We start from the raw sequence: 72,089 nt of genomic DNA, 5'->3' as shown, positions 1-72,089 counted from the left end.
TGAGGCGGAGTTATGGGGTCTCTATTACGGACTTCGAATTGCAGTGAGGAATGGCTATCGGAATCTAGAGGTGGAAGGGGACTCCAAAATTACCACGGATATGCTTACAAAATTGCGGAATGGCAAACGATGGGACCAAGTGGCGACGAGTTGGCGAACAGCTGCGATCATACAAGATATCGCAGGACTGCTTAATCAGATTGAGTATACGGTGGTGAGCCACGTCCTTAGAAATGGTAACCAAGCTGCGGATTTCCTCGCCAACTGGGGTACCGAAGCGGCCAGTAGAGTATTGGATGGGAGTTGGGCGGTGTACCACGACGATCCACGATGGGAGGCATTACAACATATACTTCAAAAGGATTATGATGCGGCATTACACGAACATCATTAATTACTACCCTAATAGGAATGGGAGGAGAACTGACATGGTAGTTAAGGAAGGACAGAGGGCAGTGAAGTGCGTGGATGGAAATTACTGTAGGGACGGCGAAGGTCATCACCAAACGAGCGGGATGATCACCCCAAGGACGAATTTGGGTACGTCTTCGAGGATGCGAGGGAGATGTGTTAAATGCATTGGGTACATTTCACATCATTATTCAACAGATGGGGCAAGTGTTCATGAAGGTGACAGACGGGCGTTCTGCATTAACCTGCAAGGGTGGCGGATGAAGGGCTTCATATGTTTTATTCGTAAGCGTGAGGAGGATAGCGTGCAATTCACAGAGATTATCTGGAAGCGAGATTGTAGAATGCAGCCTTCGACAGGGCCAAGTCTGGACGGTAGTATGGCGCAGGGAGAAGGCCGCTGGATGAGGAGTAAAGGAAAGCCTGCAGAGCAGAAGGGGAAGGGTTTAGTTGAGGAGGATGTCAAAGGAAAGGGGGTCTCAGAGGAATTCTTACCACGAATTTACTTGGATCTCTCCGATGAATCTGACAAGGACTTTGATATTAAGGATTTTTTGGCTGATGAGGAACCACGGCGGGTGACAGGAGGCAAGGTTGGTAAATGGCGACGTCGGAGTATTGACCCTGAGGTTTCAGAAGAGCGGAGGGAGGAGCCAGAAGACATTACTGAGGACGCAGGTGGCCGGCGTGGGAGAGGACGGCCGAAGGGACGGGGAGCTCAGTTCGGTCAGGGAAAGACTAGTGGAGGCAGTGGCAGAGGGAGTCGGCAGCCTGGAATGGATGACGAAGAGGCAGTAGGGTGTGAGCGCAGAGGCAGAGGACGCGGAAAGCGGGACATGCGTCGGAAATTGCATGAGGCAGAAGATGCCTATCTCCATGAGACAAATCCACATATTCGGAAAATTATCGATCATTTGGAAGAGGAGGCTCTGCAGGCAGCCTCTGATCCGGAGATGGAGGACTGGGAAAGCTTCCTCCCTGATCCAGGGCATACTAGAGGAAGGCTGTCATTGTACAAACAGTCGCTGCATGCTTACTGGGGCATGAAACGACTCCTTGCGAAAGCCATGGAGCAAGTGGCAGTTGAAATGGTAGAATTAACTCAGGGTCTCCCTACCTTTAAAAGGGAACTTCGAAACATCCAGATGACCCTGATTATGCAGGATCGCAAGATGGATAAAATTCTGCAGCTGTTCAAGGAAAATGGCTTTCAGATCAAGACAGAAGGAGGACCAAAGCTGGATAACCAGAATAAGTAGGAGCAGAACAATGCTGTCAAGAGGTTTTTATAGTTCTAGTTTTTTGAATTTTGAAATCCTGAATGATGATGTCTCATATAAGAAATAGTTTGCTTGTCGAAAATATATTGGGATATGTTGTATGGGTAAGTAGGCTGGATATGTATTTTTTGTGGATGGCAGTTAAAAACTATCGGTGGATCCCGGTTTCCCTTATGGGCGGGCATTGACATTGCTCGTATATGTATATGTTATCTTTTGATGAAGTAATAGAATTTCGCCTTAGTTTACAAAAAAAAATTAATTAAGATATTTGTTGAATAATTCATTTAATTTAATTTTATATTTTCTCCTTACACATGTAAAGTAAAATTACAAGATCTTTTTTCACTTTTAATTATTTTCTCTTTTTAAAATTAATATAAAATTACTTAATATTAAATATTTTATTTATAATTAAAAACTAGAAAAATATTTTTGCAGCATATACTATATTGTAAAATGATTAATAATAAAATTGTCAATATTTTACCATATTTTTAATTAGAACTAATCATTCATTTTTCCGAAGAAAGAGAGCGCGTAATTTCCATTAATTCAGAATTGCAGAAAATTACATGTTGTAGATGTTGTACGCATATGCTGTAGTGTGGGTATACCACTTACAATAACCAATACTTCAGGGAAGTATGCAGATAAGGCCCTCAAACAGGGCATCCAGAAAGAGGGTATGTAAACCCCAACAGGGGTGAAACCCTACCCTTACAAGCTAATAAAAAACAGAAAATAAAAACAGTACAGGAGTAAACCTCCATCCAACCCAAGCTAAAATAAACAGAAAAATAACAATGGCTCCTGGGGAAAGCGCAGTAGTTCGAAATGCCGCCAAGACAAGGAGGAGAGGCACGAAATGGAAAGGAGCAGCCAAGGTAGCCACCCCCCCACCCCCTCAACTCTCCATCTGTGAACAAAGAAGCCTGAGGAAGGTACCGCCCATATATCCAAAGAAACCGAAGAAAAAACCCACCAGAAACAGCCATTGAAGAGACGGCACGAATCGGTGCAGAGATAGACTCCACACCACAGATCCCTCAACGCATCCAATGACTGCCGAGGTAAGCCAGCAAAAAACCAAAAAAAGAAACCCACACCTCAGCAAGGGAACCCATCAGGGCTCAACCAGAGCAGAGGCGTTTCGGGTCTGGGGGCAGAGGCGGCTAGGGCAGCCACCTCGCCCCCACGAGGCCTAACGAAGCCCCCGCCTCCTCACCACGGCTCAGCACAAACTGGGACGGACCACCAAAACAGAGAACCGGAGTTGAGTCGAAATCCGCCGGAAACCAGAAGAGGTTGGTCACACTCCGCCGCCTCCCAAAACAGAGCACAAGCGGCGAAACTCTGTCTATGAAAAAAGCAGAGCAGGCACGCCAAAACTGGGACGGCAGACGAAGATAATATATCAGAGCCGCGCAGAGGAAAGCACGTCGCAAGGGAAGAGGGCCGCCGGAGAGAAGGGAAACAGATGCCGAAGTCGAAACCGCACCACCGGCAACCGGATCCGATGAACAGCAAACCCCACCCGACGAAGCAACCCCCGGCACAGAACTTTGCCGCACGACGGGAAGGAGCACCAAGCGAAGGTGGGAGGGCGGTCCGAAAGCCTCACCAGAGGCAGGCCCTGCCGCCGCAGGCGCGAAAGCAGCAGACCAGAGCCGAGTAAACCCTAGCAGCAGCCGCGGAGCCTAATGAGGAGCTCTAGAACTAATCATTCATATATAAATATCAATATTATTTTTATTTAAATAATATTTTATTTTAATTTTAATTAAAAAATAACACTTTTCGAGCAAATTGACCACTCAAGTATGCTTACGTATCTTTCTCATAGCATCCACGTGCATTCATATATATGGCAGGAAAGCAATCCACAGACAGTTTTGCAATTGCCTTGGCAACATTGATGTCATTAATCTACACATATGACGTCTCATAAATTTCCATTCTATATTGAATTCACATCCACATTAACAAACGGCTTTGCAATTACCTTGTCAATATTGATGTCAAAAATCCACACATGTGACGTATCATAAATGTCTATTTTATGCTATTTACATCCACATAAGCAATGGGAATAATGTTTAATGATGATGATAGACCAGGACGTTGTGTTTCATTAATATTAATGTTGGTTTATATATATATATATATATATATATATATATATATATTAATGGTTATGAAAATGTAGTTTTTTAAGTTATAAATAATATAAATTTTTGTAATATATAAAGTTTTGTTTATTTTTTTATTATTATAAAATTATGGAAATGTTTTTTATTTTAATAATAAGAGGGAGCAGATAATTAAGAGGTTAAATTTGGGCCTTCTTATTCATGTCTCCCTTATTTCATGACGTTGGTTTTTTTCATTGCAATGCCAGAGACATGTTGGTGTGGTTTTCTTTATTGCGTGCACAATTTAGTGGCTTGCTTCAATTGTTCGTGGTTTGCTTTGGGCCTTTTCAATCAAGTTTTTTTTCTTGCCAGCGTTTCGCTTCATTGTTGCTCATGTTATGCTTTGGTTGTGCTATTGTTGTTGGTCTATCCCCTGTTGGTGCCTCTTCCACTCATCATTCATGCTTCTGTGCAAGGATTTTGCCACAACTTTTCTTCAAGGCATGGCTGCCCCGTTTCCTTCATCCTTGGTTGCATGTTCCATTGGGATTATTGATGCGGGCTCCCTAGGTAGTCTGTGCTCAGTATCTTGGATTTAGTTTATTGGTAATTGTGCCAACCTTGTTTTCATAAGGTCATTTGTCCTCTGTTATTGGGGTTTTTACCATGTCTCTATTTTACAAAGCTCATTGTTGTTGGGCTTCTCTTATGGTTTTCGACAAGCCTGCATGCTTTTCTTTCTTTCTTTGCTCTGAGCTATGGACTAGTGTTTGTTGACCCTAGGGTTTCTTTTTGCTTGAATGTGCCATATTTTTTCATGGCTCTTCGGTTGGAGATGGCTCTAGAATGTGCTTGCACATATACAAAATGTGTTTTTTTTCTTCTCTATATGAATAAAATTACACATCGTGTTTCTATGGGATTTTTTTTTTAATAATAAGATATGATCTTCACTTGGATAAGGTGTACACAAGGAGAGGCAATCACTCTTGTGTCGACCATCCTTTTACCATTCGATAATCCTCATCAACAAGAGTGGGTAATGTGATAGCAAAATGCTTCATCATGTAAGATAATGATGAGGAGGGGAGTAAACTCTTCCCAAATATTTGTAAGTACTGAAATTAATGAAACTTGTTAGAACTCCATGGACATGAATTGGCGATGGGCATGAGACATAATGATATGTGCAGGGGTTAGCTAGGTGTTGATCCAAAATGTATTCAAACTATGAGAAAGGATGTGAAAGTTGTAATTAAATGAAGTGCACAAGGGTAAAGTGAATAATTATTCCTCCAGATGTGGCAAACACATGGTGTGGGAAATATGTGTATAGGATTTTGGTGCTTGTTTATCCATTTTTAGAGTTATAATGAGCTAGGATGGAGCCTTTCAAACTCTAAATTGGGACATTGTTACTATGATATCTCCCTCCCATGGGGTTTACAAGAGCCAAGGTCTTAGAGCTGGGTGTTGAATACTCTATAAAGACAGACTGCTTCATCATCTAGAATAGTGGTTAGCTTTGACGACTTAGCAATTTCTATGTGGCCTAGAGCATTTTAACTCAGAGTAACATTGGTTAGCTAGGAAACAATGATGAGAGGTTTGGGACCAAATGATGTAGTTAAGAAAAGATAAGGAAATGGTTTTACTTGTTGCGCCTCCTTGTCTCACCTCACCAAAGAAAAGTGAGAGGAAAGGGTAGCATAAAGTTTTTATGGAGGGATGCAAGCTGAGGCCCGAGGTGGAAAAATAGGTGGCTACAAAGTGTAATACCTTGTCATACAATCAAATGTTGCAAGAAGTGGATGGGTGAATTTTAGACAAATTCTATTTCAAGACATTTGATGCCAAATTCTTCTATGTTTAAGAGATGCATTGGATAACATAAGCCACAATAATCCATGCCATGGAAAATACTAAGGGGATCCATGAGGACACTTGAAAATAATGGAGAATGGATTCGTTAGGTAGTTTTGATTGTGTGTGTATTTAGGAATTAGATCCTATTTTTTGGGAATTTGTTTGATCTCCCTAACTAAAGGGACTCCTATAATTTTTGTATCTTTTGATTTTTTATTCAATGAATGTTTAGCAACACTGCTTAGGCAACCACCAAGTGCAACTTGACTCACTTGTGAGATGTGTGGTTCATTCCTAAATTTTTTCTTCCATATTTTTGTGTTGGTATCAGAGCGTCAGGGTTGAGTTAAGCCCTTGTGGTTGAAATTGACGTGGGGATCCTTTGTGGCTGAGAGAGACTGGTAGGCGTAGAGCCTCCTTTATTAGTGAGTGAAGGTGTGAAGATCTCTTGGTAGAGTCAAGATCTAACATTTTCATGCATGGAGCTGTGTAGTCGCATTGGAAGTGTAGTAGATCTAACCTGCAAACATATTAAAAATTGAAATATGACCAATAACTGCAAAGATTCCCAAGATACACAAAGTATAAAACATTCATATCTTTATTAATATCAAAACCCTTGAGGGATGATAACTCAATACAATTACTCCTTAACGAAGGAGATCACTCCACAAGCCATCGTTTGTCAATACAAAACAATACTTGACATCTCTCAATGGGGGAGTCTCTAGATTCTATATAGGCTTCATACATACAATACTATGGGTCTCTCAAATTTCAATACCATACATACATTACAATGGGCTTATCACATTATTCCCTAACTACTTGTGGTCCCTTAGATAATGTGGGTTAATCACTTTATTTATTAAGTATTGTCCATTATTACATGAAATTGTTACATTATTCCTATGGGTACCTCCCTCTATATCCCATATTATCCCCCCTAGGTATACTACATTCCACCCCCCTTAAACATGTTTCGTCCCCGAAACATGAGAAGAACACAAAACCCTTGAGGTAGGGCAACACCTTACCTCGATCCCAATACAAATCCAAGAACAAACCATAGAATCTTCAGATCTTTACTAATATCGAACCCTTGAGATAGGGAAACACCATACAACTACTCTTTAAGGAAGGAGAACACTCCACAAATCATATGATTGTCAATACAATAATCCTTTATATCTCTCAATAGGGAGTCTCTAGCCTCTATATAGGCTTCACACATACAATACCATGGGTCTCTCAATACTATATATCTAATACAATGGGCTTATCACATTATTCCTAGTTACTTGTGGTCCCTTACATTATGCGAGTTAACCAATTTATTTATTAACTATGACCCATCACATTATTACATTATTCCCTTGGGTACCCCCCTCTGTACCCCATAATATCCCCCTAGGTATACTACATTCCACCCCCCTTAAACATGTTCATCCTTGAAACATAAGAAGAACACAAATAATAAGACCTACTCAAAGAGTAGTCCACTGGTACCATGCATGTGCATCTAGCCATCCAAAATAAAGTTGATTAATCAATCTAGTTGATGCCTCGCTTGCTTGAGATGGAACTTGTTTTTGGACACTTGATCTAGCATGTGCCTCGCTTGCATGAGATGGAAGTTGGTTCTGGTGGTTCCTTTGTGTTGATGTGTTGTGGGTCGATCATCGCACCTCTCTATTTGTTTCCCAGGGATTGTTGTTCCTGTTGCTAATTTGTTGCCACATTGTTTGTTGTTACCTTGTTGGGTGATGCAGGCAGTGATATTTTGAAGCTTTAACTGATGGAATATATTTCTTTAATTCACCACTTGATGGAGCCTGAGTGGTATCTTGTACGTGTTGTGGCGCCTACAGTTGTTGGTTGTCTTCCAGTATTACTTCCACCATGTACTCCTCATCTGATGTGTCAGTACCTACAGTGTTTTCTGCTTCGACTTCCTTGGACTCTACTTGTTTACTAATGGAAATATCCTACAATGTGATTTTCTTCTTTTTATACCAGAACCTGAGGAATTTCTTCTGCACATGAATATTAACGATACCAATAGATTCCATCTAAGGGTATCCCCAAAATAACATCAGCCATATCTAAAGCATAAAAATTATAATGCAACACATACTTATCCAGGGAAATCTTTAAATATTTATAAACTTACACCTCTTCATTATCAACCTGTGTGTGCTCCATTTGTTTTGTCGGGACTTGTAATCTTTTAGTCAAATGAACATTACTAAAATTATGCTTGCAACTAGGATTGATAGACACAATGACCTTCTCTTTCTGAATAGACCCATGAACATGTAATAAGGAGATACTAGTAGAGAGTAACCCCTTATGTATCTCATTACCATGTTTTCTACCATGAGACCACTTGTCTAAAAAGAATTTTTCAACTTCTTCATCAGGAAGGCTTACCAACTTCTTGTTGTCAAGTGAGCTCCACCATATGGTAGCCTCATCTCTAAAACTAAGTCATGCTAAAGATTTCCAATATTTCTGACATGCTTACTTTGCCACTTTTAGGAATTCTCCAATAGTAGGGCCATCATCTTTTCCTGTAAAATTCATCTTGCTAGAACTCTAAAATAGAGTGAGGGTTTTAAAAAAAAAAATCACTTTGGCGAAAATTTAAAATGGGCATAACTTGGTCAATATAAATTAGAATCCCTATTATAACCTGTTTTTGGAAATGGAATAACCATTCTGCATATGCTCTTATGATTGAAATCTTGATGTGGGCTCTCTGGAACTCAGATTCGCACTACAATTGTCTTGTCGTCACAAAAAAATTATGAAAAAGAGTTGACTTTAAATCGACGATATCTCCCTCATTCGAACTCTGATTCGACCAATTTTTTTTGTTTTAAATTGGGTAATTTTTCAGGAGGAGCATATGTTTGGAATCTATTTTCTTAAATTTTGCACAAAAACTGCAAAACTTTACTACAGATCCACCGTCCACGAATTGTCATCCGGAAAAATTCTGCAACAAAGCTGATTTTAAATCAGCGATATCTCCCTCATCCGAACTCCGATTTGGCCAATTTTTTTTTGGATTTGGTTAGTTTCCCACAAATAATCCAGATATTCTATTTGTCTTTTCAAAAATTTCACCAAAAGTTTCAGATTTGATCTACAAACTTGCGGCCCAAAAAATCCTACAAAAAATGCAAAAAAATGCTTCCCCTCTACGCCTAAGAAAGTGCTCTAATAGCACTTATATTAGACCTGACCTGAAAATAATAAAAATTGAAATATGACCAATAACTACAAATAATCCCAAGATAAACAAAGTTTAAAACCTTCATATCTTTATTACTGTCAAAACCCTTGAGGTAGGGTAACAGCATACAATTACTCCTTAAGGAAGGAGATCACTCCACAAGCCATCATTTGTCAATACAAAACAATACTTGACATCTCTCAATGGGGAGTCTGTAGCCTCTATATAGGCTTCATACATACAATACCATGGGTAATTACCATGGGTATCTCAATAACATACATCCATTACAATGGCCTTATCACATTATTCCCTAACTACTTGTGGTCCTTTACATAATGTGGGTTAACCACTTTATTTATTAAGTATTACCCATTATTACATTATTCCCATGGGTACCTCCCTTTGTACCCTTTATTGTCCCCCTCTAGGTATACTACATGAAGGCTACACTGTCCATTTGAGGATCAAGTCATGGTCATGTTGTATGTGGAGTGCAGTGGATCTTGGTGTGGATCAGTGGAGAAGAGAGGAGTTGGGATTTGTTAGGCGAAAAAGGGTCAAAGTCGACCTATGGACACTCAGTTGATTGTACAATGCGCAGATTGGTAGATTGCACAATCTTTGTTAAGAAAAAGTGAGAAGATTTGTGTAGGTTCTATGAAAGAAAAGTGTGTAGATTGCATAATTTTTATGAAGAAAAATTGTGCACATGTATGCAACTTTTATTAAGGAAAAGTGCACAGATAACAGAAAAACTTATAAAATTTTGCTTCTATGCACTATGTTTGTGGTAAGAGTACCCAAATCCATTTTTTGTGGAATTTATAAATTGGTTGAGCTTCATTTGTTTTTTGTTTAAAGCTGCTAACCCTGACCATTTTTAGAGCTACTGGTGGTGCTCGTGAAGTGTGGAGTGAGAATCTGGGCACTGTTGGAGATTGGAATTTTTTTATCAAGAGGGCTAATCCCCTTGCAAAGACATACCTAAATGAGGCCAATAAATTGGATAGATCTAACTATGTTATCTAGAAATTCAAGTTACAAACATTGTTAGAAGACTATGGCACTTGGACCATCACAAAGGGAGAAGAAAAAAAACCCGTTGCAAGCTCGAAAACTGCATTGATTCAAGATTGGTGGGAAGCTTGAATTATTTTACTACAACTCGACTTGATTTAGCATACTCCGTTAGTATGTTAAGTCAATTTATGGTGAGACCTCTAGAAAGCCATTGGAGAGCAGTGAAAGATGTACTCATGTATCTTAAAGGAACAGTTGATTTTGGTCTTAAGTATATTGATTCATTTGATGTTGAGTTGAGAGGTTACTCAGATTTAGATTGGGATGGTAATCCAGATGATAGATCTACTACACGTTATGCATTCAATATTAGATCCGGGATTGTTTCATGGAGAAACAAGAAGCAACATATTGTATCTTTGTCATCCACAGAGGTAGAGTATAAAGCTTTGTGTTCAGAGACTTGTGAAGCTTTTTGGTGTAGGTGAGTTCTTTAATATGTTGGAGAAGAACAAAATACGGCTATAGTGATCAAATGTGATAGCTAGAGCTCGATCAAGTTGGAAAATAATCCAATCTTTCATGCAAGGACAAAGCATGTTGATGCTTAGTTTCATTTTATTAGAGAGAAGATATAGTCTAAAGAATTTTTTCTTGAATATTGTAACACTTGTGAAAATGTTGTTGATATTTTCACAAAGCCCCTTGGGAAGATGAAATTTGAGTTGTTTAGGGAGATCTTAGGTGTGCAAATAAATCCTTTCTCCATTAAGGGGGAAACTTGAAAATAATGGAGAATGGATTTGTTAGGTAGTTTTGATTGTGTGTGTATTTAGGAGTTAGATCCTATTTTTTGGGAATTTGTTTGATCTCCCTAACTAAATGGAATCCTATAATATCTGTATCTTTTGATTGTTTATTCAATGAATGTTTAACAGCGCCGCTTAAACAGCTTCCAGGTGTAGCTCGACTCACCTGTGAGCTGTGTGGTTCATTAGTAAATTTCGTCTACCATATTTTTGAGCAAGACATCATACAAACACTTAATATTTAAAAAAAATTCAAATATAGATAAATTTATGAAGTTGATTTCTCAATTAAACTAACCTAAAATGAACATAAAAAACAAATATAAGAGCATTCCCATCAACCAACATTATTTTAGAGGAAGAACCTCACATCCTACAACAACAATATTTCCGAGGAGGAACTTCACATCCAACAACAATAGCATCCTTAAGATAAAGTTTGAACATGATAACCCACCCAACACAGGAGATAAACTCTAACCCTTGCGTGATGAATACTCTAATTTGAGCATCCTTTATTGTTATGCTATGTTTATCAATAAAGAACCCTTAAGATAAAGTTTGAACATGATAACCCACCCAACACAGGAGATAAACTCTAACCCTTGCGTGATGAATACTCTAATTTGAGCATCCTTTATTGTTATGCTATGTTTATCAATAAAGAACCCTAATCATAAGTATATAATGAATTGCGTAGAAATGTCACGTGATTTTATCTTTCTTGAACACTTTAAACTATGAAACCATAGTTAGTTAAAACTCACAATGGATGGTTGACTAATTTTCCTTGTAGAATTCACCGAACAACCCTACACCTATATTTTACATTTTTCACATTATATATTTATAAATTTAAAAAAGAAAAGAAATTTTAATTTTTTAATTTAATATTAATAACGTATTTATTTCATTGCGTCACCATATAATTTTTCTTTATAATCAATTATAATAATTTTATATTATAATGTTCATATATTCTGAATGACGTATTCTTCTACAATCCCTTAAGAACGAAGCGTTATCCCTATTTCACTTCTCTTAATAATGGAGTTACTAAGTGTTAATCCATATTTCACTCATCTTCATCTTTAGCAGGGAATTATTTTTACTGATGTTTGACATTTTAAAAGCCCCCCCCCCTCTCTTATTTTTTAAACTATTAGTTTATTATCGTTTAAATATTTTTTTTTCATTTTTATTATTTTTTTAATTTGAAATTATAATTGTATTTTAATTTAAGATAAATGTTAATGGAGTTGTTTTTAATGTGATTTTTTGGATTTGTTGGTATTGGAATATGGCAAAAAAATTTAAGATGAAATTTTGATTTGTGTTACCTCTAAGGTACTTTAATTGTGTTGGGGTTACCCATCAAGCTTGTGATTTGAATAAATTTCCGTTGGATGTTAGAGAAATTAGACTAAAAAAATTGCTAAAAAAACACACTAAAAACAACTCTAATATTAATGATGTAAATTAATAAATAAAATATTCTATTATTTAAATGACGTATTTCAATATTTAGCAAATTTGAATTATTCAATAATATAAAATTATGATTTTATCAAATTTAAAAAAAAAACTTTAAAAATTAATAAATAATCTTTTTAAAATACTATAATATTAATTGCAAAATACATATATTTTTCTTAATTATTATAAAAAAACATATAACACACTTATAATTAAGATAATTATTTTTTCATACTTAATTAATAAATAAATAATACTTAAAATATTTAAATATTTTTTAAATTATATATAAAGAAAAAGAATAATAGCTAGGTTTAAAGCTTAACGTTTACATACCTAACAATATAATTACGCCAAAGGCCTTCTCTTTGTGGACCCTCTATGTGCAAACACTGTTGACACCGTCGAATCAACGAGCTTAAGTTTAGTCCTACTCGCACTTATCCAAATTTAACACATGGCTGGTTGGCGGTGTACCTCAAGATACCCCCTGAGCCCTATGCTTACAATGACTGTAACAATTCATCGTCGCGCATTGAATTTGGAATTAAAACATTCAATTTACTTCTTGCATTCTGTTCTGTTCCCAAGCTCCCTCAGAAGATAAGCATAATCCTCAAAACCTCCTCCATTTATGCTACTCTTGTGTGCTCCTCCTGCACCCACCACAATTTTATGTGCGCTCCATTGGTGATGATGGCCCTCCGGAAATTTTGGTGGCCTTCCCATGTGTACTGCGCTATGGGGGTCACCCTGATGCTGAGGTAATTGATAAATGAGAGTTTGGATGAGTGTCGTTAATGAAGGATGCCATGATTCCCAACAGTTAAAAATAATGGAGAAATGGTTATATGGTTGTAACGCATCTCCTTAGTTTGGGATTTGTTCCTAGAGTTTAGGAGGTTATTCACAACTACCTAATTTTCAGTGATGTATTTAATATTGTAATATTCATTTGATGTAATGTAGAGTGAACGAGAGAGAGAGTCTCCTCTTTGTTTGAGTGCAGTCTCCAGGTGCTGTACACACCTGTGAGCTGCAACTCCTTCATTTAATTCAAAGTTTGATTTTTATCTTGGTATCAGAGCTTAGGGTAGAGATAGTCTCAATTTTTTTTAGGGATGTATCATTAGTTACATATCTGTAGTGGTAGGAGAGCATGTAAATGTATTTGTGTGATCAGGTGGAACTGCAGTAACACCTGGAGTGAAGGGTCTCAGATGACTGATCATCTCTAAGCTGAAGAAAGGGTTGGAGCACATTTTTTTTTAGAAAAAACAGCAGTTGGCGCAGATTTTTTGTAGACAGTCGCGCCAATAAAGAACAGAACAGACGAGCGTGATTTTTTAAAAGAACATACGCACCCATTGGCACGGGTTTGAGGCTAATAAGAGCGCCAGGTAAAAAGTAATTGAATTGGCATGGATTCGTGGCTGTTGATCGCGCCAATTTTCGTGCACATCGTGAATTTTTCCTTTCCGCAATTGGCGCGGGTTCGTGGCTATTCAGAGCGCCAAAGAGGCAACCTCTTTCTCTCTGGAAATCTGCAATTTTTTGTTGCAGATCAGAGTTGCCCGGTGGTGGCACGTGAAGATTTCTGCTCGGTGGCAGCAGATTTGATTTGCCCGGTGGTGGCGAATTGAGGTTCCTTGATCCGCTCGGAGGTAGCAGATCGGACTTGCCCAGTGGTGGCAAATTGGGGTTCGGTGATCCACTCGGAGGTAGCAGGTCGGACCTGCCCGGTGGTGGCGAATCAAAGCTTTGTGATCTGCTCGGTGGAAGCAGATCAGTTTTTTGCCGGTGGTGGCACACTGCAGCTCCTCGATCTGTTCGGTGGAAGCAGATCGCCCTTGCCTGGTGGTGGCGTGTTGGAGCTTGTTTGTTGATCTGTTCGGTGGTATCAGATCGGTTTTGCCCGGTGGTGGCACAATGAAGTCCCTGATCTGTTTGGTGGCAGCAGATCAGACTTGCTAGGTGGTGGCACAGTGAAATTCTTGATCTGCTCGGTGGTAGCAGATCAGACTTGTCCGGTGGTGGCCAATTGGAGTGTTCAGTTGGGCGAAAATGAATAACAGTATAGAATCATATCTCCACGAGTCTGGCAAACTCGATGGATCGAATTTCTCCAACTGGAAATTCAAAATGCAAACTTTGTTGGAGAGCATAAATGAATGGTCGATTGTTGAGGGAAATGAGCAGAGATCTGGAACAACGACCCAAGAACAAGATTGGGATAAAAGAGAAACAAAAGCAAAAGTTATACTGAAGATGTCCGTTAAGGACAATATTATCCCACATATCAGAGATTCTAAGTCAGCCGCTGATATATGGACAACGATCAAGAACTTGTACGAGACTCAGAATACAAATCGTGTTCTGGCACTCAAGAGAAAATTATTTGCATTGAAGATGGACGAGAATGAGTCCGTTGCTGTATTCATGGCCAGAGTCAAGGATCTGAGCGACAAACTGGGAGCTATTGGAGAAAAGGTGTCCGACTCAGATCTAGTCACACTCACATTGAACAGAATGACTGATGAATATCATACGTTCATCACAGGACTGTTAGCGAGGGAGAAAGCCCCTTCATTTGATGAGCTGACAGCGATTCTGCTCCAGGAGGAGGAGCAATGGCAGAATTTGAAAACTCAGAGCAATAACCTTGCTCTGATGGCGAAGAGGCGACAGTACAGAGGAAAGCAACACCAGCAACCGCAGCAGCAGCAGCAGAAAGGAGCCAACTCTTTTCAAAAGGGATCATTCAGAGGTATGACTGATAATTATGTTAAGAGATATTTTTATTGTGGGAAACCCGGTCATCATATTAAAGAATGCTACAAGAGGCAGGCGGATGAAAGAAGAGGAAAACAGAGGAAACACCAGGGGTGTTTTGCTGGAGAAGAGGAGGACCACAGCCATGATCTTCGACTATTCACAGTTGATTGTGCTCTTTCAGCATCAAAGGGAGATGAGGACAACATATGGTATGTCGACTCTGGCGCATCCTCACATATGACCGATAAGAAGGACTGTTTTGAATTTCTTGAAGAATTTGCATACGGATCAAAATTTATCTAGGAGATGACAGTGGGTATGAGATCAAAGGATATGGAGATATTCCTGTGAAGCTACCTAGTGGCGACATTAAACATATTAAAAATGTATTATATGTTCCAGGAATTAAGAAAAACTTGATCTCTGTCTCAATGATTACAGACCAGGACATGCAGGTGCAATTCTTTAAGAATGGTTGTGTCATTAAGGATAGCCAGATGGAATCAGTTGCAACAGGAGTGCGCGTGGGGAATTTAAACAGATTGGATGCAAAGAGTATGCCATGACAAGCAATGGTTGCAGCTGGATCAACAGTCGAAAATATCTGGCATCAAAGATTTGGACATCTCAATTTGCAAGACCTCATCTTACTTCACAAGAAAGGTATGGTCGATGGACTCCCTGTTTTTCATAATGTCAAGCTGGAATGTGATGGATGCGCATTAGGGAAAATTCATAGAGAAGAGTTCCCTTTGCATGTCAACAGAAAGGAAAGAGACATCCTAGAACTAGTGCATACAGATATTTGTGGGCCTATGCAAAATAGGTCCTTAGGAGGTGCATATTATTTTCTGCTGTTTACAGATGATTGCACTAGGTTTTCATGGGTGTATTTTTAAAGTAAAAATAGTCAAGCCTTTCGGTACTTTAAAGAGTTTAAATCTATGATAGAGAACCAAACAGGAAAGAGGATAAAGATTCTCCGCTCGGACCAAGGGGGAGAATACAGGGTAGGAGAGTTCATGAACTTCTGCAAGCAGCATGGGATTATGCAGCAATTCACAGTGCCACACACTCCACAGCAAAATGGAGTAGCAGAACGCAACATAACTCTTGTGGAGTGCGCCAGAAGTATGCTTCAAGGTAAGGGTCCATCGAATGGTCTTTGGGCAGAAGCCATTAATACTGTTGTTTATTTAAAGAATAGGAGTCCTACTAAATGTCTAGGCTTCAAAACCCCCTTTGAAGCACTGTTTGGACTCAAACCAGCAGTTAGTCATTTAAGAATATTTGGATCAAAAGCTTGTGCTCATATACCGAAAGCAAATAGAAAGAAGTTAGACCCCAAAGCCTTGAAATGTATATTTGTTGGATATGGCACAGAGTATAAGGCATACAAGTTATATAATCCTGTGACTCATAAAGTTTTTGCAAGCAGAGATGTTATTTTTCATGAATAGGCTGAAGATGGAAAGGAAGACTCTAACAGTGATAGCCACATTCCATTGCTGATAGAAATGAACAATGACGAAAATGAGGAGCAGAAACAGGAAGAAGTAGCAGCAAATAGTGTAATAAGTGATGATGCAGGCCCGAAAAGTGCTGAAATAGATAGAGTTGAGGTAAGTCCTCTACCTAGAAGATCAGGTACGAAGACTAGACTACTTGAAAGATTGAAAGGCTATGCTTTAATGTCCAAAATTTTAAACATTGTAGAACCTTCAAACTATGAAGAAGCAAGTAAATCAGATGAATGGAGGGCTGCAATGCATGAGGAAATTGAATCAATATATAGAAACCATACTTGTGATTTAGTTGAGTTGCCTGAAGGGAAAACCCCTATAGGATGTAAGTGGCTGTATAAACCTAAGATAAATGCAGATGGGAGTGTAGAAAAATTCAAAGCTAGACTGGTAGCAAAGGGTTACTCACAGCAAGAAGGAATAGATTTCGATGACACCTTTGCCCCTGTAGCTAAACTAAATACAATTAGAATGATAATTTCGTTAGCAACAAAACATAAATGGAAGCTACACCAGCTAGATGTTAAGTCTGCATTTCTGAATGGAGAATTATAGGAAGAAATTTATTTAGTACAGCCTCTTGGTTTTGTGAAAAAGGGGCAGGAGCATTTAGTGTGTAAATAGCATACGACACTTTATGGTCTGAAACAAGCACTCAGGTCATGGTATGAGAAAATTGATTCATTTTTTATACAGCATGGTTTTCATAGGAGCCTCAACGATCCAAACCTATATACCAAGATAAATACACAGAGGAAAATCATTTTGATTTCTTTGTATGTGGATGACATGATCATAACAAGAAATGCAAATAATTTGATCAAAGAAATAAAGCAGCAAATGTCATAGTTATTTGAAATGAAAGACCTTGGAGATCTTCATTATTGCCTAGGATTGGAGGTGTGGAAAGATTCTGGTCAAACTTTTCTAACTCAAGGAAAGTATGCCAGAACCCTGTTGGAAAGATTCAGAATGGAATAGTGCAAAACAGCAGCAACACCATTGCAGCAGAATCTCAAGTTAAGCAGTGATGATGGCACAAAACAGGTGGATGCCACTTTGTATAGACAACTAGTGGGAAGTTTGATAAATCTCACGACAACTAGACCTGATCTGGCATATTTTGTTAGTGTGCTGAGCCAGTTTATGTCCAAACTACTTGAAAGTCACTAGATTGCAGCAAAATGTGTGTTGAGGTACCTTAGTGGTACTTGTAATTATGGTATTTTATACACTGACATTTCTGATGTTACTTTAGCAGGTTATTCAGATTCTGATTGGGCAGGTGACCTGGATGATCGTAGATCCATCACAGGTTACGCATTTAGTATTGGATCCGAGGTTATTTCGTGGAGTAGCAGAAAGCAAAGTACTGTAGCACTATCATCATGTGAAGTTGAGTACCAAGCATTGTGTACAGCTGCATGCGAAGCTATTTGGTTGAGGAGATTGCTCAGCGATGCAGGTGAAGGACAAAAAGAAGCAACCAGCATCAAAATTGATAACCAGAGCACAATAAAGCTTGCATACAATCCAGTTTTTCATAAAAATACTAAACATATTGACACTCAGTTTCATTTTGTTCGAGAAAAGGTATAGTCAAAAGAAATAAGTGTCAAGTATTGTAACACTTGTGATAATTTAGCTGATATTTTTACTAAGCCTCTAGCGCGAGTAAAGTTTGAGTTATTTAGAGGGATGTTATGAGTGTAGAATAACCCTTTCTCCATTAAAAGGGGGAGTTAAAAATAATGGAGAAATGGTTATATGGTTGTAACGCATCTCCTTAGTTTAGGATTTGTTCCTAGAGTTTAGGAGGTTGTTCACAACTACCTAATTTTCAGTGATGTATTTAATATTGTAATATTCATTTGATGTAATGTAGAGTGAATGAGAGAGAGAGTCTCCTCTTTGTTTGAGTGCAGTCTCCAGGTGCTGTACACACCTGTGAGCTGCAACTCCTTCATTTAATTCAAAGTTTGATTTTTATCTCCAACTTCTTCCTTGCTCACTTACTCTCTTCCCTTATGCGTCGAACATTGAGTTCTCATGATGTGGTCCTGCAGCCTTAAGTCCACCCAGATTCCCCAGCATAAATAAAGGTTGGCCGAGCCCTGAGTTGGCAATATGCAGACACATATTCATCTGCCTGACACTGTCAAAAATTGGTTGCAGAGGCTCCACCATTCTCTTGATGATGCCAAACATGTTGTGGATCGCGCCCAACCACACAAATGATGTCTACATTGTTTCCTCTGCAGACCAAGACTCTCAACACAGGTTAGAGAATGAAATACGAATTTGAATCGACTCTTTATTGATCAATACTTGGTAGCACTTAATGGACTGTTTCGTCTACACCACTGCTATTGGAGGTGTTGCTTTAGCCAAAACTGCAGTCTGGCTTTGTGGGATTAGGGATCAAAGCTGACCAGGTGCGACTGCAGACATGGCTATGCAATGAAGATCATCAATTATACATAATTGGTGTTTATGGTGTGGGGGGCATCGAAAAAACATCCTTGCTCAAAACAATCTACAATACCTAAAAGAAAGATATCTTGTTCGAAGCCATAATTTGGACAGTTGTTTCTCAAAATTATAGCATTTCAGCGTTGCAGGATGATATTGCAAAGAAAATCAATTTAAATCGTGGGAGCAACTCTAGTGTTGATATAGTAAAGATGGAGCTCTCTGCATGTCTCGGGGAAAATAAATTTCTTCTCATATTAAACGAGTTGTGGAGGGAACTTCAGCTGACGAAGAATTGGGCATCGCTGTGGACAACGATAAAGGTAGCAAAGTCTTAATCTTTGATGTGGTTAAAAGAATGGGGAAGATGGATTCTCCATACAAATACAACCGTTATCCAGGGATGAAGGGTGGCATTATTTTGCAGAGGAGATTTCAAAACCGACAGTGCTCCAAAAAAATATATAGAGGATGTGGCCACACAAATTATGGGAGAGTGTAATGGTCTCTCATTGGCCATAAATGTTGTAGCGACAACCATGCGAGGTAAAACTAGCGTAAATGAATGGCATCTTGCTTTCAATCAGATCACAAATATGGATCCCAGTTTTCTACTGGAAACTTAAATGGACTTGCGATTGTTTGCCCGACTTCGTCTTCAAGAATTGCTTTTTATATTGTGCTACATTTCCTGCATACTGGTTGATTAATGTGAATCCACTGGTGTAAATTTGGATAGGGAAGGTATGGTTAATAGTAGAGAGACCAACTATTTAATGGACTTGGGACTCAAGTATGTAGGTCTATTAGTAGAAAGTTGCTTGTTTCAGAGTGTTTATGATGATGCTGGGAACATAAGGATATAGGTTCATGATGTTTTCCATGACTTGGCAATGTATATTGCAGAGAAGGAAGAGCAATGTCTCTTCAGGACACGTCAAAACCTCCGAAAGTTTTCGTTCTTTGAAAAAGGGATCTATAATTACAAAAGAATAACAATTGGCCATAACAATATTTATGCTTTGCCAACAGATTTCAGTTGCATGGATGAACCAAGTGTTAGGATATTCTGACACATAGGATATAGTTAAGTTCAACTTGGTCTAGTGTAGAGTTAGGTAAAGTGTGTTTCTTTACCGTTGTACATTTTGTAACTTACAATCTGACGGTCACGATATGTAGTGATCCGACGGTTCATTCTCTCCTCGGTATTACCGACACTTGATCCGTGGCTTGACACCCGATTGGTCCATGAGTTCTATTTAAAGCGCATGGAGGGTCATTGTTCGGGTAATCCATGCATGAGAGAAGCTTATGTAAATTTTGATTCTTTGATTAATAAATTGCCTGTAGTACCCACGTTGGGACAGGCCGTGGACTGTTTCCCTCTTTGAGGGTTTTAACCACGTCAAAAATACTGGTGTATTGATCTGTGATCTGGTTGTGAGCGGTGTCCTTTTGGTATTCTTTCTGAGGAACTTACCCTGTAAATTCCTACATGGTATCAGAGCTATTTGAGGGCCGCGTCTGTTGGTGATCCAAATCTGAAGCCGGTAGAACTGCATGCGGTTGTCGTTTCCTAGATCTGCTGTTTCTGACTGCTTTCGGGCCGAGAGGACTGCTCTGTTGCGTTCGGAGCATCTGTTCCAGTGAGGAACCCCTTTCGTTTCACGCGAAAAGGTTTCCGGTAGCCCTAGCTGCGTCATTTTTCAGATCGGGAGGTATACAGTGTTTTTTGCAGTTTACTGTTATTTTCTCTCTGCTTATTTCGGTCTCAGTTTATTTAGCCTTTTTTTTTAACCGGATCTATACCTTTCATTTCTGCGTATGCTCTTTGCCCTGCGACTCTGTGCGATCTGGGCAAATCAGAAACAGAAAGGAAGGATTTTTCTCATGCGTATGCTCTTTTCCCTGCACCTTAGTGTGATCTCGGAAAATCAGAAACATTGAGAAAAATATTTAGTTTTTCGGCTAAAGCTAACTTTGAGATTTTTTTTTAAAATTTCTAGTTTTTTGGCTAAAGCTAACTTCGAGCCGCAAGGTTCGTTTTTCTTTGCATATTCGTGTTGGGTTTTGTGTTTTGTGTTTTGTAGGGAAAAAGAGCTTTCTCAAGGCAAGCACGCAAACCAAGCCCCCCCCTTCTCTCTCTCTCTCTCTCTCTCAAATTTTTTGTATAGATCAATTGGTTCAAAGCTATTTTAAGAGAGTAGAGGTCTTGGGTTCAAGTCTCCATTTTGTGGGGGCGGATTTTTTTCATTCCTGTTAGGATATTCCGACACATAGGATATAGTTAAGTTCAACTTGGTCTAGTATAGAGTTAGGTTAGAGTTAGGTAAAGTGTGTTTCTTTACCGTTGTACATTTTGTAACTTACAATCCGACGGTCACGATATGTAGTGATCCGACGGTTCACTCTCACCTCGGTATTACCGACACTTGATCCGTGGCTTGACACCCGATTGGTCCATGAGTTCTATTTAAAGCGCATGGAGGGTCATTGTTCGGGTAATCCGTGCATGAGAGAAGCTTATGTAAATTTTCATTCTTTGATTAATAAATTGTCTGTACCCACGTTGGGACAGGCCGTGGACTGTTTCCCTCCTTGCACTCTGAGGGTTTTAACCACGTCAAAAATACTGGTGTATTGATTTGAGATCTGGTTGTGAGCGGTGTCCTTTTGGTATTCTTCTGTGGAACTTACCCTGTAAATTCCTACATGGTATCGGAGCTATTTGAGGGCCGCGTCCGTTGGTGATCCAAATCTGAAGCCGGTAGAACTGCATGCGGCTGTCGTTTCCTAGATCTGCTGTTTCTGACTGCTTTCGGGCCGAGAGGACTGCTCTGTTGCATTCGGAGCATCTGTTTCAGTGAGGAACCCCTTTCGTTTCACGCGAAAAGGTTTCCGGTAGCCCTAGCTGCGTCATTTTTCAGATCGGGAGGTATACAGTGTTTTTTTTGCAGTTTACTGTCATTTTCTCTCTGCTTATTTCGGTTTCGGTTTATTTAGCCTTTTTTTTTCCCGGATCTATACCTTTCATTTCTGCGTATGCTCTTTGCCCTGCGACTCTGTGCGATCTGGGCAAATCAGAAACAGAAAGAAAGGATTTTTCTCATGCGTATGCTCTTTTCCCTGCACCTTAGTGTGATCTCGGAAAATCAGAAACATTGAGAAAAATATTTAGTTTTTCGGCTAAAAGCTAACTTTGAGATTTTTTTTTTAAATTTCTAGTTTTTTGGCTAAAGCTAACTTCGAGCCGTAAGGTTCGTTTTTCTTTGGATATTCGTGTTGGGTTTTGTGTTTTGTGTTTTGTAGGGGAAAAGAGTCTTCCCAAGGCAAGCACGCAAATCGAGGCCCCCCCCCCCCCCTCTCTCTCTCTCTCTCTCTCTCTCTCTCTCTCTCTCAAATATTTTGTATAGATCAATTGGTTCAAAGACCTTTTAAGAGAGTAGAGGTCTTGGGTTCAAGTCTCCATTTTGTGGGGGCGGATTTTTTCATTCCCGCACATTCGCGCACTTTGCCGGCAACGTCAACAAATTTTTTTCAAAAAGCCATAACTTCTTCATCCGGAAGCCTTTTTCAGAGCCGTTTTTTTTAAAACCGCCTATTTTTTCGAGATCTATCCATTGGACCACTTACTTTCAGCATCTTCAGCTTCAGTTGTTTTTCAAAAATGGAAAGTCCATGCCAAGTCATTCTTGACAGCACTAACTACTTCCAATGGGTAGCCTACATGGAGATTTACTTAGAAGTAAAGGTCTCTTCAGAATAGCCACAGACCAAGAGAAGAAACCCAAAGATGAAGACAAGGCCGAAAAATGGGAAAATCGACAAGATCAAGCACGTGGTTTGATAGGAATGTCTGTTTCTCCTGATCTTAGATTCCACATTGCAGAAATTGAAACTCCTCATGAAGCATTAGAAAAACTTGCTAAAGTTTTTGGGATTAAAAATGAAATTAGAGCCCATCAACTTGAAAATGAGCTGCTTACTTTGGATCCTAATAATTTTTCTTGCATTGAAGATTTCTTGTCCAAATTCAAGAACCTTAGATATCTCTTGGAAGGTGTTAAAGTTAAGAAAGATGATGGTAACCTTATTTATTCCATCCTTACTAAGTTGGGACCAGCCTACTCTGTATTTGTTTCCACTTTCCATTCTACCAGGGAAGCTTTCATTTGTCAAGGCAAAGACTACAAGCCCCCTTCCTTTGACTCCTTTTGTGATTCCTTAATAAGAGAACAAGAAAAACTCTTACACCTTGGTCTTCTTAATCTTGGAAACTCTTCCACAAAAGCGTTAGCCGCCCAGCAGCAACCAAATTCAAAGAATCCTAAGAAGTCTTATCCTCAAAGGAATGGTCCTAAACCAACTCAGCCTCAAGATGAAAGATCATTTCAGCAATATGATAAGACCAATAAAAACAAATGGAAGAAGACTGATAGACATTGTAACTTTTGTAATCGAGATGGCCACTTAGAATCTAAATGCTTTAAGAAGATGGAAGCCTTGGAAGCCGCAATGAAGAAACATAACATCCATCTGGAGCCTACTTCAACTTCAACTTCCGGAACGGCATTTTCTGCATGTCATCGTCAATCATCTCAGTCTGGTTATGCATTAAATGTATCTTCTTCTTCTTCTCATTCTCATGAGTGGCTCATTGATTCTGGAGCCTCTTGTCACATGGCCAAAAACCAAGCCATGTTTTCTTCTTTAAATGATTGTAACACCAAAAATATATATGTTGGTGATGATAGATCTCTTAATGTTGTAGGGACTGGAACTGTTCATCTAGACAATGGTCAGTTCAATGATGTATTATGTGTTCCAAACTTATCCTGCAACCTTCTATCTGTCTATCAGATAACTCATTCAGGTGAAGGTAAAATTGTTGAATTTTCACCTCATGATGTTGTAATCAAGGATCTAAAAGATCCTAAACAGATTCTAGCTACTGGTCTTGCTGATGATTCCAAAAGGTTGTATAAGTTTCACAACTTTGGGTCATCCCATCTTCCCTCAGTATTTGTTGCTCATAATGATGAAGTGAGCAAACTTTGGCATGAGCGGTTTGGTCACTTAAACTATCGCTCCCTTCAGCATCTATGTAAAGAAAATATGGTGACAGGTCTTCCTATGGTATCTTGCAAAGATGGTGTTTGTTCCGGATGTGTACTCGGAAAACATCATCGGGACAGTTTTGACAAACGTGCCTCTTGGCACGCCTCAGCCCCTTTACAGCTTGTGCACAGTGATTTATGTGGTCCTCTTCCTGTTGCTTCATTCTCTGGCTGCAAGTACTTCTTAACTTTCATTGATGATTTCTCCAGACGCACTTGGGTATACTTCTTAAAACTCAAGAGCGAAGTATTTACCACCTTTTTGGCCTTCAAAGCATTTGTTGAAAAACAATCTGGACATCAAATTCTTAAGCTAAGAACTGATAATGGTGGAGAATATGTTAAAAATGCATTCATCAACTTTTGCACCGAAAATGGAATTCAAATGCAACATACTGTTCCATACACTCCACAACAAAATGGTGTAGCTGAAAGGAAAAATCGCACCTTAAAGGAAATGGCTAATTGTATGCTGCAATCTAAAGGACTCAGTCTTAGTTTTTGGGCCGAAGCAATTAATTGTGCAAATTATATAATCAATCGCACTCCTACTAAGGTTCTAGAGAATATCACTCCAGAAGAAGCTTGGAGTTCCATTAAACCAGATGTAAGTCACTTTCGTGTGTTTGGAAGTGAAGCATGGGCCCATATTCCAGATGAAAAGCATAAAGCTTTAGAACCTAAGAGTGAGAAATGTACTTTTGTTGGATATTCTGAAGATGTAAAAGGTTATAGACTTATTCCATTTAAGTCCAAAAATGTTATCATTAGAAGAGATGTAAAATTTGATGAAAATAAATCGGCCTGCGAGCCTAGTCCGGCGGATGTGCCACCTCTTCCTATCTCTTCTATCTTTGAAAACATTTCTTCTTCTGATGATGAAAGCGAGGATGATAATCCTTCCCCACCTTCTCAGGATCCTCAACTTCCAAGATGGGTCCGTGCTACTCGGGATGCAGCAGGTGATCTTGCCGGTGATCCTACAGATCAGCGACGTACACGTTCTCAGTTTGAAAGAGCCTCTTCTTTACTGGCTCAAGCTCCAGTAAATCATGATCCTGACACTTTTGCAGAAGCTTCAGGCCATCCACATTGGGAAACAGCTATGAATGAAGAATATCATTCATTGATGACAAATGATACATGGGATCTTGTTCCTCTACCAAAGGGACGCAAACTTGTTAGATGCAAATGGGTTTACAGAACCAAGTATGGACCAGATGGGAAAGTTGATAAACATAAAGCTCGTCTAGTTGCTAAGGGCTTTTCACAGGTTGAAGGCATTGACTACACTGAAACCTTCTCTCCAGTTGCCAAAATGAACTCTATCCGCCTTGTTCTTTCCCTTGCTGCCTCTTTAAAATGGGAAGTCCATCAAATGGATGTTAAATCTGCCTTCTTGCATGGGGACTTGCAGGAAGAAATCTATATGGAACAACCCATTGGCTTCATACAAACAGACTCCAGCCTTGTTTGTCGACTTAAGAAATCCCTTTATGGCCTCAAGCAAGCTCCTCGGGCTTGGTATGCCAAAATGGATAGCTTTCTTTTAGAATCTGGCTTTTCTAGGTGTCATTCTGACAATACTGTCTACACCAAGAAAGTGGGCAACTCTCTTATCATCCTTGTTCTTTATGTTGATGATCTTATTCTTACTGGTAGTGATCCCAACCTTATAAACCATGTGAAGTCCAGCCTTAAAAAGAAATTTGAAATGACAGACTTAGGACACTTACACTATTTTCTCGGTCTTCAAGTCTTGCAATCCCAAGAGGGTATTTTCCTTTCCCAGTCCAAGTATGCTTGTGATATTCTTCGTCATTTTCACATGGAAGACTGTAAGCCAGCCCCTTCTCCCTTTCAGTCTGGAGTCAAACTTTCAGTCTCTTGTACTTCTCCTGAAGTTGATGCTACCTTATACCGTCAACTTGTCGGAAAACTCTTGTATTTAACCCATACTCGTCCTGATCTTTCCTTTGTTGTTGGCCTTGTTGCTCGTTTTATGCAAAACCCCCGTGAAAGTCATTGGAAAGCAGCTAAAAGAATACTTCGTTATGTTCGAGGTACAGTACAGTTTGGGATTCATTACAGTGCCAAAGCAGCTCCTCTGTTAGTTGGTTTCACTGATTCTGATTGGGCTGGTGACCTTGATGATCGGAAGTCTACTGCCGGTTATGTCTTCACTCTTGGTTCAGGACCTATTACATGGGCTTGTAAGAAACAGGCTGCCATTTCTCTTTCGTCAGCAGAAGCAGAGTATCGTGGTGCCGTGGAAGCTAGTAAGGAAGCCTTGTGGCTTCGTCAGATCCTATCAGAGTTTGGCTTTGAGCAGCAGCATCCAACCACACTTTGGTGTGATAATCAAAGTGCCATTCAGCTATGCAAAGATCCAGTCCAGCATCAGCGCAGCAAACACATTGAACTACACATGCACTTCATCAGAAAGCTCATTCATGACCATGTTCTTGAAGTGCAATATTGTCCAACGGATGATCAGGTTGCAGACATCTTCACAAAGGCTCTCACAGAGGCGAAGTTCACTAAACTTCGATATATGCTTGGAGTTCAGGAAGTTGTCACTAAGGGGGGATAGGCTCTAGTGCCTCCTTCCTTCTCCTATTGTGTCATATTTGTAAATCCTTCAATCCTATCCCAAGTTGTTCTTAAGGGGGGATGTTAGGATATTCCGACACATAGGATATAGTTAAGTTCAACTTGGTCTAGTATAGAGTTAGGTTAGAGTTAGGTAAAGTGTGTTTCTTTACCGTTGTACATTTTGTAACTTACAATCCGACGGTCACGATATGTAGTGATCCGACGGTTCACTCTCACCTCGGTATTACCGACACTTGATCCGTGGCTTGACACCCGATTGGTCCATGAGTTCTATTTAAAGCGCATGGAGGGTCATTGTTCGGGTAATCCGTGCATGAGAGAAGCTTATGTAAATTTTCATTCTTTGATTAATAAATTGTCTGTACCCACGTTGGGACAGGCCGTGGACTGTTTCCCTCCTTGCACTCTGAGGGTTTTAACCACGTCAAAAATACTGGTGTATTGATTTGAGATCTGGTTGTGAGCGGTGTCCTTTTGGTATTCTTTCTGTGGAACTTACCCTGTAAATTACTACAGCCGGCAACGTCAACAATTTTTTTTCAAAAAGCCATAACTTCTTCATCCGGAAGCCTTTTTCAGAGCTGTTTTTTTTAAAACCGCCTATTTTTTCGAGATCTATCCATTGGAACACTTACTTTCAGCATCTTCAGCTTCAGTTTTAAAAAAAAAATGGAAAGTCCATGCCAAGTCATTCTTGACAGCACTAACTACTTCCAATGGGTAGCCTACATGGAAGATTTACTTAGAAGTAAAGGTCCCTTCAGAATAGCCACAGACCAAGAGAAGAAACCAAAAGATGAAGACAAGGCTGCAAAATGGGAAAATAGACAAGATCAAGCACGTGGTTTGATAGGGATGTCTTTTTCTCCTGATCTTAGATTCCACATTGCAGAAATTGAGACTCCTCATGAAGCATTAGAAAAACTCGCTAAAGTTTTTGGGATTAAAAATGAAATTAGAGCCCATCAACTTTAAAATGAGTTGCTTACTTTGGATCCTAATAATTTTTCTTGCATTGAAGATTTCTTGTCCAAATTCAAGACCCTTAGATATCTCTTGGAAGGTGTTAAAGTTAAGAAAGAAGATGGTAACCTTATTTATTCCATCCTTACTAAGTTGGGACCAGCCTACTCTGTATTTGTTTCCACTTTCCATTCTACAAGGGAAGCTTTCATTTGTCAAGGACAAGACTACAAGGCCCCTTCCTTTGACTCCTTTTGTGATTCCTTAATAAGAGAACAAGAAAAACTCTTACACCTTGGTCTTCTTAATCTTGGAAACTCTTCCACGAAAGCGTTAGCCGCCCAGCAGCAACCAAATTCAAAGAATCCTAAGAAGTCATATCCTCAAAAGAATGGTCCTAAACCATCTCAGCCTCAAAATGAAAGATCATTTCAGCAAAATGATAAGACCAATAAAAACAAATGGAAGAAGATTGATAGACATTGTAACTTTTGTAATCGAGATGGCCACTTAGAATCTAAATGCTTTAAGAAGATGGAAGCCTTGGAAGCCGCAATGAAGAAACATAACATCCATGTGGAGCCTACTTCAACTTCAACTTCCGGAATGGCACTTTCTGCATGTCGTTGTCAATCATCTCAGTCTGGTTATGCATTAAATGTATCTTCTTCTTTTTCTCATTCTCATGAGTGGCTCATCGATTCTGGAGCCTCTTATCACATGGCCAAAAACCAAGCCATGTTTTCTTCTTTAAATGATTGTAGCACCAAATATATATATATATTGGTGATGATAGATCTCTTAATGTTGTAGGGACTGGAACTGTTCATCTAGACAATGGTTAGTTTAATGATGTATTATGTGTTCCAACCTTATCCTGCAACCTTCTATCTGTCTATCAGATAACTCATTCAGGTGAAGGTAAAATTGTTGAATTTTCACCTCATGATGTTGTAATCAAGGATCTAAAAGATCCTAAACAGATTCTAGCTACTGGTCTTGCTGATGATTCCAAAAGGTTGTATAAGTTTCACAACTTTGGGTCATCAAATCTTCCCTCAGTATTTGTTGCTCATAATGATGAAGTGAGCAAACTTTGGCATGAGCGATTTGGTCACTTAAACTATCGCTCCCTTCAACATCTATGTAAAGAAAATATGGTGACAGGTCTTCCTATGGTATCTTGCAGAGATGGTGTTTGTTCCGGATGTGTACTCGGAAAACATCGTCGGGACAGTTTTGACAAACGTGCCTCTTGGCACGCCTCAGCCCCTTTACAGCTTGTGCACAGTGATTTATGTGGTCCTCTTCCTGTTGCTTCATTCTCTGGCTGCAAGTACTTCTTAACTTTCATTGATGATTTCTCTAGACGCACTTGGGTATACTTCTTAAAACTCAAGAGCGAAGTATTTAACACTTTTTCTGCCTTCAAAGCCTTTGTTGAAAAACAATCTGGACATCAAATTCTTAAGCTAAGAAATGATAATGGTGGAGAATATGTTAAAAACACATTCATCAACTTTTGCACCGAAAATGGAATTCAAATGCAACATACTGTTCCATACACTCCACAACAAAATGGTGTAGTTGAAAGGAAAAATCGCACCTTAAAGGAAATGGCTAATTGTATGCTGCAATCTAAAGGACTCAGTCTTAGTTTTTGGGCCGAAGCAATTAATTGTGCAAATTATATAATCAATCGCACTCCTACTAAGGTTCTAGAGAATATCACTCCAGAAGAAGCTTGGAGTTCCATTAAACCAGATGTAAGTCACTTTCGTGTGTTTGGAAGTGAAGCATGGGCCCATATTCCAGATGAAAAGCATAAAGCTTTAGAACCTAAGAGTGAGAAATGTACTTTTGTTGGATATTCTGAAGATGTAAAAGGTTATAGACTTATTCCATTTAAGTCCAAAAATGTTATCATTAGAAGAGATGTAAAATTTGATGAAAATAAATCGGCCTGCGAGCCTAGTCCGACGGATGTGCCACCTCTTCCTATCTCTTCTACTTTTGAAAACATTTCTTCTTCAGATGATGAAAGCGAGGATGATAATCCTCCCCCACCTTCTCAGGATCCTCAACTTCCAAGATGGGTCCGTGCTACTCGGGATGCAGCAGGTGATCTTGCCGGTGATCCTACAGATCAGCGACGTACACGTTCTCAGTTTGAAAGAGCCTCTTCTTTACTGGCTCAAGCTCCAGTAAATCATGATCCTGACACTTTTACAGAAGCTTCAGGCCATCCACATTGGGAAGCAGCTATGAATGAAGAATATCATTCATTGATGACAAATGATACATGGGATCTTGTTCCTCTACCAAAGGGACACAAACTTGTTAGATGTAAATGGGTTTACAGAACCAAGTATGGACCAGATGGGAAAGTTGATAAACATAAAGCTCGTCTCGTTGCTAAGGGCTTTTCACAGGTTGAAGGCATTGACTACACTGAAACCTTCTCCCCTGTTGCCAAAATGAACTCTATCCGCCTTGTTCTTTCCCTTGCTGCCTCTTTAAAATGGGAAGTCCATCAGATGGATGTTAAATCTGCCTTCTTGCATGGGGACTTGCAGGAAGAAATCTATATGGAACAACCCATTGGCTTCATACAAACAGACTCCAGCCTTGTTTGTCGACTTAAGAAATCCCTTTATGGCCTCAAGCAAGCTCCTCGGGCTTGGTATGCCAAAATGGATAACTTTCTTTTAGAATCTGGCTTTTCTAGGTGTCATTCTGACAATACTGTCTACACCAAGAAAGTGGGCAACTCTCTTATCATCCTTGTTCTTTATGTTGATGATCTTATTATTACTGGTAGTGATCCCAACCTTATAAACCATGTGAAGTCCAGCCTTAAAAAGAAATTTGAAATGACAGACTTAGGACACTTACACTATTTTCTCGGTCTTCAAGTCTTGCAATCCCAGGAGGGTATTTTCCTTTCCCAGTCCAAGTATGCTTGTGATATTCTTCGTCATTTTCACATGGAAGACTGTAAGCCAGCCCCTTCTCCCTTTCAGTCTAGAGTCAAACTTTCAGTCTCTTGTACTTCTCCTGAAGTTGATGCTACCTTATACCGTCAACTTGTCGGAAAACTCTTGTATTTAACCCATACTCGTCCTGATCTTTCCTTTGTTGTTGGCCTTATTGCTCGTTTTATGCAAAACCCCCGTGAAAGTCATTGGAAAGCAGCTAAAAGAATACTTCGTTATGTTCAAGGTACAGTACAGTTTGGGATTCATTACAGTGCCAAAGCAGCTCCTCTGTTAGTTGGTTTCACTGATTCTGATTGGGCTGGTGACCCTGATGATCGGAAGTCTACTGCCGGTTATGTCTTCACTCTTGGTTCAGGACCTATTACATGGGCTTGTAAGAAACAGGCTGCCATTTCTCTTTCATCAGCAGAAGCAGAGTATCGTGGTGCCGTGGAAGCTAGTAAGGAAGCCTTGTGGCTTCGTCAGATCCTATCAGAGTTTGGCTTTGAGCAGTGGCATCCAACCACACTTTGGTGTGATAATCAAAGTGCCATTCAGCTATGCAAAGATCCAGTCTAGCATCAGCGCAACAAACACATTGAACTACACATGCACTTCATCAGAAAGCTCATTCATGACCATGTTCTTGAAGTGCAATATTGTCCAATAGATGATCAGGTTGCAGACATCTTCACAAAGGCTCTCACAGAGGCGAAGTTCACTAAACTTCGATATATGCTTGGAGTTCAGGAAGTTGTCACTAAGGGGGGATAGGCTCTAGTGCCTCCTTCCTTCTCCTATTGTGTCATATTTGTAAATCTTTCAATCCTATCCCAAGTTGTTCTTAAGGGGGGATGTTAGGATATTCCGACACATAGGATATAGTTAAGTTCAACTTGGTCTAGTGTAGAGTTAGGTATAGAGTTAGGTAAAGTGTGTTTCTTTACCGTTGTACATTTTGTAACTTACAATCCGACGGTCACGATATGTAGTGATCCGACGGTTCATTCTCTCCTCGGTATTACCGACACTTGATCCGTGGCTTGACACCCGATTGGTCCATGAGTTCTATTTAAAGCGCATGGAGGGTCATTGTTCGGGTAATCCGTGCATGAGAGAAGCTTATGTAAATTTTGATTCTTTGATTAATAAATTTCCTGTAGTACCCACGTTGGGACAGGCCGTGGACTGTTTCCCTCTTTGAGGGTTTTAACCACGTCAAAAATACTGGTGTATTGATCTGTGATTTGGTTGTGAGTGATGTCCTTTTGGTATTCTTTCTGAGGAACTTACCCTGTAAATTCCTACACCAAGGTTATTAAGGATGGATTTTGGGGTTTCAAACGATCCAGGGTTTGGACATCAGTTATAGCGGGAATCAACCATATCTCGTGAATTGGAGCTAGAGTTTGGGGGTTTGAACAATTGTGTTTCATGTGACCCATGCTGCGGTGAGGTTTGAGAGATATTAACTATAAATGCCAACGTGTATCAATGTTTATTATTAACTTATATCACTGTTTATTACTAGCAATTTCAATTATTGACACCTCGAACATTGTTTGTTTATGGTTATATTGGTGTAGATCACCTAGGTCCATAGCTTTCACGCCGCAAGCACAACTTAGGCGTTCATTTCCACCTTTAGGTGAAATTGCTAGTATATATAAGGAAAGAGAATAATAACTAGCTTTAAAAATTAATGTTTACATACCCAACAACATAATTATATATATATATATATATATATATATATATAATATACACATAAGAGGAGATTAACAACTAGCTTCAAGGTTAGTGTCTACATACCCTATTTTTTTTAAACAAAATTTTAATTCATTTATGGAAATTTCTAAAATACTAGTGTAAGTTTGACTTTAGAGGTTTTCAAAACTATTTAATTAAAAAGAAACTCATAAATTTAAATTTAATATTGATTTTTATGTAAAGAGGTGTTTTCTAATTTAGTATTAAGAGTTATTATGATAATATTTTATATTAATTTATTTAGGGCATAAAGCAGATAGTGACATGGTCTTCTATCAAGGTGTTAATGGTCACTAGTTTGAAACTTCGTTGAAAAAAAATCTAGCCATGCTAAGCACTAGGGTGACCCACACTGATGCATGAGTATCCATGATTTTTTTTTATTTTTTTTAATGTAGTGATTTCTTCTATATTGCAATTATTACATTTACCATAAACAAGAAGAATCTATGTTTGTTGGGATGTTTAGCAAAAATGTCAAGGTGTTAATGGTGTTATTATTTAAATTTATTTATTGGTAAAGTGATTGGTTCAGGTCTTATTATAAATTGCTTAGTAACTTCCATTTCTGTTAGTTACTAATTTTTCATTTTATTTTACTTCTTTTTTATTTAGCTTTCTTATTTTTAATATTTTTTTCTTTTTTTTTTATTGTTTCTATTTTCACGACTTACAATTTTTCCTCCATATTTTCAATTTAAGGTGACTTATTATTATATTAAAACATATTTTAATAAATTTAATTATAAAAAATTATATATATTAATAAAAAGTAAGACACCCATATATAATAAACATATATATTAAAATATATATGTTAATATAAACAATATTAGTTAATCATATTTCTTAATTTTGCGTTCAGTACAATATTTTATTAGTTGTTTTTTTGTGTTTATTGTTTTTTAATTTAATTAAACTATATTTAAATTAAGTTGAAGGTACTAGCTACTATGTAGCCCTTGTCAAGGTATGCTTTGTAAATAAGTTTTTATTTGGTTGGAAATTTTAACAAATGTAATGTGTATTTTTGTAAAAATTAATTTAGCTAATAAAAATTTTGGCTTCTTTTAAATAGTCATTTTTCTAATTAATTTTAATAAAAAAAAAATATTGAAAATTTTTAAAATAATATATTTAAATTATATATTTTTGCAAAGTTTTAATTTTCTAATATTCCAAAACATCATATTCCTTTTTATATATATATATATATATATATATATATATATATATATATATTAATTTTAAAAAACAAAACTCATAATATTACTATAATTATTAAGTAAATTAAATCACAATATTATTATAATTATTAAATCAACTTGAATATCATTTTTATCGCTTTAATGGTTAAATAAATTAAATTAATTTTAATACCATTTTTCTAAACTTATTAAAATCAGTATCCCCATAAATTTTCTTTGAATTTTTTTTAAATAAAAGACAACTATAGTTTGCTTTCGTCAGGATTTTATGGATAGAAAATTTCAATGAAAATTTAAAATGAAAGACAACTATAGTTTGCTTTCGTCTGGTTTTTATGGATAAAAATTCAATGAAACTTGATGTCACACCCTAGACCACATACATATAAAAAATTTAATATACGCCTATATAATTAATCTTGCTATACATTGCTTGATGCAACTTTAATGTCTGCACGCACATTTAACTCACATAGAATTATTCACATACTTACTACCACACATTAAACAGCTTATCAATCCTATGTTAAACTTCTGTTGTAATCTTGGTTTACATACGCTGCGTAGCAATAACATATGATGTCAATGGGTTTCAGTGTAACCTTTGACTTCTCGGTGGAACTTAGCTGTTAGTCCACCCAACAGTTGTAAGTATTAATGAGGCGCAGGCTTTGGTGGTCCTGTCGCAGCTCTTGCAGGCGCCAACTCACCCTTGCCTTAATAACATCCGTCCTTATAGCGAGAGGTGGCATTGCTTGGCTCCTCTGGCCATGTGACATCTCGATCACCGTGTTCTCGGCCCTTTCGCCTTGCGTTCCCGCCCTGCATGGACGTACATGATCTCTCCCATGGATCGAAGGGTTGAGGTTCGATCGAGGGTTTAAGGCATTACATAACTTCAACCAAGCAGTCACGGGGTTTATTCTTTCGTTTGTTTCCTCCGACTCCGTCTCGGCGTTCCACCTCTGGTTCATTCTCATCAGCGTTATCTACTTAACCTGCATCTACTCTGGAGCTGTGCAGTGGCCGCCTTCAATACTACACAGGTAATGGTCTCGATTCTAAGTGTACCGCATGTATTTACAGTTGGTTTATTTGTTACGATTTCTTACAGACTTGTATTCTTTTGCTCATAGGGCACGCAGCTGGGTTATGCAACCCCACCGGTGGTGTCAAGCGGCTATCCATGACGGTTTCACCCTCGCAGCGGCCACAGGTAAGCTTTAAAAACTCGGTTTCTCTGCTCCTGTATACAAAAGCTTCGCGGTTCATCGATTTTAAGCTATTTAGGTTATGATTGCAGACCGCTGTTCGAATGAGGGCCTTCTTGCTTCGCTGACCGAGGTATTCTCCTCAGAGAGCCCTCATGACTTGCATTTAATTTTCTTTGTGACTGGTCGAGTCCATACCCGCCAGATTAGTTAATAAGCACGGCGGAACTCTCCATAGATCGTTTACATGTGTTTATGGTCTTCCTTTGTTTGTATGGTTGCCCCCTTGCGGCATACCCGGATTTGGTTTGCCATATCTGCTCTTAGACATGGGGTTTCGGATCTGGCCGTGGCGCGCAGACCTGGTTAATGGATTTAGGCTTTGTTTGAAGGTTTCAGTCATTTAATGTATGAACAACTGTAACATTCAAGATTTTACCACTCGGGTATTGTTCTGTTGTAGTCTGTATATAGAACCTTGTAATTTATATGTGAACTGTGACTCTATTTGCGCCCTCAGGGCAGTTTACATTTTGTATAACAAATGAATATATATACTCTGTGATTCTCACCGTACCAAAACAGTGTATGGGGTTTATATTATTAGTTGCTAGTTTTGCTCGTTTTCATAGCAGTATCCTCATAACTGTCTCAGGTTATAATGATTATTCCATGCCGTTCGCTCTGTATTCTTTATGCATCTGCCTTATTTGCTAGGTTTTGAATAGTATGCATTCGGTTAACTATACGGCAATATTTTGAACAGTATGCATTCGGTTATCTAAATAGCAATATTTCACTTCCTTCTTTCTTTACGAGAATGTGTATATAAGTGAATACCTGCAATTTCTTTTGAATAACATGCACAGGATTTTCTTGCATTTATATACTTGTCTCGTCTTTGTTTCATGCTCCAATGAACTGGGTTCTCTATTATTGTCTGTAAATACTGTGAATTAATAACGTAGTATGACAGAATACAAAATGATCTTCGCTCTCTTATTTTGCATCGTTACAGAACATACTCTATTCGTCTGATATGGCTTATTTATGTTTCTTGTTTCCACATCAACAGTCATTCGTCTTAATAACTGTAGGTTTATAGGTTATCTCTTCTGTCGGTGAGACTGAATCCGACTACAGTCGGGTCTTCTACCCAGACTCAGAGGTTCAAACCCCGTTCCTGCTGTTACATTACAGTATCTACTTGTTTAATATCCGTATGCAACACGGTTTACTCCACTGTTAGCTTTTCTTTTCTTGGACGGTACCTCTGTCTGTCTGACGAGGTTATGTTATGTCTGTTATTTCATAACCAGGTTCTTGAATAACCCTTCAATACATCAAGAACCAGTCTTATCTAAATACATCTATGTAACCAGATTTACAGTGAGTTTAGTTTGGACCATGTCTGGTGTCTGACAAGTCAGTCCCTTAATCTAAAACTACATTTGTGCAGTTATAATATTATTAAGACAGTATTAAGGAAATAAAACAAAGCTCCTGTCTGTCTACTAAATTCACTGTGTATTCATAATCAATCAGGGACTTGCAGTCTGAAACCATACCTGATTCACCAGAGTCGGAAATGGGTTCTCAGACAAGTCACCTGTGCTTTGATTTTGCTCTTCCACCCAGCCATGAGATCCATCTCTCAGACGGAATTCTCCCCCCGAGCCATCTTTCAGGCCTCCAGCCCTCAACAAGATTTGTGCACTTTCTGTGCCTGGTTATCTGGTCCTAACCAGACTTAACCAGTCTTCTTTTTTTGTTTTCCTCTTTTCTCTTCTTGGAAAAAAGGTCCCTTCTGTCTGTCCACACAGCACAGAACTTCCCCCCTACAGCTAGGACTTTTCCTGTTTTTTGGGAGGGTAGTTTCCATCAGTTAATATAACTGATCTCTTTCTTTTAAATCCACCTCTTAAAGGCTGCCAGCATTTCAAGAAAATATTTAAATTACTTTCATCAAAAATAGTTTACCACAGTTTTGTTTTTAAACATAAACAACAAATGTGTTAATGTCTTTTACCACAGTAAATTTCATATTTACATAATCTGGGGTTATTACATCTCCCCCTCCTGTGATTGGACATCGTCCCGATGTCCGTCACCCTTAAACAAATTCGGGTAAGCTTCTCTAAGGAGTTCCTCATCCTCCCAAGTGGCCTCTTCAGGCCCATAATGTTGCCACTGCACCTTAGCTTGGAAAATAACCCGTTTCCGCAGCTGCACTTCTCTCCGGTCGAGAATGGTCAGTGGTTCGACCAGAACCTCGCCTTCCGGCTCGACCTGCAATCAGCAACAGATTAAGTTATTTTCTTGTTTAGGAACAAAGCTTATCTAGGATGACCAGATTAATTCTTACCCAAACATTCTGCCATTGAATCACATGTTTAGGATCGTAGACGTATTGTTTTAATACGGAAACGTGAAAAACATTATGGATCCTAATATGGCCTGGTAGAGCGAGTTGATAAGCTACCGGCCCCACCCTTGCCAAGATTTGAAAAGGTCCAAAATAGCGAGGTGCAAGTTTGGCACACTCGCTCCATCGCAAGGTACTTCTTCTGGGTTGGATTCTAACAAACACATGATCCCCAACTTGGAATTCTTTGAACCTTCTTTTTCGATCAGCAAAACTTTTCTGTTTGTCCTGAGCGGCTTTTAAATTAGCACGGACCTTTTTTACTGTGTCTTCCATTTCCTTGATCATCTCAGGACCAATTCGTAACCTATCCTCAGGTCCACCCCAACTTGAGGGTGTGCGGCACTTCCGCCCGTACAGAACCTCAAAAGGACTCAACTGTGTTGAGGAATGATATCCGTTGTTATAAGCGAATTCGACCAGGTGGAGGTATTCCTCCCATTGAGTTGGTTTCATCATAACACATGCTCTCAGCATGTCCTCCACTACCTGATTCACTCTTTCCGTTTGACCATCGGTCTGGGGATGATAAGCTGTGCTAAAGTTCAGCTGTGTTCCCAGTTCAGCAAACAATGTCCTCCAAAAGGTTGATGTGAACTTAACATCACGATCAGAGATAATCACCTTCGGAAGTCCATGCAATTTGAACACATTTTGCATGAAAATATGAGCAATTTGCACAGCCTTATACGTTGATTGTACAGGTATGAAGTGTGCTACCTTACTTAACTTATCCACTACCACCATAATGGAATCATTATTTTTCTTCGTTCGAGGCAATCCGGTTATAAAGTCCATGGAAATAGTCTCCCATTTCCATTCTGGAATGGGTAAGGGTTGTAACAGCCCTGCTGGATGCATATGCTCCGCCTTAATCTGTTGACATTCTAGACATCGCGCTAGATACTCAACTACTTCCTTCTTCATTTTTGGCCAATAATATTCCTTTCGAAGAGCGGTAACCATTTTCTGGTACCCTGGATGCCCGGTATAATGGCTGGTATGAAATTCGTCCAGAATCAGTCTTCTAAGACTATTTTCATTGGGTATATACAGCTTTTTATTAAAATACAGCATTCCGGCATCATCTAGCTCATACCCCTGTTGTATTTCCTTACCAGACAGTTGCTGTACTTGCTGTTTAATTTGGTGATAAACAGCATCTCGATCAGCCGCTGTTTTTATCCTTTCAAGTAGAGTACTCTGCCACTTACTGACCGAAATCTTGCACACGCATTGTACCTTTCGACTCAATGCATCAGCTACTCGATTCTCCTTCCCCTTTAAATGTTTAATTTCAAAATCAAACCCGCTTAAAAAGTCAGCCCAACGAGCTTGCCTCGCATTCAAAGTGGGTTCGCTGAAATAATTTGTTAAGCTGTGGTGGTCTGTTAACAGCAGAAATTTTCTCCCCAAGAGGTAGTGTCGCCACATTTTCAGTGCATGAATAACAGCTGCCAGCTCCAAGTCGTAGGCAGAATATTTCTGCTCATGTTCCTTCAATTTCCTTGATTCGTATGCAATTACTCTTCCTTCTTGCATCAACAATCCTCCCACACCTTCTTTACTTGCATCAGTACAGACCATGTAATCCTTATTAGGATCAGCTATACTTAGTATGGGCGCGGTGGTGAGTAAGTACTTGAGCTGTTCAAAGCTCCGCTGACATTCTGAGGTCCACTTAAATACCTTTCCCTTCTTTTGTAAGGAGGTGATAGGGTATGCTAACCTTGAAAAGCCTTCCAAAAATCTTCTGTAATAACCTGCTAGCCCCATAAAGGACCTAATATTTGCCACGTCCTTTGGTATGGGCCACTCCATTATAGTTCTGATTTTCTCAGGGTCTACTGCAATTCCTTCCTTTGTGATTACATGGCCTAAGTATTGTATCTCCCTCTTGAAGAAATCACACTTACTAAACTTTGCATATAATTGATGTTCTCGCAAAGTTTGCAACACCAATATAAGGTGTTCCTCATGCTCCTTTCTTGATCGGGAGTAAATCAGAATGTCATCTATGAATATCAACACAAACTTGTCTAAGAACCTGTGAAACACACTGTTCATCAAACACATGAAGGTAGAAGGTGCATTGGTCAGACCAAAAGGTAGCACCACGAATTCATAATGCCCATACCGCGTTCTGAAAGCGGTCTTATCGATATCCTCCTCTTTAATTCTGATCTGATGGTAACCAGATCGCAGATCAATCTTAGAGAATACCGTCGCTCCCTTCACCTGATCAAAAAGTTCGTCGATCCAAGGCAAAGGATATTTATTTTTGATCGTGAGCTTATTCAGCTGACGATAATCAATGCACATCCGAAAAGTTCCATCTTTCTTTTTGACAAATAGCACTGGGGCTCCCCAGGGTGATACACTGGGACGGATGTAATTTTTATCTAACAGCTCCTGCAGTTGCATTTTTAATTCTGTTAGTTCTGGTACACTCATACGGTATGGTGCCCGTGATACAGGTGCTGCCCCCGGAATCAGTTCAATGGTGAAATCCACATCTCTTTTTGGTGGTAATCCTGGTACTTCCTCGGGAAAAACGTCTGCAAATTCCTGCACCACCGGAATGTTACCCAACATGGCAGTTTTATCCTTCTGATTTGCGTAACCCACCTGAATAGCATAGATTTGACATTTCTTCTTGATGCATTTAGCTAACTGAGTTGCTGTAATGGGTCGAATCTGTACAGGATGTTTGATTCCTTGTAACTCCTGCTGCTCTCCACGGTCATCCTTATAGTAAATGGTTTTTGTCTTGCAATTCACTAAGGACCAGTGTTTCTCCAGCCAATCCATCCCAATCAGGATATCATATGAACCCAACGGTAGTACATTTAAATCTGCCACTATTGGCTGCCCTGCTATGGTTAAGGAGCAATTATTTACTTTGGCCAAGACTCGTCTCTTGGCTCCTGTAGCTAATTGGACCAGCCACGGATTTCTGAACTTTTCAGCTTGTAATTTACATTGTTCTACTATTTTTGGGCTAACATAACTTAAAGTAGCTCCTGGGTCAATAAGAACAGCTATAGAAAGGTTTGAAATTTTACCTTCAAATTCAACGATAGATGGCTGGTACTCCGCTTGGCGGTCCTCCAAAGCTGCATTAATTCTGGGTACACTACGTGCCACGTCCCCAACGGTCGATGCTTCATGAATTTGGGATATCTAGTCTGTCCCCTTTCGCTGTGGGCAGTTTTTAACATAGTGAGGCCCTCCACAGCCCCAGCATTGAACTGGAGGTCTGGTCATTCCCTCACCTTCTGGTCTAACAGGCTGCTCACTCACTCTGGTTTCACTTCCTGGCCTAGCTCGGGGTGCACTTCTTGTTACAGATCTACTGTTTAATCCTTTACCAGCTCCCTTACTTCCATTGCTGCGACCTCCCTTGCTGCTTCCAACCATCTGACTGCTCCTTTTCTCATTCCATCTTTTATTCGAAGTATCCCCCTTCTGCTTACTCTGCTGATAGCAGATCCTTGCTTTACGAATAGCCTCATCCATGGTCCTAGGATTGTCAAACTCAATCCTCTCTCTTATATATGCAGGTAAGCTGCTCACAAACCTTTGGACCTTGGCTTTCTCCTCCTTGATGTAAGGTACATAACGTAGCAGAGAGGTAAAGCGATTAATGAACTCGTCCATGGTCTGCTGTCCCAGTCTTAAGTCATGAAATTCCCTTGCCTTCTCATCATAGAAGCGCTCAGTCAGGTACCTTTCTTTGAAGTATTTCTGGAACTTCTCCCATGTAATGGTCCGTTCACTTACCCCCTTGACAATCTTGATTTCTTCCCACCACAAGGTTGCCTTACCTTGTAACTGGAAGATTGCTAGTCTCGCTTTCAAGTTATGATCATACTCATACAACTGAAAATATTTATTCATATTTATTAACCAGGCTTCAGCGGCTTCCTCCTGTTCGCCATCGAAATGTGGGGGTTTAATCTTCCGGAATTCTCCCTGCAGTTCCATTTTCTGACGTTTTGAGGTCTGCTGCTGTGGTGCATTATCAGAGTGATCCTCCTTGCCATCAGAATTTTCAGGTTCAATCTGATAGTCTTGTTCTTCTGTCAACCTCTGCTGTTCCGCGCTGGGGTTAGATAGAGGTGGATTTTGCCTGTCCGACAAACTCTTCAGAATTCTTTCTTGTTCAACTGTCAAACGCGCGTTGTCCTCTCGCAACCGTGCCATTTCGTTTTTCAACTCCTGAACAGTTTCCAGGATTGCAAGGTTGGTACTTCGTGTTTCCTCACCCAACTGTACCCACAGCTCTGGGTTCTCTCGAGGATTACTGCTGGGTCCTTGCATTTTGTCTCCTTTCTGGCTTAACTGCTAACTGTTGTAATTCTGTGCTTCACCCCTAAATAGATAGAACAACAGTTAGGTAAATTATTACTTACATGTGTACACATGGTGTACACTTCTGCACAGTGAAACATGTTTTGCTTGAGGCCACAGTGTTGAAACTGGGCTCTGATACCAATTTGTCACACCTTAGACCACATACATAAAAAAAAATTAATATACGCCTATATAATTAATCTTGCTATACATTGCTTGATGCAACTTTAATGTCTGCACGCACATTTAACTCACATAGAATTATTCACATACTTACTACCACACATTACACAGCTTATTAATCCTATGTTAAACTTCTGTTGTAATCTTGGTTTACATACGCTGCGTGGCAATAACATATGATGTCAATGGGTTTCGGTGTAACCTTTGACTTCTCGGTGGAACTTAGCTGTTAGTCCACCCAACAGTTGTAAGTATTAATGAGGCGCAGGCTTTGGTGGTCCTGCCGCAGCTCTTGCAGGCGCCAACTCACCCTTGCCTTAATAACATCCGTCCTTATAGCGAGAGGTGGCATTGCTTGGCTCCTCTGGCCATGTGACATCTCGATCACCGTGTTCTTGGCCTTTTCGCCTTGCGTTCCCGCCCTGCATGGACGGACAGGATCTCTCCCATGGATCGAAGGGTTGAGGTTCGATCGAGGGTTTAAGGCATTACATAACTTCAACCAAGCAGTCACGGGGTTTATTCTTTCGTTTGTTTCCTCTAACTCCGTCTCAGCGTTCCACCTCTGGTTCATTCTCATCAGCGTTATCTACTTAACCTGCATCTACTCCGGAGCTGTGCAGTGGCCGCCTTCAATACTACACAGGTAATGGTCTCGATTCTAAGTGTACCGCATGTATTTACAGTTGGTTTATTTGTTACGATTTCTTACAGACTTGTATTCTTTTGCTCATAGGGCACGCAGCTGGGTTATGCAACCCCACCGGTGGTGTCAAGCGGCTATCCATGAAGGTTTCACCCTCGCAGCGGCCACAGGTAAGCTTTAAAAACTCGGTTTCTTTGCTCTTGTATACAAAAGCTTCGCGGTTCATCGATTTTAAGCTATTTAGGTTATGATTGCAGACCGCTGTTTGAATGAGGGCCTTCTTGCTTCGCTGGCCGAGGTATTCTCCTCAGAGAGCCCTCATGACTTGCATTTAATTTTCTTTGTGACTGGTCGAGTCCATACCCGCCAGATTAGTTAATAAGCACGGCGGAACTCTCCATAGTTCGTTTACATGTGTTTATGGTCTTCCTTTGTTTGTATGGTTGCCCCCTTGCGGCATACCCGGATTTGGTTTGCCATATCTGCTCTTAGACATGGGGTTTCGGATCTGGCCGTGGCGCGCAGACCTGGTTAATGGATTTAGGCTTTGTTTGAAGGTTTCAGTCATTTAACGTATGAACAGCTGTAACATTCAAGATTTTACCACTCGGGTATTGTTCTGTTGTAGTCTGTATATAGAACCTTGTAATTTATATGTGAACTGTGACTCTATTTGCGCCCTCAGGGCAGTTTACATTTTGTATAACAAATGAATATATATACTCTGTGATTCTCACCGTACCAAAACAGTGTATGGGGTTTATATTATTAGTTGCTAGTTTTGCTCGTTTTCATAGCAGTATCCTCATAACTGTCTCAGGTTATAATGATTATTCCATGTCGTTCGCTCTGTATTCTTTATGCATCTGTCTTATTTGCTAGGTTTTGAATAGTATGCATTCGGTTAACTATACGGCAATATTTTGAACAGTATGCATTCGGTTATCTAAATAGCAATATTTCACTTCCTTCTTTCTTTACGAGAATGTGTATATAAGTGAATACCTGCAATTTCTTTTGAATAACATGCACAGGATTTTCTTGCATTTATATACTTGTCTCGTCTTTGTTTCATGCTCCAATGAACTGGGTTCTCTATTATTGTCTGTAAATACTGTGAATTAATAACGTAGTATGACAGAATACAAAATGATCTTCGCTCTCTTATTTTGCATCGTTACAGAACAGACTCTATTCGTCTGATATGGTTTATTTATGTTTCTTGTTTCCACATCAACAATCATTCGTCCTAATAACTGTAGGTTTATAGGTTATCTCTTCTGTCGGTGAGACTGAATCCGACTACAGTCGGGTCTTCTACCCAGACTTAGAGGTTCAAACCCCGTTCCTGCTGTTACATTACAGTATCTACTTGTTTAATATCCGTATGCAACACGGTTTACTCCACTGTTAGCTTTTCTTTTCTTGGACGGTACCTCTGTCTATCTGACGAGGTTATGTTATGTCTGTTATTTCATAACCAGGTTCTTGAATAACCCTTCAATACATCAAGAACCAGTCTTATCTAAATATATCTATGTAACCCGATTTACAGTGAGTTTAGTTTGGACCATGTCTGGTGTCTGACAAGTCAGTCCCTTAATCTAAAACTACATTTGTGCAGTTATAATATTATTAAGACAGTATTAAGGAAATAAAACAAAGCTCTTGTCTGTCTACTAAATTCACTGTGTATTCATAATCAATCAGGGACTTGCAGTCTGAATCCATACCTGATTCACCAGAGTCGGAAATGGGTTCTCAGACAAGTCACCTGTACCTTGATTTTGCTCTTCCACCCAGCCATGAGATCCATCTCTCAGACGGAATTCTCCCCCCGAGCCATCTTGCAGGCCTCCAGCCCTCAACAAGATTTGTGCACTTTCTGTGCCTGGTTATCTGGTCCTAACCAGACTTAACCAGTCTTCTTTTTTTGTTTTCCTCTTTTCTCTTCTTGGAAAAAAGGTCCCTTCTGTCTGTCCACACAGCACAGAACTTCCCCCCTACAGCCAGGACTTTTCCTGTTTTTTTGGGAGGGTAGTTTCCATCAGTTAATATAACTGATCTCTTTCTTTTAAATCCACCTCTTAGAGGCTGCCAGCATTTCAAGAAAATATTTAAATTACTTTCATCAAAAATAGTTTGCCACAGTTTTGTTTTTAAACATAAACAACAACTGTATTAATGTCTTTTACCACAGTAAATTTCATATTTACATAATCTGGGGTTATTACACTTGATATTTGTGTCAAGTTTTTTTCTTTGCATAGAGATATTTTAGAGTTAAAACTTTAATAAAATATTTTATTATTGTGAGTGGTTAAATCATTTTTATGTTGTTTTTTTATTTTATTTTATTAAATATATAGTATTTCCTCGGATATTTAATTTAATTAATAAAATTTTTGGCTTTTTCTGATATTTTTGTTTTATTATTATTTTTTAAATAATATATTTAATGATATATTTTGCAAAATCCTAATACACAACCTTATCCATTTATGTATTTAAAACTCATTTTGAATAACAAAACTCACAATCCCACTATCCCACTAATCGATTAAAGCAATGCTTTTTAAATATTTATTGAGATATGTGTCATTATAAAGAATTTTGATGGGGATTTTATTGAATGATGAGTATGTGAGGAAAGGGTTTATAATGGCCACTGGGCAGGATCATGGCACTATGAAAACTTGTACGAAAAGTAGGTACCAATATTTTTGATGTTATGAGTGCTCTTTACCTTTGTTTTCGTTATCATGGAGATGATGGTGAGAGAGTCAAACTTTTGATGTATTTTAATTGTAATTGAAATTACATTAATAAACTATGTCATTTTGAAAGTAAAAACAATTTCAATCTCCACGATGATGTTAGTAAAAAAATATTTAATAAAAAATTTAATTTAAATAATAAAAATAAATATTTACTAAAATTTATGTTTAGGAATTTTAATATTAATTTTTACAATAGTTTTGAAAAGAAAAATATTTTAATTCTAAAATCTTTAAGGAGAATTAACCTTGTGACTATCTATTCCATTGACAAGGTGCTTTAACACTCACAATTTCATCAATTGAACTCACTCTTGAGATTTTTATATCTCTTATGTATTTTAAATACTAATTTTAAGACATTTCTTATTTATCTTAATACGTATGTTAATATCTCATATTTTTCCATGTATTTCTTGTGCTATTTATTTTTTAGCTCTTATACTACTTGTGTTATAGTGTTCAAATTAGACATATGAATCAATCTATTTATACATAAATAATTTATAAATAAATAATTTTCTTGGGGTAGCTCAATTGGAAATGACCATGGAAATGAAGAATTAGAGATCTTCACATTACAGAGTGCCTTAACAATACACCCATCACCATATATTCTAGGCCCATGAAAGTTTCTATCATTTTTACTGATGAACAATTTTAATTTAATAATTTCACATATATATATATATATATATATATATATATATATATATATATATATATATATATATATATATATATATATATATATATATATATATAATCACCATTTATTTTATGCCAATTGTTGACACCTAATCAGAGGGATTGGGTGTACAACGGTAATCAATGTAAATAAATAATAGAGAAGATAGAGAGTCATCGAGAGATGAACCAAACAGTCACTCCCTCTTGTATATAATAATGAACAACTTGAATGAATAATATAAGTTTTGATTTGAGGAGTTACATCCTGGTCTGACATGGTATCAGAGTAGGCGCCATTTTTTGGCTTCCCCTTTTAATTTGTAACTCCTATTCTGTTTTGCCTTTGTTTTGCATCTTTTGCAGGCTGACATCTTTGTCAAAACCTTGCGAAATCTCATTCATGGTTGTTGCGTCGAATGGCACATTGAAGACGAAGGTGTTGTAATGACTTGGATTTTCTCCTACTCTGAGTATTCACATATATCCTTTCTCATATTCCATTGAAGCCGAATCTCAAGTATTATAAATCCATATATAAATATCTGGCGCTGTCTGCTTTGTAATAGAATATCGCAAATCTCTTACCCCAATCATAACCTTCATTAAACCCGCTCGGACACCATTCCCGAGGATTCACTTTATCGGGTTCATTCTCGACCGTAGATCTCAATCTCAAGATTCGACGGCTGACATTGATTTCGGGGGGGACCACTTGCACGACAATTATTGAAAAGTGCCTTTTAATCTCCACCGTTGATCATCACCTCCAAATCCAACGGTTTATAGTGATATCGCGTGGCCTACATGCATGAGAGTTATCGGCTTGATATGAGTGATTTTTCTCTCCTAGTCGCTATGTTTCAAATGCTTAGTGGAATCTGGCACTACCCTCTCAATACCACTTACCATTTTTTATCTGCCTGAAATCCCGCTTATCGCTCTAAAACCGCCCTCCGTCTTGGTTAATGCCCGGACTTCTTTGCTTCCGATAACCGTTGATCTTCTACAATCGACGAACCTCCTCCGTATTTCTCCGCCGCTCATCTCCATCGCCCATCTCCACCGATTAATCTCTGCTGCTCATCTCCTCCGTTCATCTCCTTCGCTCATCTCTGTCATTCATCTCTGCTATACAATACAACAAAAGAACTACAACTACAGTCAGACTCTGATATTCAAGTGAATGTTGAATATTGTTAAATGCTATTGATATAATGATATGCATTCAATCATATCTATTGTGAGAATAGTTCTCACTGGCAAGGAGAATTATCCTGAATGGTCACAGAAAATCCAACGCACTCTCATTTCTAATGAGCTATGGAAAGGACTATGTGTTGGAGAAGGAGACAAAGCGCCAGTCTAGCCTACCTCAGATAAGGAGCTCACCAATTGGGAAAATAAGAAAAATAAAACCTATGCATTGATTGCAGCATTAGTAAGTGAAGAGGTGAGTCGACACATTTCGCCATTTTCAAATGCATTCGAAGCCTTACAAAAGTTGAAAGAACTCTATGACTCACACTCTGCACTTGAAGTTGTTCAACTCATGATTAAACTCTTCACTCTTGAATTACAAAATAATGATCCTCTTCCTCTTGCATCCGAAGTAAAATCTATAATGCATGATATCAAAGCCACTAAGGTTGAATTCGATATTCCTCTGATCGCTTTTCTCAAGGCACTTTATCCTACTTACTCCAATTATCTTGAGTCATTGCAAGAAAATGGAAATCTCAAAGATATTACCTTTGACTCCCTTGTGAAAAAATTTGTTGAAAGAGAGAAAGCTTTTGGAAAGAAGACAACCCCTAAATCTTCTAAATAGGTTGTGTGCCTTGCTCATAAAGAAAAGAATCTTGCCCAAGATTCTTCGAGAGGAAGAGGTGGTAGAAGAGGAAGAGGAAGATATTTCAGAGGCAGGGGGGGCAGACACTCTCAAGGGGAAAAGTCAGATTTGCACTGCATACGCTGTAAAAGAAATGGATCACTTGATGCCTCCACAAGCAAGTTACTCTGTGTAATGTCCCTCCCTTAATAATAAATAATAAATAATAAAAATAATATATAATAAAAATAGTAAATAATAAATCCTTTAACAATAAATAATAAATAACCATAATATTAAAAAAATACAAGAAAATAAATAATAAACAATGAATAAAAAATAATAAAAATAAAAATAGTAATAAATAATAAATAACCATACTAAAGCTCTAAATAAAAATAAATAGAAATAAAACAAGAAAACAGTAAAAAAATCAGTAAAGCTATCAAAAAGAAATAAAACAAGAAAGCAATAAAGTTGCATGTAGACACATGGAGTGTGTGCATGTGGTTCCCCTTCCAATGTTTGCTCTATTTATTAGATGGTGAGGAAGATGGGAGGCATTCCATCATTCCAAGATTCTATCATTCATTCTCTTGGGAGAATAGTGTTCTAAGACAGAGGATTCATTGGCAGTAGTATGTTGATTGAGGGCTCAGGGGTGGCTAGTTGTAGCAAGACCTTGCGCAATTGAGCCTACGGTTGGGTGGAGAGTCGTCCCCAAAACCTTGTTGCAGTTAGCAGACTTCAACCGAAATCATAGGTAAGGGTTCTACCCATAGTTTTGAACTTGAAGTTAATTAGTGATAATTGCATGTTGAATATAAATTACTTGGTTAATTACATGTTTATTGTGGGTTGTTACATATGGTATCAGAGCTTAGGTTCAACCCTTAGGGCCTATGGGCATCTTAAGAAAAATTATTTTGTTTTGTTGGGATTTTTTAACTCAACTTGTTTTGAAAGTTACAGGATCGTTACTTCTAGGAAGCCACATGTCTTTTATGGTTATTCCATTCCTCTTTTATGGGTATTTTAACCTTTTGCTGAGCCATGGTTTTGTTGAGATGGATGTTTCATAATTATCAAATTATCTCAAATTTTTTAAGGAAGGTAACGCTTGTTCTATTTTCAGCCTAATTGTATTTTGTCAGGAAGTGTGTGTGTGTGTATAAAAAGATTATATCCACCGAGAAACAATGCAGGAAGAAACACCTTACCTTGCAGTTTAATTTGTATTTGTCAAGTTACTTAATCAGGCCATATTTTTTTATATCAAACTAATGGGATAGCTAATAAAGGAAAACGCAAGTTCTTTTTGGTTGGAATTCAAAATAGGGTTTGAGCCTCTGATTTTTCTCTTAGGGTTCACAATAAAGTAGAGAGACTATGATATGATAAATGTTTAAAATGTATATTTGGAAAATTTGTTTTGATCCATTCACCAGTTTTGATTTTTCTAATTTAAGGATACAATCACAAGGGAAAATCTGATCTAAGTTATCATTAATGCCACTTACCATTTAATTTACCATCTGAATTTTGTTCCTATCAGTTCATAACTGTCAAGAGAGGATATGTTCAACATAATTCTTGTTCATACAATAGTGGCAATATAATATATATATAGACTCTTTAGTAAGTTCTGGGCATACATAATTTTGTTGACCCCAATTCCATTATATCGATTAACCATTGTGAACTATCTAATCAGCGTCAAAGATCCTTCCTGCTACAGTGATTTTTCCGTTATTTTCTGGGTCTTTCCAATAGACTTGAACTTGTTATGGATTTGTATCTTCTATGGGGATCGACAAAACTGTTTCAGAAAATTAATTACATGTTTTTTACGCTACAACCTTCTGTTGGAAAACCATCCATTCCATTCAGCATAGATAAAGCCTGTGCATTGCATTTGAGAATACATCCTCAACACCTTGTTGCTCTTGATGGATAGCTCTTGAAGGGCTATGGGACCATCTTGAGGAGGCTAAGTGCTTGATGTTCTAGGCTAGGTGCCTGTTATTGGATTGGGATGCCGAAGTCTGGTGGGGGTGTAAGGACTTCGATGCCTGGGGTTGTGCACCTTAGTAGTTGTGGAGGGAGTGGGCCAGCCTTGTGAGATGCCTAGAGTAATTGAGTACCGTACCGGATGCCTTCCTTGGGGCAGATGAGGTCTGAGTCAGGTGCGAGCCTTGGACTAGGATACAGACCAGGGGGGCTTATGCCTGGTTCCGAAGTGGGAAAAAGGACAGAGATTCCTTGAGATTTCCCGAGTGTTGTGAAACTTTCGATGCCTGCTGGTTATACTAGTTCAGCAGAGGGTGTCGGGCGAACATGAAGTAATAAATAAGAATAATAATAATAATAATAATTCAACTTAACTTCGGGACAAAGTTCCTTAAAGCAGGAGAGTATGTAATGTCCCTCCCTTAATAATAAATCATAATAATAATAATAATAATAATAATAATAATAATAATAATAATAAATATCCATAATATTAAAAAAATACAAGAAAATAAATAATAAACAATGAATAAAAAATAATAAAAATAAAAATAGTAATAAATAATAAATAACCATACTAAAGCTCTAAATAAAAATAAATAGAAACAAAAAAAGAAAACAGTAAAAAAAATCAGTAAAGCTATAAAAAAGAAATAAAACAAGAAAGCAATAAAGTTGCATGTAGACACATGGAGTGTGTGCATGTGGTTCCCCTTCCAATGTTTGCTCTATTTATTAGATGGTGAGGAAGATGGGAGACATTCCATCATTCCAAGATTCTACCATTCATTCTCTTGGGAGAATAGTGTTCTAAGACAGAGGATTCACTGGCAATAGTACGTTGATTGAGGGCTCGGGGGTGGTCAATTGTAGCAAGACCTTACACAATTGAGCCTACGGTTGGGTGGAGAGTTGTCCCCAAAACCTTGTTGCAGTTAGCAGACTTCAACCGAAATCATAGGTAAGGGTTCTACCCATAGTTTTAAACTTGAAGTTAATTAGTGATAATTACATGTTTAATATAAATTACTTGGTTAATTACATGTTTATTGTGGGCTGTTACACCTTGGGACAAAATTGAGCAGCAAAGAAACCAACCCAAAGCTAAAACTAATGACACGAACAAAGGTAAAGCACCTGAATCCGCTCATTATGTTGTGGCACAAAGTAATATTGGAGTAAATGAAGACTTATTTAATGCTTCACTTGCTTCTTGGAAAAATGATTGGTTTCTTGACTCAGGAGCAACTTGCCACATGACTCATAGAAAAGACTTTTTTGAAGAATTTACTGATAATGTTGATGGAGCAGTATACTTTGCAAACCAATCAAAACTCAAGCCATCAAGGCTTGGCACAATCAGGCTTAAATTGCTTGGTCTTCTAGACTTTCTTCTGCATCATGTTCTACATCTCCCACAGTTGAGGAGAAACTTGTTGTCCTTGGTCCACATCTGCCAACAAGGTCACTCCATTAATATGTTTGATGGCAAGCTTGAGGTGAGAAAAGTATCTGACCACTCACTTGTCATGATAGGGATAGAAGAAGAAAGGCTTCTCAAGCTGCAGGGTACCTCTACTCGTGCATAACATTTCTCATACAACTCTCATTATGAAGAAGGTACACTTCCATCAAGTTTATTATGGCATGCTAGATTTGGAAATTTTAACTATGAAAGCCTCCGCTTGTTGAAGAAAAATGGTGTTACTAGTTTGCCTACAATTCCTAGGAAGATTAAGCAATGTGATGCTTGTATTCTAGGAAAGTATAGCAAACAATCCTTTCCTGATTCACACTCTAGAGCATGTAGAAAACTTGAACTCATTCATTCAGATTTATGTGGTCCAATGCATGTTCCTTCTGTAAATGGAAATAAATATATGATGATATTTATTGATGACTACACTAGAATGTGATGGGTTTATTTATTAAAGAACAAGTCTGATGCTTTTGAAACATTCAAGAACTTTCATACATGGATTGAAAATGATGCACAATCTCATATTGGCTCTATTCGCATTGATAATGGAAAAGAATACACTTCAAATGAATTTGAAAACCATCTTCGCCAACATGGGATCAAACATCAAACAATTGTGCCTTATAATCCCCAATAGAACAATGTAGCTGAAAGAATGAATAGGACAATCTTAAATATGGTATGCTCCATGTTGTTCTTCAAAAATGTAAAAATGATGTTTTGGGCTGATGCAGTTATGTGTGCTATATATATAAAGAATATATGTCCATCTAATGCTATCAGAAACAAGACTCCTTATGAAATGTGGTATGGGCACATTCCTTCGGTAAAGCATCTCAGGGTCTTTGGTTCCACCTGTTATGCCTTGATACCAAAGGTACATAGAAACAAACTTGGTGCAAGAAGCTGTAAGTGTATCTTCCTAGGGTATTCAAACACCTCCAAAGCATACCGTCTCTGATGAAGTCAAAAAAAAGTTTGTTGTATCTAGAGATGTAATCTTTCTTGAATCATCCAAAACTGACAATGTTGTTGAAAGTCAACTTGATTGCTTGGATAGATTCACAAATACAAAATCATTTCAAGAATTTGATAATCAGATTCCACATCTTGAAGGGGGGATTGCTATATTAGATCAACCTATGGAATCTTCTTCTAAAGCACTCTCTCCCTTTCATGAAACTCCAACAACGGATGATACTTTGAGTGATGCAATTGAGAGAATTAGGAGAGTCAATCTTGATTCAGTCCCAACTCAATCAACGGAGCAACCTGGACCATCTGAGAAAGGTCCCCCAAAGTGGCGGACAAAGACACTTGAAAGTGTTCATCCTAATGAGGTTGGAAAGAAAAGAACTAGAAATTCAAACCGGAAAAATGGAGGTAATGTAGATGACTCTGATTCACCTATTGATATTGATGTTTCTTATGATTGTGAATTTAATTTGTCTATAGATTTTGAACCAACCTCCTTCAAAGAAGTTGCTTCTCATGATGAATGGAAAGAAGCAATGCAAAAGGAGTATGATGCCCTGATAAAGAATGGCACTTGGAAACTAGTTGATCCTCCATTAGGAACTAAACCAATTGGCTGCAAGTGGGTCTACAAGAACAAGTATAAAACTGATGGCTCACTTGACAAACACAAAGCCAGGCTTGTGGCAAAAGGTTTTGCACAGAAGGAAGGGGTTGATTATGAGGAAACTTTTGCCCCATAGCAAAATGGGCTACCATCCGGACACTCTTTGCCCTAGCAGCTCAGAACAGTTGGAAAGTCCATCAAATGGATGTAAAAACTGCTTTCTTGAATGGAGATCTAAAAGAAAATGTTTTTATGTCCAAGCCTGAAGGATTTGTTGTGAAAAGATATGAACATAAAGTATGCAAACTTTTGAAATCCTTGTATGGCCTCAAACAAGCACCGCGAGCCTGGTACAAAAAATTGACTAAGCATCTTCTGAAACTCAATTTCAAACATTATGATCTTGATGATGCAACTTTGTTTGTCAAGAAATTTGGAAAAACAATTGTATATCTTGTGGTATATGTAGATGATCTTTTGATGACAGGGAATAATGAAAACTACAATGCATCCATAAAGAAGGAATTGAAGAAAGGTTTTGAAATGACTGATTTGGGCTATGTTCATTACTATCTTGGTATTGAAGTAACTCAACATCCGAAATCCATATTCCTTTCTCAAAAGAAGTACATTGGAGATCTGTTGAATAGGTTTGGCATGACTGTATGCAATCCTCTGACTAATCTAATGGAACAAAACTTAAAGCTCACATCCATTAAAGGAAAAGAATTTGAGGAGGCAACGAAGTATAGACAACTTGTAGGAAGTCTTAGCTACCTAACTATTTCTAGACCAGACATTTCGTTTGTTGTTGGAATCCTCTCCAGATTTATGCAAAAGCCTTGTGAGCGACATTGGTCTGCTGCAAAAAGAGTTCTAAAGTACTTGAAGGGAACTCAAGACTTTGGAATCAAGTATACACAGGTGGGTGACTTTAGCTTGATTGGATATGATTCAGAATTTGATGGAGACAAAGAAACTGGGGTATCTACTTCAGGTTATGCTATGAGTCTTGGATCAGGAGCTTTCTCCTAGAGATCTCACAAACAATCGGTTCTAGCAGATTCCACAACGGAGGCAGAATATGTGGCAGCAGTTGAGATAACAAAAGAAATTGTGTGGCTTAGGATAATTCTTGAAGATTTGCAAGTAAAACAAGTGTAATCGACTCCACTCATGATTGACAATACCTTTGCAATAAAGTTGGCCAAGAACCCAAAGTTCCATGATCGAACAAGGCACACCAATATTAAATATCATCTGATTCGACATCATGTTGAGGCCAAGACAATCCATCTCCGCCATTGTTTCACTAATGAGCAAACTGCAGACGTCTTCACCAAAGCACTTAGAAGAGAAAAGCTTGAAAGATTCAGAGTGATGCTTGGACTCACCAATATCCCTTCAGATTAAGGGGGGGAATGTTGACACCTAATCAGAGGGATTGGGTGTACAGCTGTAATTAATGTAAATAAATAATAGAGAAGATAGAGAGTCATCGGAAGATGAACCAAACAGTCAATCCCTCTTGTATATAATAATGAACAACCTAAATGAATAATATAAGTTTTGATTTGAGGAGTTACATCCTGGTCTGACACCAATTGAATGTTTCCATTAATTTTTTCTACTTCTAAACAATTTTACTTTTTATCTATATATATATATATATATATATATAATCACCATTTATTTTATGCCACTTGAATGTTTCCATTAGTTTTTTCTACTTCAAAACAATTTTACTTTATTTTATATATAAAACTAATTTTCAGTATTTGTTTATATAAATAATTAAATTAGTTTCCAAACTTAAATGTTGTACTTTCACTATATCATACGAATTTTTAATACTAGATATTCTTAATCCATATCTTTATATCAAACTTCACAATAGGTAATGATATACCACTATTGAATATTCCATTCTGCAATTTTTAAATTTATCTAGATTTCAGAAAGACCTGGTAGTATTAAATAGTGGTTATTAGTTTTGTGATGGTCACTGGGTGCCATCATGTTAAGAATTAAATGAAATTCAAATTTCAATGCCTGTAAAACAAAACTAAAAGATATTTCGTTATGAAATTCACAGTGCAAAACCTTGCAAAACCCAAGATCAATGATAGTTCTCTATTCCATACAGTAAAACTTGAGATTGGTACTCAAAGATTTTCTTCAGCAATGGCACTTCTTAATGCTTAAGAACATGTTAGGATGATAACTCGAAATATAAATGTTAGGATGATAACTGGAAATAGTAAATACTCAATTATATTGCTGCAGCTCCAGAGATGAGGTCCAGTAAACTTTATGAACTGAACTTATTTTATGATGATAACTGGAAATAGTCAGTTATATTGCTGCAGCTCCAGAGATGAGGTCCAGTAAACTTTATGAAGTGAACTTATTTTTATCACCAATGTGTCAAATGCATCTGCAACTAAACGGGGATTAATAAAGATTTTAACAAATTCGAAGTGGTACTATTGCAAAAGTTAGTTTAAGTCGTAAAATATTTGGTTAATTTGATGGTATTTTTTAATTAATTTTGATAGAAATTTGAGAGAGATTTTTTTAAGATGGTAAATTTGAGTGGTATATTTTTACAAAATTCTAGTCTCTTAAACTTTTCCATAATATTATATTTATTTATATATTTAAAAATTCATTTTAATCAATTTGAATATCATTTTTTCAAATATAATTTTTGAATTATTTGAAAAAAATACATCTTTTTATTTTGTAGTGCAAAACTTGAAATCAATAAACCTAAATAAGACACGTAAGTATTCCATGGTGCAAAACTTGAGATTGGTATCACAAGTTTTCTTTCATCAGTGACAACAATTAGTATCATTTTATGATTGGTAGAAATTCGTGATAGAGATGCAACTTTGGATAAGATCATTTTATGATTGTTTTTTGGAAATCCTCAGTGATACAATTACATCTTTGGATAAGATCATTTTATAATTGTTGGATATGGCTACAATATTAAAGATGAACTCCAATAAACCGTAAAAGTAGAATGAATTGATTTTTATCAATTAGGAATTTTAGGAGAAGACTTAGTACATATATTACACAAAAAATAAGATTTGTATATTCTTTTTCAAAATCAAAATACTTTCCGCATATATAGTGCTATGAAATCCAATAGATTCCAAACTAGGAGATTATTGTTGAGATAATATCTCAACAAATCAATTTAATGAACAAGCCTAATCTATCAATATATTATTGTAAGCATTAATTCTAAGTCACTCCCTTAATGCTTACATTACAAAATTAACATTACAAGAATCACAAATTACAATACAATAGAGATGGCAGTCTGATATATTCATCATCAACACTTACACCCACTCTGAAATCTTTTAGACACCACTCTTTCTTCACCACACAACTTCGAGCTAACACTTGACCTCCATTTAAAGCATAACTACCTCTGACCATTATTGACGAACTTGCATAATTGATACTTCTTGACCTCCCGAATGACAATCTCGATACTAAAACACTCTATAGACTAACTTCTATCTATCAAAATACAATGAACTACAGTTTTGATAGTTATATAGGTAAGTTGTTTTGGTACTAAGTGTATTCAAAAGTCAATCATACAATTTGACCTCTTTTTGACATATACACTTATATAATCACCAAACTAACTTGTAATTGATTCTCTTGAAACACCGAAGAACAACAAGAACCATCAACATAAAAGAAGCTCACATAATCAAATTAGAAATATGTTTTCTTGGCACCAAAGAAAATTGAGAACCACTTATTGTGATGTTCATTAACAGGTTCTTCATAATATAATTTTTACATATGCAATCTATACTATATTCATATTACCATTAATAGCTCTAAAATAAAGTAATCACCCAAGCCTATAATTCTGCAATTGTTAAACTCCCAACGTCCTTCTAAGATCTTCATTGTCACATTTTTACCCATAACAACCAAACTAACCGTCGTTAGAGAAATGAGTGTTCTCAATGGATATTCAACAACAGTGCTAAGCTGTGAAATTAAACTGCATGCGTATCCATTCATATTGCAAGCTTCATGTTGAGGAGCATTGAAGGGTGGTTATGCATGTTATTAATAATTTCATGATCATCATGTGATCTGGGTTCCTTCAACTACCAAAATCATCCAAGATCATTTACTTCTGTGATGTTGTTGTAATTGCATTTTAAAGAGCATAAAGAACATATGTGCATGCTCAAACAGGAGGAAACATGACAATGATTAGCAAATCATGAACATGACACATTTGATAACGGATTTCATCCAGTGTGGACTACGTCTCTGGGCTCGATGTCAAGGTGGTGTTGGCTGCTTCATATAATGTTGGAAATGATGATGATGTACATGGACAACATTTTTCATAGCAAGGTCATATGCCCTCAAACAAGAGTGGCTTGTCTCTCCACGAGACGTTTCGCTTAAGTTAAATACATCTCACATAATGTGGCAAAATCGATCCCACAACATAACATCAAATAGGGGTCTCAAAACATAATACATCATCTCAACAATTATGAAGGAAAACATGACATGATTGATTCATGCACCTTCACCTCTGAAGTTGGCCAAAAAATGGAAGGCTCCGCTACAAAATATGACTACACCACTGAATTTCTATCTTCAATAAGTGTAAAATCGATTATCCATTTGTTGAATTCTGAAACCATCAAAATATGGGCCTGTAGAAATCTTTTAGATTCCCTATGATTCCCCAAAGATTTCGTTCTCTGGGTTGAATGGAGATTTGCAACTCAGATCACAAATATGATATTGCCATCATGATCCTTGTGAGATTCTAAGACTTTTGAGTATAAATTTGGCTGCATTCCGACTCTGGCGAATTTCAGCCTCCAAGGAATCTGGAAGATTCCCTCAAGATTCTTTAAAGATTCTGCTTTGCTGGAAATCTACAAATCTACTGCTTAGATGGTGATTTCGATTTCACGATCATACTCCTTGTGAAATTCCAGTTAAAATGACTATAAACTTCATATCATTCAGACAAAATGAAAATTTACCTCGCCATGGAATCTTTCAGGGATCAAGGAATATTCTCTGCAAAAGATTCTCTGTCTCGGAATGTGTACCATCATGGTTTTTCCTTTAGCGTGAAAATCATGGTTCCGCCTTTGTAATAAAATATTAACATTTGTCAAATAACATGTCAGCTCCTCTTGTCCCACTGCACTGAAGAGACGAGTTTATATACAAAAAGTGTGGCAGACTCTTCAAAGTCATAGCCCATGGGCTATTGGTTCCTTTGGGCGAATAGTGTGGAGGTGGGTCAGTTCAAACCCCGCCTGCTCCAAAATGGAACATAACACGGATCTGTTGTTTTGATTTTGCAGTTAATGATGGGGCCACAAGCTTGGGGGTCGGCCAAATGGGCCAGGCAGGTTCAACCCCCGCCAACACCGTTATCTCCGTGGCTCCATAACGAGAATCGCTAGTCAACCGGACCCCAACCCCGATATATATATATATATATATATATATATATATATATATATATATATATATATATATATATATATAAAGGGGGGGGGGTTGGGGTAGAAGGCACAGGCTATGAACCCTGCGACCCTCGGTCCATGTAAATATATATAAGTCATGTTTACATGGACTGGGGGTGGTAGGGTTGACAACCCATGCCCCTCCTCCACCGACCCCCATCCCCCCCTCCCCAATTTAATTTTTGATTTATACATATATATTCAAATAGTTAATTTTTTGGGTGGCGGGGTTGGTGGCCTGACACCTATTTATATATATATTTTTTGTTTCTTCCCAACCTCTTAGTGAATTTAGAAAACTTCTAGAACCAGGGAGGTTATTGGGAAAATTAACGATACCACAAATTTTCCTAGAAGTTTACCAGATTCTGGCACCAGATTTCGACCAATTTGCTGCCTCTTTAGTGTGCCACTTGTCCAAGTCAACCCTGAACTTTGACTTGCTCTATCTTTTTCATACGAGCTCAGATTTGAGTGTCTCTTGCACCATTGGAATTAGGGCGATGAGCACTTGGATCTAGTGCTGGTTTGAGATCAATATGACCACTTTCATTTTTGACCATTTCTGAGCCCTCTTGAACTTCTAAGTGTGTCTGGAGCCGCTTGGATCAATCTACCCCACTGAGGAGTTTTTTGTCCTCTAAAAGAATTGATTAGGTGATCAGTATTTAGCTCAAAAATCAAAGTTATCAAAATCGCTCAAACACTAAACAACCGCATCTGTCTTGGTAATACCATTCCAACACAACTCATTTCACTTAAAACAAAGTTCGTATGAGGAAGATAGGGACTTCTGTCCGCTTTGACAAACATAGGAATTTTGAAAAAAAAGTACAGTCACTGCATAGTCAGCAGTCCCTACTACTGACGTGGCAGTCCATACTGCTGACATGGTAGGTGACTGTGTAGGTCAAAGGTTTGGTTAATGGCCAGTGAGGTCATGCCAAGTGGTGCATTTCGATTGGTCTACAGTTTGATGAGTTGGATTTATTTTATTGGACAGGGGAGTACCAATGAAAAGGAGATATGTGGCAAGCTTAGAGGTCGCCACATGTCCCTCCCCAATAGCCTATAAGCATTGGCGCGCAGTGACAAAATTTTATTGGTATGTCAGTGGAGTCAAACTTGCGACCTCGCCCGCACAAGCCCAAAGCCTTATCAATATCCCGCACTATTGGCTCTTAACATACTATGGTTACAGTTTGTATTTATTATGTTAAATTGTGATAGTTGGGGGAGGAGAGGGCCAGTGCCTTCTGCATGTGACGACCACCACAAAATCGGAGGCCAACGGTTAGCACTAACCACACGCTTAATGTGCTAACTACAGATTAACACTAATCAAATCATGCTTATCTTTAATTAAAGCAAAATTTAACTTGGTGGATCTTTTGGCAGGTCCGATATATTTGGCATTTTTGCAAATTTTGCGGGATTAACTCAAGTTTCTCTAGTTTTGGTGGAGTTTTCCTAGGGGAAACTGAAGAGGCCGTAACTTTTGCAACTTTCGACCAATTTTGGCTCAGAAATAGTCATTCTTGTATGATTTTGATGTTTTGAGCACATTGAAGGAGATTTCATGAGTAGTAGAGAATTGTAAACAACATTTTTGGCCATTTTGAGCTAATACAGAGGCCGAAGCCATGGAAGCTGGACCAAGGAGATGTAGCCCAGAAGGGGAGAACTCCTTCATCAAATTACTATGTCAAGTGTTCATTTTGATGGTTTGTTGTATATTTGTCTGCTACTGTTCAACACTTTATTTACATGCTATTTTGCTCATGAATTTTACATAAAACTTGACAAATTTATATGTTACATTCACAAAGACCATAGGGAAACCAATGCACATAAAGAAAATGATGAACAATTGTTTTTAATTAGGAAGTTGAAACTAGCACAACAAAACTAACATTCAACAACACATCAAGTTAGTATCAGAGCAAAGGTTATTTGCTTGATTGCTTGATTTTTTTTTTGCAAGTTGAGTTTTAATGGTTGCAAATTTGTGATGCTTACAAGGTTAAAGTTACAACAATGTAAAATTTGAAATGGGAACTAATACGATTACCTATTTCGTAAAGGTAGAAAAAAAGTGACCCGATTTTGAAAGGGGTGATGCAAAATACACATATTTTTTTTAGAATGCAGAATGCACATATTTTTTTTAACATAGATTTTGGCAATTTAAATTTTTTTTATGTACATTACTTTTTAGAATGTTGGTGATTTGTATGCTGATTTAAAAAAGTGGTGATTCTGCATCAGGTCCTTTTTTAAAAAGACCTATTTTTTTACTTTAAATTTTCTAATGTATGAAATGTAAATAGTTATTTTCTAAATTTAACAATTTTTGAAGTGGTCTTCTTCTTCATATTTTTTTTTGGTAGTGAGGTTTTTATTGTTTTTCATATTTAAAGAAGAAGGTTGATATTTTAAAGTTTCGATATTCTACATATTTATACATTGTTAATTAATTTTTCAATGCACATCAAATAATTGTCTCTAAAAAACAATAATTTTTAACAATTGACATAAAATAACAATTTTCAACATAAATATAACTAAAAAATTACACATTTTGATAATTTTTTGTTAGAAATGACATGTCAAAATCACAATTTTTATAGGAAAAATTTTAACAAAAAAGGGTTAAATAATAGTTTTTTTAATGAATTTCATGTCAAAAAAAAATAATAATAATCACAATTTTTTTTCAAAAAATAATAATTAACATAAAAAATAATGTGAAAATCACATAATACAAATATTGAACACATAACAACATTAATTGAATGCGTATTCTTTTCGTAAAATGGCAAAGTCAAAACATTACAAGTATAACTAATTAATAGTTACAAAATATGAGCTTGATTTCCAAACATAACTTAAATTTAATCAACAAGATCATGTAATCCAAACTCTTCATCCTCTAGAGTTTCATCATTTTCTACTTCCACAGTATTTTCTGCTTCATTTTGCTCATTTTCCCCTTCTAATGGATCTTTGATGTATGCAAATCTCCCAATGTATGCCTTTCCAATCGTTCCATGTAATGGTGGTTGAGGTTCCCTTGTCGTTTTTGCCACACGTGATTCGCTAAAATCCCCTTTGTTCAACCCAATTTATTGCATTGCATTTGGAAGAAATTGAAGAGCATTAATTCTTTGTTGAATAAAATTGCATTGTACTGGATATTTTTCAATGGCAATGAAATTCCTTCCTTTTTGAAGGCAACATGCTAGTGTTGTACATAATTATCAAGCACAAAAGAAATAATGAAGTAAATTAGTATAATGGCATATAAATTAAGAAAGAAGATATTGAAATTCAATTCCATATAATAAGACTTACTTGAGCTGGAAAATAAATCTAGAACCAAATCTCCTTCATTTGAACATATGTCTATAAGATAGTCAATCAATAACTGTGGTTTTTGATAAATGTTAACTATCTCTCCTTTTGCTTCTTTGTCTTCATATGTTAGTTTTGTCACAACAGCATCATAAGCTAGTACTTGGCTATGACTCTTTCCATCTACCCGATTAAAAATCATAGACATATAGCTATCATCTTTTGCCCAACTATCAATATGGATGAACTCACAATCATCTATAAATGGTTGATTTTCACAGTTAAGAAGATTTGACTTTTCCCTGTAACATGAAATAGTAAAAGTTCAATTAAGTTGTACATAAATGATTTTTTTAACATTAATCAAACATACATTTTCAACATCTTACCATGTAAGCTACATCCATTAGTTTGTTTTCCCCTTGAAGCTTGACAATAACATTGCCAATTGTGTGTCTGAATCAAATGTCACAAATCTCCATAATGGTGATGATGTGATTTCTACAAATCCCGCAACCACTTTACTAAGTCTTATAACACCATTTATCACTCTTGGTAGATTTGATGCTCTGATTATGGCCTAGGGCAACCCTTCCTTCTAGACTTGGTCCAAAATTTAAAAACAATGTTTTATTCCCTATACGCTACTTTGCCTTGTGATAAAGGCGTGTACACCGGGTCAACATATATTCAACTTGCGTACATATGTTAAAACACTTAAAAAAAAAATCCTTAATTTCGGGCAGAGTTCATGGGTTTTACCTATTACTCACCTGCTATTTCCTGTGGCCCAACTGTTTCCCAATTGAAAAAATTAATTTGGAGAAGTATAAATAAACCTCTATGGGAATGCCTTAAGGAGGAGATTATAGTGAGATTATCCCTGATCAAGTATCACGAAATCCTTGTGCCTCTTGCACTCCCCAAAGCTTCAGGAAACCCTCGTTTCCTTGTTAGATATATCCTTCATCTTTCTTGATATATTCTTGTATTGGTGGTGGAGGAAGATTGTTGAGGTCTGGAAAGGACGAATCCTGAGGACAGTTCCGCTTGGAGACGGAGAAGGACTTAGGTCATATTTCTCCACTTTACTTGTAGCTAACTTCAATAAAGGAATGTTGTTCTTTTTCTAATATTAAATGTGTTTATGCATCTATTTATATTGTAATTCGTTTATGAATCTTACATTGTTGCGTAATTGTTCATTCATTTATACGATTCTAAGTTAGTATCATGAACATGCTTTACATTTCTATTGTTGTATATGTTTCATTTGAATAATTTTCAGGTCTCGAAGACATCAAGAAATGTTGAGGGTTTGCAACCTGTGGGATCTACTCAAACGTAGGACTTCCGGGTAAGGAAACTCTTACACAGTTCAATAGAATAAGAATTTAGGTTGATTACCTGAGCATTTCTTGTTGTGGTTTGCCCTTTTCTTTGTTGGGGTTCTCAACCCAAGACCTTAAGGCATTCTCTCCCACAACAGAATTGGCGACTCCACTGGGGATAACATTCTTGTTATTCTTGATTTGGATTGTTTGTTCTCAATCAGGGTTCAATTTCTCGATTTCTTGCTTTTATAGTGTTGTTTGATCCACTAGTGTCCCAGGCATCAAGTCTGATCTTCTTTATCAGTCTTTGATTTTTGCTTTTTCCTAATTAAGCTTTGTATACAATGTTTTCTTAGGTTACAGTCGCATATACACGTAGGTTTCTTCAAGAAGACTTGCGTATACGTGAGTTTCTTGTATTAGAAATGCGTGTGCACGCTTCTGTGTCTTTACACAGTCGCGTATGCAATTTTTTGAATTGTTTTTTCAAATCTTTTTGCCCAGTTAGGTCTACTACTTGGTGATTTATGCTGTTGTATGGTCATCTGCTATCTGGAGAACTCAGTTTTCCTGCAAGCTTTCTTTTTCAAAATCTCACTGAAAGATCTTGATTGGCCTAGGATTGCTTCTTAAGCAAGTTCATAGTTTGTGTCTTGGGTTCAAGGATTTGCTTTGAATTTGCTGGATGTTCTGGTTTTCTAGAACAAGAAATTGATTTGGATTTCATTTTCAGCCTAGATTTCAAGTTCCCTTGCTTTGTTTTTCCTTGTTTGGTGGCCTTGTTGCTTTTCATGCCTTTTTTAGAGTCTTTTTTGCAAGTTTGAAAGTATTTCTTTCTTGAGATTTGGTCAGTTGGCCGAAATCTTTTGTTGCTGTTAGAATCAATTTGTGCAAGTTTGTAGTATTTCTTGTTTCAAGTTTCATTTATTTATGAGTTTTATAACTTGCGTGATTTAAAGATTCCTTATACTTATTTCTTGATCCTTTAAATTTTAGTAGTACTTTTGTGACCTCAGAAAGTTTCTTTTGTTTCCTTAAAAGAAAAAACACAAAAACATTGCTTTTTGTTTTTCTTTTTCCAAGCTTTTGGTTTACGGTTTCTTTTGTTTTGTTGTTGAGAAGTGAATTGTGATCTTTTGCAATTTGTTCTGCTTGCTTTGGAGAGAGATTTGTTTTTAATTTGAGCCCTCTTCATTTTCAATTTGGCTTATTGTCTCTATAAAGAATTTCATTTGCTTGCGAGTGTTATTTAGGATCTTTTGTCATCATTTTGACTTGCACTAGGCTAGTTTTCATTTTAAGCATTATTAGTCTTTTTAGATTTTGGGTGTGTGGATTGTTTCAAAAAAGAAAATAAAAATATTTTGCTTAGATATAGGTTTTCATAGAACCCAAGTAGAAATCACTCTTCATAGAAGAAAATAACTGCATCCATACAATTAGTTTTCTATTGGTTTCTTTTATGGAATAAAACATCATCGGTTTCACTCTCGTAATTCCCACTGACTTAAAGAACAAATATATAAAATGAAGCGATCTAATAAAATGAACTAGAAATTTTATTGTTTTCATTAATAAACACCAACAAGTTTAGGTTCATTAGGGCCTTGGAATATGTGAGTGGAGAGTTAACTCTCCAAGCCCGCTCAAATTACAAAACTTAGAAGTTGAATAAAGAGTGAAACCCAATATCGTTAGAAAGACCGGGAAAGCTCCGTGACTGGGAGTTAAGAACGAGGGAGATTGAAGACAAGGAAGAGAGATACCCCCTCTCCTACTTGTTGGATCCCGCCTGACGAATGTTCCACCTGGATTTTGATACGAGTTGGTATCCATAGTTGCCTTTCCTAGGGATCGCATAGGTGGCTGCGGAGGGGAATCCCGTGGCACCTGAGGCTGACGTTGCATCATGTTCAACAGTACTTCTGGAGGGTACCCTTGTGAAGCTTGGGTGCTTGCACTGGCAAAGGTTGTTGTCTGGAGGTCAGCGTAACTGCTTCTGATACCTTCGCTAGTAGGCCTGGGGCGTAATTACCCCAGACTATTTTTGGAAGGCCCTTGATTTTAACATCCTTGTATTTTGGAGTCCGGTCCTAATCACCCGAAGAAGAAATACTTGAAATTTGTTTGATTTCTTATATCTTTAGGGACTTTTAGAGAGTTCTCTTTGCTCCTAGTTGGCCTAGCTTTACAATTTTTTGAGTCTTTAAGTATATCTCTTTAAAATAATTCAAAGTGGTTGATCGACCGGCTCGTCGATCCAGGAGACTTCATGGGCTATCACCTACAAGTCCTGAGCCTTCTCCTTGAAGGAGTAGGAGAAATCTTGCCAGTGGTTTTCAACCGGTGGTAGTAGGCACATCGGAGATTGATCCTTCGGTTGGAGTTATTGATTTGCAAGATAGACCTGGTACAAGTAGAGAGTTAGAGAGGAACACTCCAATTCTTTCTCAAGTCCTCTTCCAGTCGAAAGACAATATTGAGGTTGAAGAGCTTTCTAAGTCTATTGTGGCTCCTAATTCTCCTCTTCCTCCTGATTATCCAGACATTTTATTATATGTCGGGACTCTGACCAATAGGCCTTCGAGCCCAAGTTTATATCGATCTTTTCCTTCGATGACCACTGCTGGAAGCATGGCATCCATGACAAGTGCTACAAGTATGCAAACTCCAGTATCTGTACAAGGAGGAGGAACCATTTCTATACCTTTTGTTACTCCTAGCACTGTTATATTTGGTTCTACTTCCATTCCATATTCGAGTGGAAGTTCTCAAGTTGTTGCCTCTGGCATTGGATTTTTCCCTTTTGGAATGCCAACTAGCATGATTCCTTCGGTTCCTTTAAGTATTCCATCAGCTGCCTCCACATCCATGGCAAGTGGATCATCTTCTTTTCAAGGTTTCTCATTTAGGGGTTGCCATATACCACATTCCAATCCAATTTTGGGATCAATGCCTTTTTCCTCTACTAGTCAAAGTTATAATCTGTTTCAAAGTTGGAAAAACCCTGCAGTTAGTGGGTTAGGAGCTGAGAATGAGTCTTATTTTGGACAACAAGGGAATATGCCATATTATTTTGTCATTTCTTTCCAGAAATTTTCTCCTTATGCTAATACATGGAACCCTTACCAAGGGCTCTCTGCTCCTTTTAACACTTCTCTAGGGGGGAACTTTATTAGTTACAAAGGTTTTTTGGTAGGAGTTGGTCAAACTCCAGTTTTTTCTTGACCACAAGGAGCTCCTTATGTTTTAGTTGGGTTTATGAGTTACTTCAGGTAACCTGGTGCCTTCACAAATCTAGGCCATTCTTTTTAGAATGTTGGGAGTTCCACCCACACCGAGTGGAATCCTCAGGGTTTGCCACGACTCCCTTTTCTGGCAACGTTAAACTTGCTAGATCTCTCTAAATTGACTAATGATATGATTAGGTATAACCCGTTTTGGCCTCCCATCCCAACCAAACTTCCCTCGGATATACCAAAATTTGAGGGGAAGACTGGTGAAGATCCGGGTGACCACGTAACCACTTTCCACTTATGGTGTTCATCCAGCTCCCTGATAGACGATTCAATCAAGTTGAGATTATTTCAATGTACCCTAACCGGAAATGTAGCTAAGTGGTACTCAGAACTTCCATGGGGCACCTTCACTTCTTTTGGCGATTTGGCTACTACCGTTTTGAACCATTTTCAATTGTCTATCCGATATGATGATGGAACTGAGCTTCTGGCTAATTTCCAACAGGATTAGGCAACTCACATTTCGGATAATATCCAGGAATGGAGGAGAAGGAAGAGGATCATTAAAGTCGATATTCCACAAGAATTCCTTCTTGAATGGTTTCTTAAATCGTTACAGCCTGAGATCTCTAAGGACGTGTCTCTCTCCGGTGTTTTCACCGAAGAGCAGGCTATTTTCAGAGCCCAGCAGTTGGAACTTATATATTCGCAGTCTGGGGTTCTTCAAAAAAGGGGAAAATATTTGTGTATGTGTTTTATGTGTTATGCTCTCACATTGTTTATTTTCTGTGTTTTAGAATTTGTATGTAGGTAATTTTTGTATGCGGTTAAAACCTACATGTAAAAGATTTCTCTTCTATGACCTATGGTGCCCAACAAGAAAAGGGATTGTTGATCCAACTCTTGCAATCGGGTATAATATGATGATGATATGTTCTAGTCAAGCTGAAAATAAATATAATCAATAGAATAGGAAGCGAAGTCATCGAGAACGGATCTATATTCATGGCCTACAGATTATCTGTAATCATGTTGTTACAAAGTCTTGCTTTAGGCGAATTAGAACCATCTCACTTAACTTGTATTTCTTGTCAACAACGTCATTTATCTTCTCGATAGTTTTCTAAAGTACATGGCTTTTGTTATTTCCTCATGATCTTCCTTTCTTTAGGTTCCTTCATGCTTTCGTTGTATGTCATAAGCTATTGGTTCAACATATAGAAACTTATATGGCAACCTCATTGTTTCCTTTTGCAAAGTCTCCTTGCAAATATGTGGAAGTAAGAATGTCAAGTTAGTTGCACGTTCTATTCCACTTTGTTGCCGCTTATGTTTCATTACAAATACAACTTCCCTATCCTGTTCCAAATTCCCCAATCTTGTAATAACAAGACAATTTCATTTAGCTAGCCAATTTCAACAAAAACATTCACGAAATAACAATATAAGCATGTATGAAATAATTAATGTTGATAGTTACAAACCAAAAAACAATTGGACAATGATGTGATTGTTGATGATGTCTTGAACACCAACAACCTTTTTAGACTCAAAGCATTTTCATACAGTCTAGGTGATTGTCTTTTCAATGAAATTGAAGTCCTTTTTCATTTTAGATATACATCCACTGAAATAAAAAATGGAACAATATACCACTTCTTGATGTGCCTTGAACAAGGTCACATAGAAGAAATGGAATCATTCAATTACGAGCTAGCACCTGATATCCTGTATCAGCTTCATGGAATTTATGACGTCGAAACATACTTGCGAAGAATGTGTCTCCTAGCTTCAAATGGTCTAATTGAGAATGAATGAGGACTATGGGGAGACACACTTTGCATACGTTGGCTAGAAAAATGGTTGAATTTATCAATAGGAATTTGGTCATTAACAAAAAAAAAGGTATTTGTTATTCAATTCAAACAAAACGACAAATATATTGCATATTTTGTTCCATGATGAGAACCCCTTTAATGGGCACTATGAACCATTGTTGTACAAAAAAATATCTCAATCAATTGTAATATGCAATGAATACCTTCCTCCTCCTCGCAAAGATCTACAAACCTATTGGGAAATAATGAATGATAAAATGCAAGGCCATAGATTGCATAAAGAAACAAACACTACATCCATTTGTGGAGATAGCATGTTCTTTGCACTTTGTCATTTGATTGCACCTGAATTTGATGTAGAAAGCTTAAGACTTTACATTGTGTAGTCATTCTGTAATTTGATCATGTGCAATGCAAACATTACATTGCATTGTATACAAAAATATCTATTAAAAGATGTCATAAAAACTCAAAAAAAAGTTGCAAATTGGAAAACATAACTTAACAATATGGAAATGCCATTTGAAAAATGTGGAATAGAAGGCGGGCCATTTTGTTTGCAATGGGCAGTGCTATTATTCAAAGTAAACATACACGAATGGTCCTCTGTAACTAGGATTAATGTCAATTACTACCAATGCAACAACTTTTCAAGTCAAACATACAATATAGTCTCATTTGAAATAGATTCAATTCACACCCATTACACACCTTTTTCAATAGATGGACATAACAACAGAAGCAATGTACATTGTCCAATTCTTCCAATAGAAACAATGTCATTGCACACGCAACATGGACCTATGTCAAAAAAATGCACATGTGCATGATGACAACATGCAATATGGTATTACATCAATGACAGAAGATAGAACTAATAGGGTCAATGTACGTAGATTAAAACAACTAGCATGATTACAGACAAAAAAATATAGGAATTTATGCAAACAAAAATCACAGAATAACTTTTCAAGTCAAACATACAATATAGTTTCATTTGAAATAGATGCACTTCACACACATTACACACATTTGTCAATAGATGGACATAACAAAAGAAGCAATGTACATTGTCCAATTCTTCCAATAGAAACAACGTCATTGCACACGCAACATGGACCTATGTCAAAAAATGCACATGTGCATGAAGAAAAATTGCAATATGGTATTACGCCAATGACAGAAGATAGAAATAATAGGGTCAATGTATGTATATTAAAACAACTAGCACGATTACAGAGAAAAAAATATAAGAAATTATGCAAACAAAAATCACATAACAAACATAATTGCTTATCCAAGAAAAAACCTATAACAATTTACCTAGCCATCATAGAGGACATAGTTGAGCAAAAATGTCCAATATGTAAACAATTGCAGTTTCACAAGAATATGGAGAGGATTGGAAAGTACTCCGAACAAATATATGTAAAATTTATCTAAAAACCATAGAATATGCCCAACAAAGTAATATGCAAGGTTCGCAAAACAACACTTCAAAATGGAAAATCGCCACAATTTGTTGTACTTGAGAACATTACGTGAAATAAACCATTTCCAGTTGTAACCACACTCTCAGAACTTGAAGAACGTCTTGTAGCATTAAGAATTGCATTTGCACAAATAAGACAATGGGGCCACAAACAATCACAAATGGGTTTAGTAGGATCGATCATCAATGTTCCTATCCAGATAGACATTATTCAAACTGCACTGTGACAATCTATGGAAAACACAACAATATTTGTTGTTGCATTGAAAAGACGATTGGAATATAAAAATGCATTTCAAACAAGAAAATTTAGCGTGCATACTTTCATGACAGCATTGAAGGAACTATGATCTCAACACCTATATAGAGTTGAAAACATACACATAAATAAAAACTGGGATAACATCCTACAATCAACTACCTCAAACACTCCAATTTAAAATAGTGACATTGAAAACAAAGATCAAACAACTAGCGATTTAGAAAATGAAATGCCAACTGAAACATTGGTGCATAGATACATAGGATTCCAGTGCATCCATGATTTAGAAGACAAGATGATTGAAATTGCTCCAGTTGAAGGCCAGTGTACCCTTGGAATTTTCAGAGACAAATATGCAGAAGAAATGAACTTTCCAACCCTCCTTTTTGGAGACCCACGTGATGGTGACATTGTAGAAAGATTTCGCTACTAGACAATTGCACAATGGGAGTTAATGGACCATAATGGTGACTTCTCTTACCACACAACAAATTTGTTTTTCAAACATTGTGAATTATAATTAAAAAAGTCATTGCATGCATTTCAATAAGAATTAGAAAAGGGAAATTGAAAGGAAGAAAGTTACTAGCAAAAGACGTTAAATATAAACCAAACTTGGAAAATATTCTTAAAAGTGACATTGGTTACATTGATTTTAAGCACACAATAGTTTCTCCTAATTTCCTATAACGAATGAAGAAAAATATATTTTCCATGATACGTCAACAAGGCCCTCCAATTTTCTCCGTCACATTTACAAGTGTTGAACATTGATGGGCTCCATTGGTCAATACATTGACCAAATTACATAGCAAGAGGAAAAAAAGAAAACATATTGAGGCAATAGAAGACTATAACATCGACTATCTCATAAGAAAGAATCCAGTAAGTTGTACTCGTTATTATAGGCATAGAATTAATGCCTTAAAAAAAATGATATCTGAAGAAAAAACATTCTTCTGAGAGATAGTTGATTACTACTTTGTAATTGAATTTCAAAATAGAGGAAGTGAACATGAACATGGATTGTTATGGGTAAAAAATGGATTTAATAGTAATTCTGAAATTCAAAACTTCGTTGACAATTACTTGACTTGTAGCACAATTCACCTTGATCCAGAGCTTGCAAAAATACATGAACACCACCATACAAGAAGTTGCAAAAAGAGGAAAAACTCACAATGCAGATACAACTTCCCAAGTCCACCGATGAGAAGCACACAAGTTATTGAACCAATTGCGTTGGTAGATGAGACATTAAATGAAAAAGAAAAATTCATATATAACATCTAGGAAAAGAAACAATATATTAGCAACAACACATTTGATGAGTTTTTGGATGAATTGCATTTAATTAAAACCGATTACATCTTGGCAATACAAAGTACATTGAAGCAACCAATGATTTTATTGCAACAAAAAGTCTCGCACACTTGGAATAATAGCTTTTCCACAAATATGCCAAAGCTATTGAATGAAAATATTGATGCCCAATTTGTCCTTAATGCATATGCAGCTGCATCATATTGCACTTCTTACATGACAAAAGTTGAAAAATCAATGACAAATGCATTTAAAAGGATAAGAAGAGAACATGAAAAGAGCAAGCTAAATGTTATTGAAATGATACACTCATTGGGCAATGCTTTGCTTAATCTCCAACAGATCTCAGCTCAACAAGCAGTCCATATAACACTTTCTCTTCCATTGAATCATAGTTCACGAGAATGCATATTCATAAACACAACGCCAGTGGACGAACGTACATTTATCCTCAAACCATCGTTCCTGCTAAAACAGGAAGATGACAAATCTGAAAATGTCATGTGTAGTTCCATTATTGATTATTATATCAATCAACCTAATGCTATTAAACATATATGCCTTGCTGAATTTGCTTCAATGTACAACAAAAATGGCACACCCATTTCAAAAAGGAAAAAACCAAAATTCATACAATTCGTGAAATACAAAAAGCACACTGACTATGAAAACCGTTGCAGAGAAAATATTTTTCTATATGTGCCATTTGAAAAAAGTGAAAGTACATTGATAAAAAACTTGTTATCATGGGAAGTTGCTTATATGTTACATGACAACACAATAAAAAAAAAGAGTGAATTTCACTTATAATATCAACTCATTATGAGGTGATTTAGAA

Source organism: Pinus tabuliformis, chromosome 3_2 (genome assembly GCF_031772625.1).
Source record: "Pinus tabuliformis cultivar Carrire ecotype Pingquan chromosome 3_2, CPIR1, whole genome shotgun sequence".
Taxonomy (NCBI): Eukaryota; Viridiplantae; Streptophyta; class Pinopsida; order Pinales; family Pinaceae; genus Pinus; species Pinus tabuliformis.
The sequence above is the reverse complement of the archived record's forward strand: the minus strand, read 5'-3'. Positions refer to the sequence as shown.